General features: G+C 30.0%; 9 protein-coding genes across 14 annotated transcripts; 4 read left to right on the top strand and 5 right to left on the bottom strand.

Moving 5' to 3' along the window:
- Nucleotides 1-2965: 2965 nt before the first annotated feature.
- LOC107032413 (protein PHYTOCHROME KINASE SUBSTRATE 4) lies at nucleotides 2966-4727 on the bottom strand. The gene has a single exon (XM_015234013.2). It carries the CDS (start codon nucleotides 4589-4591, stop codon nucleotides 3116-3118), a length of 1476 nt encoding a protein of 491 aa, XP_015089499.1. The 5' UTR covers nucleotides 4592-4727; the 3' UTR covers nucleotides 2966-3115.
- Nucleotides 4728-15926: 11199 nt separating this feature from the next.
- Nucleotides 15927-18766, top strand: LOC107002630 (UBP1-associated protein 2B-like). Of its 2 annotated transcripts, none has more exons than XM_027912487.1 (2): nucleotides 15927-17238; nucleotides 18384-18766. In XM_027912487.1, the coding sequence occupies exon 1, from the start codon at nucleotides 16015-16017 to the stop codon at nucleotides 17236-17238; it is 1224 nt and encodes a 407-aa protein (XP_027768288.1). In that variant the 5' UTR covers nucleotides 15927-16014; the 3' UTR covers nucleotides 18384-18766. The 2 variants fall into 2 exon arrangements, with proteins under 2 accessions (XP_027768288.1, XP_015056205.1); XM_015200719.2 differs by having other exon boundaries at nucleotides 15928-17238; nucleotides 18459-18766.
- A 2196-nt stretch (nucleotides 18767-20962) lies between these two features.
- LOC107001816 (transcription factor MYB54) lies at nucleotides 20963-23660 on the bottom strand. The gene is made up of 3 exons (XM_015199777.1): nucleotides 23096-23660; nucleotides 22078-22554; nucleotides 20963-21429 (listed from the first exon to the last, which is right to left on the bottom strand). Exons 1-3 carry the CDS (start codon nucleotides 23385-23387, stop codon nucleotides 21242-21244), a joined length of 957 nt encoding a protein of 318 aa, XP_015055263.1. The 5' UTR covers nucleotides 23388-23660; the 3' UTR covers nucleotides 20963-21241.
- An 11300-nt stretch (nucleotides 23661-34960) lies between these two features.
- LOC107031988 (14 kDa zinc-binding protein) lies at nucleotides 34961-37916 on the top strand. The gene is made up of 5 exons (XM_015233529.2): nucleotides 34961-35120; nucleotides 35321-35378; nucleotides 36148-36237; nucleotides 37434-37554; nucleotides 37644-37916. Exons 1-5 carry the CDS (start codon nucleotides 34990-34992, stop codon nucleotides 37709-37711), a joined length of 468 nt encoding a protein of 155 aa, XP_015089015.1. The 5' UTR covers nucleotides 34961-34989; the 3' UTR covers nucleotides 37712-37916.
- Nucleotides 37917-39287: 1371 nt separating this feature from the next.
- LOC107032352 (metacaspase-9) lies at nucleotides 39288-41402 on the top strand. Its single transcript, XM_015233948.2, has 3 exons — nucleotides 39288-39420; nucleotides 39719-39990; nucleotides 40700-41402. The coding sequence occupies exons 1-3, from the start codon at nucleotides 39356-39358 to the stop codon at nucleotides 41323-41325; spliced, it is 963 nt and encodes a 320-aa protein (XP_015089434.1). The 5' UTR covers nucleotides 39288-39355; the 3' UTR covers nucleotides 41326-41402.
- Nucleotides 41403-42764: 1362 nt separating this feature from the next.
- On the bottom strand, nucleotides 42765-44016 carry LOC107001620 (splicing factor 3B subunit 1-like). 2 transcript variants are annotated; one of them, XM_027912039.1, is made up of 2 exons: nucleotides 43891-44016; nucleotides 42765-43288 (listed from the first exon to the last, which is right to left on the bottom strand). In XM_027912039.1, exons 1-2 carry the CDS (start codon nucleotides 43943-43945, stop codon nucleotides 42900-42902), a joined length of 444 nt encoding a protein of 147 aa, XP_027767840.1. In that variant the 5' UTR covers nucleotides 43946-44016; the 3' UTR covers nucleotides 42765-42899. The 2 variants fall into 2 exon arrangements, with proteins under 2 accessions (XP_027767840.1, XP_027767841.1); XM_027912040.1 differs by having other exon boundaries at nucleotides 42765-43191; nucleotides 43891-43997.
- On the bottom strand, nucleotides 43710-48170 carry LOC107032153 (KHG/KDPG aldolase-like). 3 transcript variants are annotated; one of them, XR_001458322.2, is made up of 10 exons: nucleotides 47927-48166; nucleotides 46854-46908; nucleotides 46681-46716; nucleotides 46546-46590; nucleotides 45814-45897; nucleotides 45549-45614; nucleotides 45264-45302; nucleotides 45005-45104; nucleotides 44373-44638; nucleotides 43710-44114 (listed from the first exon to the last, which is right to left on the bottom strand). XR_001458322.2 is itself a non-coding variant. In XM_015233728.2 (9 exons), the coding sequence occupies exons 1-9, from the start codon at nucleotides 48112-48114 to the stop codon at nucleotides 44475-44477; spliced, it is 777 nt and encodes a 258-aa protein (XP_015089214.1). In that variant the 5' UTR covers nucleotides 48115-48167; the 3' UTR covers nucleotides 44372-44474. The 3 variants fall into 3 exon arrangements, 2 of the variants coding, with proteins under 2 accessions (XP_015089214.1, XP_015089215.1); XM_015233728.2 differs by lacking the exon at nucleotides 43710-44114 and having other exon boundaries at nucleotides 44372-44638; nucleotides 47927-48167; XM_015233729.2 differs by lacking the exon at nucleotides 43710-44114 and having other exon boundaries at nucleotides 44512-44643; nucleotides 47927-48170.
- Nucleotides 48171-49394: 1224 nt separating this feature from the next.
- LOC107032266 (ELMO domain-containing protein A) lies at nucleotides 49395-53431 on the top strand. Of its 2 annotated transcripts, XM_015233849.2 has the most exons (9): nucleotides 49398-49718; nucleotides 50059-50161; nucleotides 50812-50921; nucleotides 51257-51325; nucleotides 51820-51935; nucleotides 52017-52071; nucleotides 52457-52577; nucleotides 52924-53066; nucleotides 53154-53431. In XM_015233849.2, the coding sequence occupies exons 1-9, from the start codon at nucleotides 49581-49583 to the stop codon at nucleotides 53253-53255; spliced, it is 957 nt and encodes a 318-aa protein (XP_015089335.1). In that variant the 5' UTR covers nucleotides 49398-49580; the 3' UTR covers nucleotides 53256-53431. The 2 variants fall into 2 exon arrangements, with proteins under 2 accessions (XP_015089334.1, XP_015089335.1); XM_015233848.2 differs by having other exon boundaries at nucleotides 49395-49718; nucleotides 52924-53431.
- Nucleotides 53432-54268: 837 nt separating this feature from the next.
- Nucleotides 54269-61692, bottom strand: LOC107002508 (protein DETOXIFICATION 24-like). The gene is made up of 9 exons (XM_015200561.2): nucleotides 61436-61692; nucleotides 57047-57299; nucleotides 55973-56514; nucleotides 55741-55827; nucleotides 55613-55669; nucleotides 55272-55510; nucleotides 54979-55097; nucleotides 54692-54778; nucleotides 54269-54571 (listed from the first exon to the last, which is right to left on the bottom strand). The coding sequence occupies exons 2-9, from the start codon at nucleotides 57293-57295 to the stop codon at nucleotides 54494-54496; spliced, it is 1458 nt and encodes a 485-aa protein (XP_015056047.1). The 5' UTR covers nucleotides 57296-57299; nucleotides 61436-61692; the 3' UTR covers nucleotides 54269-54493.
- Nucleotides 61693-63246: the final 1554 nt, after the last annotated feature.

The raw sequence follows: 63246 nt of genomic DNA, 5'->3' as shown, positions 1-63246 counted from the left end.
CTTTAGATATACATGTTTGAAGTTGAGTGCAACAAACACGAATTTTATGCAAATTATTTTTCGGAAAATTTCAGACATAAAGCTTGCTATTTATATTACTTATGCTTGAAGTTAATTTTAAAGTGGCTAAACGTTTTAAATAAATTATACATTGTGATTATTATGAAAGCGATAATCTCAAAATCAATTACCTCCATATTATATAGGGGATAAAACTAGTCCATCAAAACACAACTCACACCTTTTATTAAATCACACTATTTCAGATATACATGTTTGAAGTTGAGTGCTACAAACACAAACTTCACGCAAATTATTTTTCGAAAAATTTCAGATATAAATCTTTGCTATTTATATAGCTTATGCTTGAAGATAATTCTAAAGTGGTTAAACGTTTTAAATAAATTATACATTGTGATTATTATGAAAGCGATGATTTCAAAATCAGTTACCTCCATGTTATATGGAGGTGATAAAACTAGCCCATAAAAACACAAGTCACACCTTTTATTAAATCACTCTATTTCAAACGTGTCTAAATTCAACTCAACCATCTGAATTGACAACTCTAATTTTCTACGTAATTTACACAACAATAACATACTGAGTAATTTCATATTTACTTTTCTAATCAATTCACGTTAATTATATAATATCAATCATATACGCATTATATATTATCAACTATTTTTTATTAGCTATTTAAATTTATTTTTGCTTTCTCATATAAACTAAAGAAGAATATTCTTTGTTGACATTCCGTTTGCAAATTCTCTTTTCACAAAACAAATATAGCCCACAAAACATATTGCAATAGTTTTCAGTGCCAAAAAATGGAACATGTTACTCATCCTTACTTCGTAAAGACGTTATAAAATTATTTATAAACTAGTTAACATATCCGCGCTTCGCGCGGACCTCATTAGATTTATGAATAATTTTTTTGTTTAAATATTTTGAGTCAAATATTATTATCATTGAACCCAATAACTTATATTTTTCAACTTGTTGTTCACTATCTATGCTTTTAGTATTTTAAATATAGTTGATTTCGTATAATCTATTTGATATGTTATCTTTAGAAACATGTAAAGAAAGAAAAATAATTTCATGGAAATTTTCTTTTTGTTTATGCGGCTGTAGTAAATTCTAAATTATATTTGAGGAGAGAGTTAAATTATACAGTGTTCATAAAAAAAATATTAATGAAAAAAGTTACTCTAAATAAATTGATAACCAATAATTTAATAAATTAGAAAACATATCTGTTAATAAACACTTATAAACTTATAATATATATTAAAAAAATTAAAAATACTAATAAAATACAAAAACTCTATAGAAAATCTCTTTAAAATTGTTACTTGTAGCAACTAAGNAAGGCCATAGAGAGGTGCCACATCAGCTCCTCTATGGTCCTCATTTATATATATATATTGATTAGGTTAATAAATTTCGAATAATAATAACTAGGTGGAAACAACTTGAATTTTTGTTCTATATAATGAACTAAACAAAGAAGGTAAAAAGGTTAGATGATTATTAATTGATTAAATATTAATGAACATGAAAGATTAGGAGAAGAGAACTCATTTATGAATCTAATGAAATAACTAAAATTAATTAAGGAAAATTTAAGGACCCAAAAGAAGATGACATAACATAGTTACTAAGGTTTAAAAGACAGACTCAAAATTTATAAATTTTTACGTCAATCTCAAATTGATACTATAATAATAATAATAATTCTCAAATATTTATATTAGTTACTTAGCTTCCATTTGGCTATAGATTTTAAGTTGAAAAATGAAATATTAAATTTTTAAAATTTTGAAATTGGGTATGAATATATATTTTACTTTGAAAAATTTTAAAATTGGGTGAGTGAGAGTGAAATTTCACGAAAAACTTATCCAAGCCAAAACGGGAAGTTAGAATATTTTAAAGATAATTTTTTAAATATATTTAAATTTCAGAATCAAACAAATATTGTAGATAATTTTTTAAACTCTATAATCAAGTAATAACTTAATAAATTTTTTAATATATTATCTAAATAAAAATATTATTTTATTCACGTGAATCTCTAATCAAACCTCTAGATCCGCCCCTCGTTTGAACAGGAGAGCCTCTAGGTAGGTGCATGAACAACAACACAAAAAGTCAGACATTTTGGCCTACCTATAATTCAGAAGACCCCAACTAGACACTCTTCATGCATTTACTGGTAAAATCAAAGCTTTTTATCGCTAAACATGTTATAAAATTTATGTGACTATAATAAAATCAAACTATTTAATCTTAAATATATGATAATGTTTGTACCATTATAAACTTTGAAATATATGATATTAAACTCTTTAAGTATTTTATAACATTTGAGTATATTTTTGTAAAAGCTTATCATTAAATATAGAAAGAAAATTTTAATCAGTAAAAATACATGTAAATATATGGTATTTATTCTCTCTTAATAAAGACCTTAAATTCCATACTTGAATACGAGGAGCATTTCACTTTTTAACGGATCTTATGTTGCAATAATTCAGATAGTCAAAGTTTTAATACAAATATCAATTAATTAGAACCCAAAGGAAAGTGACAAGTTCAAATTAAATTTTAAAAATATATCCTTTATTTCAATTTATTTGTCTTAATTTAACTTAATACCTAATATATAATTTAAAGAATACTTTTTAATTAATAATATATATCCAATGTACAAAAAAATCATTTAATTTTGTGATGTTAGGACATATTACATGAAATGTTCAAATTACAAAGTTCTCAAAGAAAAAAAGACATTGTTTAAAACAAATCACTAAAAAGTTAAAACGAAAAAATATTATTCTTTTTGAATTAAACTAAAAAGAAAATATTGCTACATAAACTCCAATAAAGAATACTAAAAAATACATAAAAAAATATTATTATAAATTACAATAATAAATAATTTAAAAAATCATGATAAAAAAAATTTCCTGATTCTCCAAATAACAATAGTGTCACACTCCAAATAACAGTAGTATCATATAAAATAAAATATAAAATAAAATGAGAAAGAGAGAAAAACATACGAAAATCAAACATGAGTACGAAGGAAGGAAGTTATTTGTCATGCTGCAAATGCAAGAGACAATCGTGCTGAATGAGAGCTTGCAAGAGGTGGCTTATTAGCTCTACTTCCCACATGTCCTGCCGTTGATTTCAACGGCAGTTGCGGCGGTGGCCCATCGGGCGACCCATATTTAACTGGCTGCGGTCCAACATTTACCGCTTTTTCATGCCGACAACTCAACAACCCACCCCCTTTCCACTTCCCTCCATCACCACCACCACCACCACCAAAAAATCGAGTATTCGTATCGATTTCTGAAATAGTTGAATAATTAGTTACACTAGTTCGATCGAAACCTTCAGCTGTTGTAACACTCCAGTCAATACTCACTTCACTTGGTGCATAACACTCTGTAGCTGCAACACTAGGTGTACCAGGCTCTTCGAGTGAATTTCGTTGACGATATAATGGACAGGATGAATTCGCCATTGAAGTCGAAAAGCTCTCGATTTCGAATAGATCGGAGCTTGCATCGCTTGCTACGTCGTCATCTGTTGCTGTTATTCGAGACATTGGACTACCTGGGAAGGGGAAATTATTGCATCGATGGTGATCTGTTTCGATTGATTTTCGAGAAGATGGTTGAAATACCTCGAGTGAATCTCGAGGTGGATCTTCTAAAATTGGGGAAATCGATGATCTTGTTGATGGAGGTTTGATTCCTGATTTGGATTGACCTGAATTGTTCAGAATTGGGAATGAAAATCCTCCACCTGGCACCTCGTTAAACGGTCTAACCGGTGCCAGTACACGTTGTTGACAGCTAATAGCTGTACTACTCTCTGATTCTGATGATCTTCTCTGAATCGTTCCAATTTTATTAGTCTCTGACCTGACCACCACTCCTCTGTGTTGAATTTCAATTGAACTTTTCTTAGATACGTTAGTTGATTTCTCAACTACAACTTTACTACTGTGTTTGACGGGGAAATGCTGCTCGGAGCCAGTTTCTGTTCTTGGCTCCGAGCTAGCTTCCTCGACCTGCACAGATTTCTTCCCAGAACAAGGGCATTTTCGACAGAAGAACCATTTACGAGTATTAAACGAACCACTTCTTTTGTCATTCGTATTAATACTCTTCAATGAAACTGATACTGCACCTGGAGGATTTGCTAATAATCCTGTCTGGCTATTCCAACTAGCTTCTGACGAAGCAGTTGGAGTAGCACGAAAGGAATTAGCTCGGAAGTTTCTTCCGTAGGCATTGTCTACGGAAGAAACTGACGAATGTCGATGACCTGATGGTAATTCACATTGATCATTTACATTTTTTTGAGCAACGGGAGATGATTCATTGCCTTCACTGAAGTATTTTTTCGCATCGAACACGTTGATTTCGGAATCATCAGGACTATGATCTTCTGGTTTGAGATATGAAGAAAATGATGCATCGTTTAGTACATGATTTTGTACAAAAGTTCTGTATTGAAGAGGATGTTCTGTTAAAGTTTTAACTGTTGTTTGGGAATTCATATTTTTTTCTCCTTTTTGTGATTATTTTTTTTTGGTTGTACAACTAGACTATAGATAGTACTATTATTTATAACAATTTTTGAGAGAATATTGTTTCTGATAATTTTCTTGACTATCTGTCAGTTTTTTTGGAGTTATAATAAAAGAACGTGTAGACAATGGTCGTGGTGGAGTGATTTGATTAGTAATACGTACTTTTTTATTCTTAATCAGAAGACTTGGATTTAAGTCTTTCTGAATACAAAATCGTTTTTGTTAGGAAGCGGCGTATTTTCTCTGATTAAAAAAGAATGACCTCCTTTTCATTTTAGTCTGTTTCAAAAAAAAAATTGCACGTGGCATGTTTAAGGCCACAAGATTAAAGGGCAGTTTTGTACATTTCACCTAACTTTAATTTAGTACCACAAGATTAAAAATTTTCTTTATTTTCTTAAATTTCGTGTCAAATCAAACCAGATTATTCTTTTTAAAACGAAGAAAATACTTCCTAATGTAAAAATTTCGACAGAAATTTAAATTTAATCGAGCTCTAATTTTAATATCGGGCATCGAAACATCAAATGGAAAACCAAAATAATAATAATAAAGGGACCTTCCTTTTATATATATATATATATAAATTTTATTTTTTATTTTCAGTTTTGAGATTTCAATGATTGGAAATATAGAATGATGAAAAACTATGAGAAAATTATAGTAGTGATTGTACAATCTACCAACTCTTTTTCAAGTTATATCAGTAATATTTTTTATGATTGGTTAACAATATTTTTATGTTTGATCGATTAAATAAAATGACTTTATTTAAATAAAAAAAGAAAAACATGTTTTATAAGTCATAGTTTACTTACAAGCGTGAAAAAATTTAAAACACTTATTTTGAAAAAGAAGAATTAGTTTATATATTTTAAAAATTAGGTAAAAATGTTTAATCTATTGTCCATGTAAACTAATGGTAGATATCAATTTCAAGTCCCATGTTCATATTAATTTAGCCAACAACTGTGGTTGGATAATGAAATTATTTTATTTATTGCCACTTATTATTACACAGAGAATTATTTAGTGGAAATTTGGTCCTGTTGATATAGACCTGAAAAATATTGATGAGATGTAGCAATAATTTTGAAGAGGACCTTTATTGACATGCATTGCCCACTGGTAGTTATACATTTAATTAAGATTAAAATTAAAATGATGAAATATATATAAATAGACATCTTAATTTGACATTAATGGGTATTGAGCATATTATCTTTGAATATATAAATTTAGACAGTTAACTTGTTTTAATCGTGTCTCGTTAACACTTGATGTTGAGATAATATATAAATTTTGGAGATGTCTAGATGAACATGATTTTGTTATAAGTTGAGATGTTCAACTGACACAATAAAGTGAGTTGAATTGTTCAAATGTGTTTATTTTACGTCAAAATAGAGTTAAGATATCTATTTATGTATTATGTCACGTTAAATTGCGTAAATAGATGTAGTACTATATACAATGCTCTTGTAAATTAAGGATCAATTCACTCGACACCCGGACTGACACGAGGTCGAAAACAAAAAAAATATATTTTGAATTCTCTAATTGAAAATTTGACTTCATCATTACCTTAAATTTATTATAAGTAAATTTTATTTAAACACTCGAACAATAACATGATCTAATTGATCACACCTGAATAACATGATAAAGTATTCCTAATAAACACTTCTGGTTCAAACTTTTAAAAAGATTATGCGGACATTGAAAAGTTGTAGCGAATTTGCAAGACATATTCAATTCTAATTGAGACTCTACATGAAGTATTTGATTCATGTTAGATTTTTAGAGACTACTCTAATTCTAAACCCTAATTTATGTCTAAATAAAGTGTATTATATTCCCTTAAGAGGCATTTGCATATTCCACAAATTCATGAAATATTTATAAAGAGATCAAATTCAAACCAATTCAAGAAATCTGTGATCATCGAATCATGGACAAAAAATAGAATCGAGGGAGAAATAAAACTAACCCCTACACTACATATTGAGCAATAAATAATCATGTTTCTTTATATATTTTTTTGTGATTATAATTTATTTCTGTCACTTTACGATTTTTCAACGCATCTCTCGAACAAATAATAGTTACATTATACAACAAATGTACCCCACCCCCCAACAAATCCGGAGCAATGTCCTAACTTTAATATTATTAGTACATTTGGCCAATAAGATTTAGATAAGATATTAAAAGAGGACATTAATTATGATATTTTAATTAACCTAGTATTTTCATTAGTGAAGACATTAAAAACTCTAATCTTGCTTTTGATCTATCAATAATATAGATTGTACCATGCTAATCTTTATCATGATATATTCCAAAAATGGTGTGACACCTACATTTAAAAAGTCTTTGTAAATCTTAAGACTAATGTCCCACCACGCACGTTATGAAACAACTACAATCTAATTTGGGTCCGTTTAATCGACTTACGTGCATTTTTACTAATTTTATATAGTAACTGTTATATATGACTCATCAATGTCGACATTAGCATAAGTCATGATTAATTTTATTCATCAAGGTTTGAACAAATATGAAAAAAATTATTTAGTGTACGTTCTCGAAATTTATATTTGAAAGTAACTTTCAGTCCCATTTTGTCGATAACTAGACCGCCCATATTCTAGCGAGAATAACTACGATAAAATAGAGAAATAATTTTTGCTAAATCAAATATACGTCATATAAACTTATTAAAAGAGATAAACATCATCGAAAAAAATTAAAACTCGAAACGTCTGATTAAGAGTAGAGACACCAAAACTACCCCACCAACCTCAAATCTTTCTCCCACATGAGGTACCCCTTAAAATATAGTAATGGGGAAAACAATAAAGAATGAAAATTCCCATACAATAATTACTAACTAATAAAAAAGAGGGAAAAAAATGATAGTATTTAACTAATCAAATAATTCCCTTCAAAATTTTGGGTGGATTTGATTTTGATACTTTTTTTTTCATGAGAAAAATCAATCAAATCCAAATTATAAAAGATGATAATTTTATTATTTTGTTTAAACAACCTAAGTTTATTCCTCAATTTAATAAACTTTATAATTCAAGATACATGAATATAAATTAAAAATTCTGCTATTCTTTTCTGTGGAATATTTTAGAATTATTAACCTTTAATTTCTCTTTATCAATCATTTGAGTTTTCAAATCATATTAGATCAAGGAGAGAGAGAGAATGTATGTTTTTTTAAAAGCTTAATTATTTGGAACAAATTAAAAAGAAAGTATAATCATTAAAATTGAAATAAGGAATATATAAATTGAAATCTCAAATGCCTTTTTATATAACCAAAAGAGAAATAGGTAGTACATTATAATTTATATTGGAAAGTTTTTTTTTTTTTATAGTTTGTTACGAATATTTCATAAATAAATAATTCACTATGAACAACAAGGTGAAACACAATTATTTTAATTCAAATTTTATATATTTGTTTATACTAGCTAGTCTTTTATCTTTAACTTCTCTATATTTTTGCATCATATTATCTCGTAAGTTATTTTTGTCTCACTAAGTGTAAGTTCCAAGGGTGGCCTTAGTCAAAAGACAATAACTTAGCAGTTGAATCTTGAAAGTTAATCCTGAGGGATAGCTTGGCTAGTAAAGGCGTGAGGAAAAAGTCCTTCAGGTCGCCAGCTCGAACCCCAACAGGGCCACTGGAGGCATTACAAATTGGTCGCATCTCCAGGGCTCCGTGAAACTAACTGTGGTGCACCTGCCTTGAAACAGCATGGCCCGATGGATACAGCTAGTCGGATTCGCAAAGTGATACTCGAAAACCACGGCCAAAAAAAAAAAATCTTGAAAGTTGAACTATTACGTTAAAAATCTTAAATCAACAAAATAGATATTTCAGTAATAGGTTAGTCAAATTATCAAATTTAGTAATATTCTGAATTCATAAATTTTACATTTATCTTCCGTTTTATGATTACATTCAATCACACGTAAAATATCACATCCAATAATATAACATGATTTCCAAAATTAAACAAGGTCCCATATTAATAGTTCATATAATTTTGAACACTTTGTGTCTCATCAATTCATTGACATAAGAACAAAAGGCAAGCTATTTAAAAGATAAATAATATCATCTATTTATATGATTAGTTTTTTTTCATTGTTATCTTCTTGTTGTACTCTTAGCCACTACTTTATTTTAAACCAATTAATTTCTTTTTTTTGGTCACATTGATTAAATTATTGCATGTCTCAATGTCTCTTGGTTGTGTAACAGATCTACTTTTTTGTTTAAAATCCTAAGGCTTAATGTGTGGATGTGAACTGTGAGAGGGTCCCTTTGCTTTGAAAAATTTAGAAAAATTGTTGTGGGCATTTAATTCAAAGATGAAAAAAAAAACAAAAATAATTTGGACCCCAATAAGAAAAAAAAAAACAAAGGAAGAAGAATTGTTGTTTGATCCAAATTGGGGAATTGTGCTTTGTAGGGTAAGAATTATCTCAAGACTAACATGAAGTGTTATAGTCTTGTGTGCTTTGGTATATGTGAAGGAGGAATACTAATATAATTTGACTGGTTGGATGAGTTTTGTCTTGAAATGGAAATGATATGTGTATCGAAGATTATGGTGTGGTAGATAAAAAATTATCATACTTAATTAATATATTGTTTTTATAAATGAAGTGATTTTTAATTTGATATAGGCATCTTATGCAGTACGAGTTTTGTCTTGAAAGGGAAATGAGACATCCATTGAGAATTATAGGAGCGCTAATATAATTTGATGGGTTAGATGAGTTTTGTCTTGAAAAGGAAATGATATGTCCATCGAAGATAACGGATAAAAAGTGACAGTACTTGATTAATCGACTATTTTAAGTACTATATCTTGAAAATAAAAGAAAAAGTTGATATGAAGTGATTTTTAGTTTAATATAGGTACCTTATGCGGTACAAGTTTTGTCTTGAAAGGGAAATGAGACGTCCATCGAGAATTATAGGAAGACTAATATAATTGAATGGGTTTGATGAGTTTTGTCTGAAAAAGAAATGATATGTCCATTGAAGATTATGATGTGAATAACAGAATTTTATTAATACTTAGTTGATTGTTTTGAGTGTTATATTTTGAAAATGAAAGAAAAAATTGATATGAATATCTTTAATTTAATGGAACACCATGTTTGGATCTCACTTTGTAGTCTTTTGCTATTAGACATGAAGATGAAGGAATATATAAGTAAATTAGAGAATGTGAGCCTAGAATATATATATTTTATTGTTTTAATCAAATTTTATATTTTTAATTCAGATCCTGTATTTCTCTTTAAGAAATTAATTGAATAAATAAAATAATTATTAAAATTTATTTATAAACTATAATTTCTGACTTCGCATTATCGATAAATGATACTTGGGTAAATTTTATTTTTTCTTCTATTTTAGTAATTGACTTAAAATTAATTGTTAGGGAAAATTAGATGCATCAACTTTTTATGTTGTCATAGCAAAAGGAATAAAAAGTATATATATCCAATAAAACCTCATAAAAAAACAAAAATAAAGAATAAATTAATAAAATAATTACTTACTATATTTATTTTTATTTTTCCGTACTGACCAAATCAAAAGAATAATCCTGAACAAAAGATACAACCTGGTTCCAAAGATCTTTGCAAATTGTTACAATTTCCAAGAAAAAAGTGAATATATATTTCTTCTATATCACTATTTTTGTGCATATATATATATATATATATATATATATATATATATATATATATATATGGGGTTGATAGGAAATAAAATATTTTTCTTTAAGTAGTAAGTGAATTTCTTAATTAATTTTTAGTGTTCAATAATTAAATAAACGAATTATTTTTCGATTATTTTTTATTTTGTGGGTGAGAAAAGATAAAATTTTTGGATGACTTATATATCTGAAACTTATAACGACGAAAAGTATTTAAAATATCAGATTGAATTTGGTGGAAAAGCTATGTTAATTAGGGATTATACGCCTGTCACACTGGGCGGCCTTCTCTTCAGTCTTCCAATGCAATTGGTCTATTTTCGCAGAAAAAAGACCTACTGAAATCTCATTAAAATAATTCATACAATTAACCGAGATATGTGTAACGTGACTCAAACACCACATATACTTTATCATAGTATCATGGGATATAAAAAAAAAGTTGAGCATTATCATAGTAATATCATGGGATAGAAAAAATTCAATGTATCTAGTTTTCATTAATATGTTATATGCATTGCTCTATAGTTTATAATTTATATAAAATGAAAAAAATATTATTATTCACCAACCAAATATTCATGTTGTTAGATTTGCAGTCATTTAAGCATGCAAAAAAACAGTACCAATGGGTTTGGTAACAAAGAAGAACATTCTCTTAATTTGTTGATTGGAGAGATTATAAAATATTTAATATTTAGGGGGGGAAAAAGAAATATACTCTTTTTATTTCAATTTTTTTCCTAATTTTTACTTTGATATGAAATTTAAGAAATTAAAGAAAATTTTAATTTTTTTTGTTATTTTTGGTTTAAAAGTAATTTAAGATATGTATAATGTACTAAAATGTCGTTTGATCTTTGACTTTAATAAGATCATCTGAATGTATAAATTTATTTTAACTAGAGAAATAAAAATTCGTATAATAGATTTAAATTTATTTTAAATTGAAAGGTAATTATTGGTGGTGGTAAGTATATATCATTATTATAATAGTTGTATTTAGGAGATAATGGCAATTTTGAATCTCTTTAACTAGACATTTACAAGCTAGGTGGAATACATATGCAACTCTTTAAATTAAATTTATATAAACAACAAATATATTTATATAAATTTACTTTTTAAAATTATTTGTATAACTTGACGACAGAAACTTATATAAAAAAAATATATCCCTATCCAAGTATTAATGTATTAGCAAAATTTAATGTAACATAGATAAAAACAAGATAAAATAAAATATTGGCAATAACTAACAATTAGATATTTCTTTTTCTTTCTGATTCAGTGTCTGATATTTATAATTAAGCATAATTAATTTACATATTATAACGTAATGTTTATTTATGAAAACACCACTCTTAATAGAATCTGCTTCATTTGTAGAAGTTTATATTTGATATTTTTGATTAAAAATTTTCGAATCATTCCGTTATAATTCATATCGATGACTAGTTGATTTATTGCCATGAAGACGTGGCCAATTTGTGTACATAAAATTAAATAATGAATTAATATTCTTAATATACTAACCAACGAACAAAATGTGTTGTTTAATTTATGGAGACAAATGAGATAAGAGAGAAAGTCTGTCATGCTAGATTTTCAGGCATTTTTATAATATAAAAAATTTATCTTGAATTTAATTAATAAATATACTATGAGTTGCCAATAAGTACAAAAAAAGCATGGAGAATAATGAATAGGGCATCTATACATGGAGGTATCGTCGAGGATTGTGATAGAATGAATAGGACAGCTATACATAGAGGTATCGTCGAGGATTATGATAAAGTGGAAAGTATTTTTTCATTCTTAATTAAAGATTTTAGATTTGAGTCTTTCTAAATATAAAGTCGTCTTTATTAGAAAGTTCTTTACATCCCAATATGGAATTTCTCAATGTAAATCTGAATATAATAACACTCTAATATAGATATTGGAAATCGAATAAAAAAAACTATGCATGAAGATGACAAAATTAGTTCACTCATTTTATTTGTTTATATTTTGAATGGGTTAATGATCCACCTAACCTATTTAGATTGGTTAATAATTCACTTATTTTATCAACTCACTCCTACTTAGATACACTATAATTTTATAATATTACGAATCTTGTTAGATTTTGATACAATTAGATAACTATATCATATAATATATCAGGTCAAAATTATATGTAATTTATTCTGGATACATTGTATTTAATGGATTCACATGTATCTAGAATACATCGACAAATTTCATTCGCCTCCTTTTCATTTTGTTCTCCACTCTCATATTTATCCAGTATCCCGGATACATGCGAATCACATCAATTACATACACATACATATATTTAATGTGTATCTAGTAATATTCGCATGTATCTATGATACATGACTATCTTATTCACTTCTCTTTCTGTTTTAGTATATCTAGTATTAAAAAATTATATCTATTTGAGTATATTTTTCTCAATATATGATCAAGATTTCTTAATTAGTAAGATATACGAATATTTGAAAGCATAGATAGACTTAGGAGAAAATGATCAAAATCCCCTTCAATCTATATTTCGATTTTCAACTTCACACTTCAACTTTAAGGGAGTCCTATAATCCCCCCCCCCCCTCTCCCTAATTGTATAAAACTGATATTATTACCCTTTTAAATGCTTAGCTGGAAGAGAGTGTGTTTCATTCTCTTTGAGAGAGTGGACACGAAAAACAAATATTAAAATTTTTATTTTTAATATTTCTATTATAAATATATGTATTTTTATTTATTTTTTAAATTTATTATCTTTCTTCTCCATAGCAACAAAGACCAAATTCTTACACCGAATTTACCATTGTTGATTTCACACAAACTTATAAACTCTCATGTAAAAACTTAGAAAAAACAATCAATTCAATTAAAGATAAAATGACATGTTTTTCAATTATCCAAAAATGAAATCTGGATCAGATTTGAGAAAAATAAATGCATTGATTTTACATCACAATTGAACTTCCTAGTGAGATTTTTTTTTCCTTTTTATTATAGATCCTTTAATTATCAGTCTCAAATTTCAATTAATCAATAACAGGATTCAATCTCAATTGACCTCCATTAATGACGTTGCTAATGCTTTCGTTTGTTCTCCCTCTTTTGTTGCTCGACCATCAGTCATTACTGTCGCCGCCTCCGGCAAAACCCAAACCACCAACAAAATCCAGTTCTCTTCTTCTCCTCTCCTCTTATCTCTTTTCTGTTTCGAGACAACCACCATGAAAACCTACCTTTGTTCTTACAACAAGGTCGACTACAACAACGACAACAACAAAGCCTTGCGACCAGCGAGCTGCGGCGAAGCAAGCAAAACTCCGACGACGTAACAACGATATGCACAAATCCTTTTACATTATTTTTCAATGTTCTCCGACAAGCAAAACTCAAATATCGTTTGACAAGCTCCCTCAATCAATATTCATCTTTGTTCCTCACAATCCCATAGGAATTTGAAAGAATTGGAGGAAGAAGTTACTTTAGAGATTTGAGAAATTGGAAGAGTATAGAAAAAAGTGGAAAGGAATTATAAAGAATTTGATAAAAAATAATACATTAATTGAATTTTCACCTGTAAACGCGTGAAGTTCACAGGCCAATACATATCTGGCTGTGACTTTTTTAAGTGTGTAATTATTACAGTTTTAAACAATTCATGTGGGTGATAAAAATCCCGTAAATTAAAATGTACAGTTAAAAATTCGAATATAGATTAAGAGGATTTTTGATCATTTTCTCTAGACTTAATATATAAAGTATGAATATATAGCTAATAAGATAGTTTTTTCTTATTTTTATCTTTACTTTTTGTATAAAGATTCATCCCCACAATTGGGCTTGAAATGTAAGGCCTAGTCCAACACATTTGGACCAAGCTGTCCATCTCTCGGAGGGTCAGGTTGGGCCCAACCCACCTGACTTTATCCTATGTTTTCTTCCTTCATGGAATTAAATCATGAATTATAGTCAACATATGTCATGTATTTATTTATATATTAACTTCGTAAATATTGAGTATGAATAAATTTTTAATTTTAACCGAAAGCTATTTGTGAACATTTTTCTCTTCACGGAGCTCTAAAAGATCAATATAAGTGCACAATTATCCTCCAACAAATTCTAACGAGTCATTTGGTAGTCTGAACAAAATATAAATAGTCTTGAGATAAAAAAGTAAAATAATATTGTCTTGTTTTTGTATGATTATTAATTTTTGAATAAGTTATATCAAAATCAGTTGTTTATGTGAGAGGGTAGAACAATAAAATCTAGATTAGTTATCTCAAGATAAAATAATTTAATGATAAAAGTACCTATGAAGTCCTTTAAACTTTTTTTTCTATTAAATAAGGTCGAGTTATTTATATCAACAAACAACTTATTATAAATTATGTCAATATAAGTTATTTTTAATATAAGAAACTAAACCATCAATAAAAATAACATTGGATTAACTAATTTCAAATTTCAATTTTATTCCCTAACATAAGTTATATTTAAGCCAAACTATCCCTAAGAGGTCGTTAGTACATCGATAAGGGATGGTAACCCTAGATAAAATGTAAGATTATCTCATCTTTTGTAGTAAAATAAAGCAATTAGTTATTTTTATGGAATAACTAATTTCATATGATATTTCGATTTGTGAGATATATTAAATATATCCCACCCCCTAGCAAATATCCCTAGGATCGTTCGGTAGCTTGTAAAAATTAGCTTATTCTTGTATTAATTTGTGCAAGTTATAAAATGTTTGATAGCTAGTTAGAAAGTAATTTGTTCCAATCAAATTAGTACGACATTCAGTTTGTAAATTAGGAACTGGCATAACTAATATATAAGGGTGTTCCCGGTTTGAATAAAAATCGATCTAAATTGAAAAATCAAGTCAAATCGATTTTATTTGGGGTTGACTTGATTTTAGATTTTAAAAAATCGACAGTAATTGATTTGATTTTGATTTTGTTCGTGAAAATCAAATAGCTAACCAAATCAAATCAATAAATTATATACATATATTTTATCATTATACATACATAATATATTATTCGAATAAACAACTTTAAAGAACTTATATATATATTTTTATAAAATTTATCTTTAATCTATTTATGAAAGTAAAAGCATCCAAAACGAGAACATTTACCCTAGTAATTTCATGTATATAAGTGTGTATGACAATTTTGATGGAATTTGAATTATCATTATCTCTTTCTTTAGATTAATATGGTGAATTTTGAAGCTCTACTCAAAGTAAATTTAGTGATCTAAAGTTTTATAATATTAGTCGTTCATCTATATTTCGTTTTGAATGGATTGTTATCATCTTGCTTCTCTTATTTTTGTGTATTGTTAATAATCGAATAACCATATCAAATTGAATTCAAACTGCTAACAACCAAACCGATAAAGCGTATATTCAATATTTAGTTTAATTTGATTTTGAGAACCTAAAATCCGATTATGATAATTTAATTTTGATTTCGACCGATAAACGACCCGTGTTTACTAATGTTTACATAAACCCTAGAAGAAAGGGATCTAAGGTTTAGAATTTCTCTGTACTGAGCTGAGCTGAGCTTCCAGTTTGCTTCAATGGGGACTAAGAGAAAATCATCATCTTCAACCTCAAGGCCCCAACCTGAAGAACCAAAACCTGAAATTCAACCTCAATCTTCATCTGAAGAAGAAGAAGAATTGGAAGAAGTAGAGTATGAAGAAGATCCCGAAGAATCCGAATCCGATCTAGATTTCGGTTCCGACGGAGAAGATGAGGAGACTAAGCGATATACTATTAGAAAACTTCTTGAACCATTCAGTAAAGATCAAATAATCCAGCAATTCAGAACCGCAGCTTCAAAGGATCCATCAATTCTTTCTCGGCTCACATCTTTTGCCGATTCCGACCCGACCCACCGGAAAATCTTCGTTCATGGACTGGGGTATGATGCAACTTCAGAACAATTGCTCGACGCCTTTAAACCCTATGGAAAAATCGAGGAGTGTAAGCTGATTACTGATAAGGTTACAGGAAGAGCTAAAGGGTACGGGTTTGTGGTATTCGAAACACGGGTCGGGGCAGCAAGGGCTTTAAAGGAGCCCCAGAAGAAAATTGGGAATCGTACTACTTCTTGTCAGCTGGCTGCTTTGCGACCTGGGACTGGTCAAGATTCCGGTGGCCGGAAAATTTATGTTGGGAATGTCGGGCAGGATGTGGATGGTGAAAAGTTACGAGCTTTTTTCGCGAAATTTGGTGAAATTGAGGAAGGGCCATCAGGGATTGATAGTGTCAGTGGGAAGTTTAAGGGGTTTGCTATATTTGTGTATAAGTCTGTTGAAGGGGCTAATAAGGCGTTGGAGGAACCGCAGAAATTGTTTGATGGGTGTCAATTGTTTTGCAAGAAATTTGTGGAGAATTTGAACAATGCTGGTAGTAGTAATGCAAATCAAGGTGTGCAGCAGAATGAAATGAGTTATGGTTTTGGCGTGACTCCCGGGATATTGAGTGGCGCGAGTATGAATGCTCTGCCTCTTTTGATAGGGCAAAACATGGGGTTTGGAATCAACCCGTTGCTTGCACCAGGATTTAATCCGTTGTTTGGAGGGATTGGTGCCGGTTATGGTATGAATGGCATTAGTCCGATTGTCATAGCTAGTTTTGGTTCAGACCCAGCATTGCAGGGATTAGGGCCTTATCAGGGTCTACAAATGTGGCAGCCTTCTTTTGGAGGGTCAGCAGCAATGGCAACAAGAACTACACCTGCAGATGATTCATCCGGGGCAGGAGGGGTGACCTATCCCTCGTCTCTGGGCCGCTAGGTAATGTCTTTTGAGCTTACTTGAATATGATTCATAGTTATTCAAGCTCATATTGTCTTAAATGTAAATATCAGTATATGAATGTATATTTAGCAGCCTTCTTTTTATTCGACTTGATTACTAAGGTGTATTTCATGCTTATCAAATTCTAGTTTTGAAGACTATAGGTTTAGGTGATTGAAATACCTTATTTCATGCTTCAAAGTATTTGTCAAGTAGAGCTTAGATAGCGTATTTGATCAAACTGAATTTCATTTGTTTGTTCTATTAGTAATTCACTCATAGAATGTATCCTATGGTTACATCGACTTTTGTATGTCACATTTAGATTGACCCGTTGATTGCTTCTATCTTTCAATACATTTCTGTGAGGGATTATGTGTGCTGCATTCTATTGAATATTATTAATATATTCTCCTTTCTTGTTCTGTATGTTCCATTTTGACCAATTGACCTTGTAAATCTTAGCAAATAGTCTATGGTATTCTAGCTAGCGAGAAGAATGTTAGACGAATTACTATGTTTTTTGCAATTTGTACAAATTTTAGGGAATAGTATAGGTTTGCATCGTTTATTAATTTACTTGAAATTTCTATCACATGAAGTATTAACTCGAACTTGAAAAAACACTGACTACTCCAAGTAAGGGGAAATCTACACTTCTCTAAAAAAAAAAACGAATAGAAATCAGTAAGGAAACATGATGAACGAGCTTTGTATGTCAGTTTCGGTATTCATTAAACATCTGTACTTTTGGTAGTGGGCTGCTCCTGGATAGCTGAAAGCTGGAACAGTAGTTTTGCTACGGTCATACTAACACAAGTGCACTTGTCTTTTCTGCTCTGCATCGTCTTGATGCTTTTGGATGAAATTTCATTACTTGGGAAAAGAAACACAAGTGTTGGCGATGCAAGTTCTGTCTTCCACCTTTTTATAATGCCTAATAATTCTGATTACTGATTACTGAAATAAGTGGATTTCAAGGTGTTGTGATCCTATGATCCGGATTCTTAATACTTGCATCTCTTGGCATAGAACCTTCCAGTAATTGTCGGATCAGAATCTTAAATTTAGTATATCATTCACCTCAGTGTCTTGTGCTACTTTTAAGCGTAAAACAACATACTCATCAGTTATCATTTCAGGCTTTACCACATCTGTTTCTTATTCGCAATCCTCGTGTTCATCTGATCATCTATGAAACTCTTCTCCTGCAACAGATGACAGAGCGGCTCTGGGCTATGTGTGAGAATGGATGAAGTTAGCATTCTGATGTGCAGCGTCCAACACATTGAGAAGATGTCTGGAATTAGAGTATATCTGTAAAAAGCTCGAACCAGAAGTACATCCGCGTCTACATTTCCTTCTTGCAACAACTAGTGTCGCATATCCTACCTAAAATGCTCATATGTAAGCCGTTTTAGTATTTCGCATTTGGATTGAATATGATAAGATACATCTTAAAATTGTTACATACAGAATTATTACATCCTTTTGTCATTGCAAAGTAGGCTGAACTTTTCTGCTATATTTGTTGTTTCTCCGCCGTTGATATCTTCCTTTTATTGCCTGAGCTATGTGTTGCCTATAATACTTTTTTTTGTTAAGGCAGGGGGGAGGGGAAATAGGTAGGGGATTAAAAGTTGGGGAGTTGAATCCTGACCAACAAGATGAGAGTTCAGGTAGTCAGTCAATCAATTAGCCAATCAACTGAGCTACTAAGGTTCTCCGTTGCCTATATACTTTTCTTTCAATAAGACAATTTTCTTACCAATTTTGACAAGATTTCTGTCTCTGTGACAAGTTCTCCTTCCTAGCCATCTTTGTTTGTCGTAGAAATAACGTCTACTAGTCACTTTTATTCCGCGGCTGATGACTGTGGCGGTGCGTGGTGGTAGTTGATAATGGTGGAGTTAGTAGTGAAAATGAATGGAGTAGTGATAAATCACATATAATCTTTGTAGAAAACGATATTTGATTTGCAATTCAAAAATTCATATCCCAAAATTCATGTACAAGCTATAAGGATATCAAGAATATCAAATTCTAGTCAGCTACCAAACGATTTCAATGAATAAACAAACTTATAATCGAAACTTAATTAACTACGATTAAAACTTCGTTCGTTAAGTGCAAACAAATGAGAAAGTAAACAAAGGAATCTCTATTTCCCTGTGTGTGAAGACTATCAATCCACCATATGATAAAAGACAAAGACTGTCTGCAGTATTTCTGCAGATAATTAGGAATTGATTGGAGAAAATATTCTCTCAAATCTTTCAACTTTATCTTATCAATGTCTTATGGTTTCTTTCACGTGAACTTGAATCAAACGATAAAATTATTTTCGTGTGATATATACGTCAGAATTTGCAACGACCCTTTTATCAAATGCAGACTCATATGTATAGGTGAGTATGCACATGCATTCGTTAACTATTTTGACGAATGAATATATATGTAGAATTGTGCACCCTTACGAACAGACTTTTTATACGAACATAAAATAATTTATGTATCAAATTTTCATATTATGCAATTCTATTCAAACTTTTTATATAAACATAAGTGTATCGAACTGTCTTGTTATACTATTACTAGTAAACTGATTATTGGATAAGCTTGCTCACATTATCTATTTTAAGTTCAGAATAAAGAAGGATAATAGCTCTCAATAGATTTTCATATATGTGTTTAATTTCTTTTACTTTTATTTTATTCTACAAGTGATTAGGTTCACTTAATCCAATCAGAAATAGTAAAAAAAGGAGTTAATTATTTCATGCAAAATTAAAAAGCATGCCAGAAAGATGTCATCATGAAGCACACGTGTAAAAAGTATTTAGTAATTATTAAAAGAAAACATGCAAAAATATAATAAAATTATTTTTCAACAAATCACTATCACAGGCAGTCAACAAAAGTATACCAAACTCCAAACAAAAAAGTCATAAAAGATAGGCAAATTAACCCTCTTTTTCTTTATCTTTTGCCTTATAGGCCAAAAACTACAATTAATATTTCAATGTCATTCATTCAAATTAAATAGACTTCTTTTGAATTATTTTGAAAACCACACCATTTTAGTCACAACTATCACCACCGTTAACCATCATCTGTCATCCACAATCATCATCAACCGTAACTATTATTGTCGTTCATTACCATTACTTGTCATCCACAACCAGTATCCTCAAAACCAACTATAACCATTACTATCGCTATCGTCAAACATCAAAATCAATCATCAGTATTAGCCATTATTTACAATTATCATCATCAATCATTATTACTGAAATCACCAGGAATAATTATCACTATTAATCAGTATTATATATCATCAACTGTTTGTCATTATCATTCACCATCGCCATAAGTACCAATATTATTCCACTACTAATCATCAATCGCTACCAATAATAATCATGGTTTAATCACCGGTCCATAAAACACAACTCTCAACCACCATCATCGATCAACGCCATTTCAAATCGACCAGACAACCATTATCGTTAGTCATCACTAATATCAATTATCAGATAAATACCTGAAATATTTTATTTATAAAATACTAAGTCAATTTTATATTTACTTTTTAAAAACATTTTCTAACTTATTTTAGCATTCAAATCTTAATAAAACATCTTAATACTCAGATGTGTATATTCAAATTATGACGTTAGATAATCTTAATAAAAACAAACGAGACCTTACCAGAGTCATCTACCCTTCAAAAGACTTCATTTTTATTTCTTTTTTCCATTCATAGAGAAGACTGTACAAACCAAAAGAAGTACTATTTCAATAAAACTCTATTAATAGAACATAATTAGAGACAATATTAAGTAATCACCACCAAATTACAAACTAATTAAATCCTACTTCATCCGTTGACAAAATAAACTCTTAATTAGCTTCTATTAATTGTTACTACAATTCCACATTATATATTATGTAATAAAATAAAATAAAATACCCTCAAAATCCCACTTATATTTAATTTTCAAGTGGCTCCAACTCCAAGAAAATCAATGAAGTTCACAGTTTTTATATCATCTTCATCTTCTTCATAAATCTTGACAATATTGGTCATGTTGTTGGCTACTGACTCAGATGCTGAAATTTCTGAATTTGTATCTGACATATTTCCATACAACCCCATTTTCACCTCTTCTTCATCTCTTGACAACCCTATATTAAAACCAAAAAAAAAAAAAAATTAAAAAGATTTACATATATTGATTGTAATTTACTAGAAATGATAATACACTAGGTGTCACAAGCAAATGTTACTCCGACTATTCAAAAATATTATTGTATTTATGTCAAATCCTTTGAAAATAGATCTGAGTTAATTTCTCGTATAGTTATTTAACTAATAGATACTTTGTTATGTATTAGTGGTTCACTTTCTCCATATATGTTTTTAAGAAATTATAAAGAAGATGGGTACTTTTACTTACCTTTAAGAAGTGTTTTTTAAACTTGACAAATTTGTTTACTTTAAGAGTAAAACGAGTAAAAATCAATTAATGTTTTATTTTGTAAATTGACAAGTAATTAAATATAACTATTTTTAGTAAAAATAGACAACAAATATAAGACAAGAGAACTAGTTATTATTATAAAGAATTGCTTTATTATTTTAAAAGTTGAAATTAAAAAGAAAAATCAATTAGGTGACTATACAAGAAAATAACCTTCAAATCTACCTACTTTTAAAGGATATGTATGATATACTATAGTAATAATAGAAATATACATATTTTATATTATTAGTATATATAACTTAAACTCGTATTTAAATAAGTAAAACTAGAAGGGAGAAAAAGCTTATACCTTTGTTAGGATCAATGATTCCTTGATGCTCCACATGATGATGATTAAATCTTGTCATGAGAAAAGGATGAATTATTGCTTTAGAAGAAGATGGAGTAAGTGAAAGATTAGTGCAAGTTGAATCACTTTGAAGATCATCAACAATGTTGCTAGAAATTGTTGAATCACTTTGTATGATCACATCATTATCATCATCATTATTATTATTGTTATTAGGAGCAATAATTTGTTGCAAATTTGATGTTTTTCTTCTTCTATACACACTATTTTGTTCTCTATGTTTTCTTGCCATTATAACATGCCAATGATTCTTCACTGCATTATCTGTCCTCCCTGGGAATAGCCTTGCAATCATTGACCATTTGTTGCCATACATCTTGTGTGCTGATAATAATCTTTCCTCTTCTTCTTCTGAGAATGCTTTTCTGTTGATTCTTGGATCTAGTTGATTAAACCATCTCAATCTACAACTTTTTCCTAAAAAAAAGAAAAAGAAATCGAAATTTAGACGTTATGAGTTCTGGGTTTAAAAAAAGAAGTTATGGGATTCAGAATTTAGACGTAGTAGATTTTGAGTAGTTAAAAAATAATATTGACTAATTAATAACTGTTATCTCCCACCAGCAATAAGTACTAGATAATCTCTTTGATAAATGAAATTTTTTTTTTGGTCTCGAACGTGGATCTCAACCACTTCATTGATCACAAATAATGCGATATTTCTTCTAACTCCTTCGAGGTTTGATTGGCTTAGCCTTTTTTTTACCACAAAGAGATAGAACCAACCAAGACTGAACATGATTCGATTTTTTGTGATAATAATTGCAAATGAGCAAGTTGGAGATGATAACTAACTAAAGAGGTAGCGAAACTAACCACAATTTTAGAACTCAGTTAGATCCGCCACTATGTAAAAACATTTTAATTAAACTCATTAAACAAACTTTATACTATAATAAACACTTCATTTATATAACATATATCCAACAAAAATACCCAAAAACTTTGTTATTATTACCTGATCTTCCTTCAAGTTTTTCAGCAATGAGATTCCAATTTTGTGGACCATATTGACCAACAAGTTCTTTAAGCTTTGCATCTTCATGAGGTCTCCAATGACCTCTAGCACATAACTTTGTACCACCATTAATATTATGATTAGTATCCTTAATCCCAATTAAATCTACTAATCCCTCTTCTTCATCCTTAAACTTATTTTCCATTTGATGTAATCTCCAAGGATTTTCTTCAACACAAGGGACCAAAAAGTTCATTTTTTGAACATAACAAGAACCAACACTACTATTCATATGTTCAAATACACCTTTGTTTTGTAATACTTGGAAAAAATGATTTACTAAACCAAAATTAAAGATTCAAAATGGGTTTTTTTCTGCTTTGAAAAAGGAAAAATGGGTAGGAAATAGTTTTGAAAAAAGATTAAATCTTGGTAAGAAAATTAGACCAAAAAAAGAAGAAGAGTAATTTCATTGTTTTGATGTTTAGAGAAGAAATGAGAGCATAAGGGAACAAAAAGAAGAAGAGTTTGTAACGTTTAAAAAGGACCAAGTGACGAGAAGCATGAAACAGAATCGTCTTTTCATTGAATATATAAGAAAAATAAAAAGAATAAAATAAAAAATATTTATAAAAAATAAAAAAAATTAACTTACACGATTCTTTCATTTTTCTAGGAATCAAAATTCTCTTCTTCTTTTTTTATATTTATTTTTGCTATTACATATTCTATATATTTAGCAAATATTTACATGACTTTCAAATCAACATTTTTACTATTTTCATATTATCTTATTCTTGATATTATATTATTTGTGGTTATTAATGTTTTATTCCCAATTACTTTTAATATCGATTCTTCACTAATGTATATATTTACATGCATAATTTTTTATATGTATATATATTGGATGTATTATTAATGTGGTTTAAGTAGAGGTATAACATATATGTTCAGGAGTATCTTTACTTTTAGCTGTCATGTTATATTTTTTGAAAGTTAATTTGACTAATACTTAATGTTAAATTAGTTCATATTAATTCAATATATTAAAAATTAAAAATTTAGATATTCAAAAACTATATGAAAAGTATTATAAATTATGAGTTTTTTTTATATTAATCTGATGAAAATATATATAGTAAAATGTTAGTTAAAGTTCTTATCATTTGAATCTAAAAAATGAAACCATAACAACTAAATATGAATGGAGGGCGTATAATGAGTTAGGTTTATTTATATTTGAAATAAACAATATTATCAAGATACGAATAATCTATCAATAATTCATTCTTAACTAAAGATTTCAAATTCAAATAATTTTTAAAAAATGTGAATTCAACCCAATATTCTGAAGTAGAAAAACAACGGCGAAACCATTGTCTTTACCAAAAAGGGTAATGAGAGAGTTAATATAATAGTAATATATGAATAAAATTGATAAAGGTAACTTTTTTTCTTTTACAGTATAATTTGTTAGTAATAATAATAATTTATTATACTTTCGGTTGTAACTATAATAATTAAAGTAGACTATAAACTAATAAAAATAATTTTAAAGTAGTAAAAAATAAGTGTGGCCGTGTGTATGTGGGAAAACGAGAACCGCTCGTGTGGGTGGGTGGGAACTTCCATTAACACACACTGTTGCACTTGGACTTCGTGCTAATTTTTTTCTTGTAACTGCTGCTCTCGATTTTTCATGAAAATAGAATCTATTTGTTCTTTTCTCGATTATATGTATTTAAAATTTACTGACTCGATTAATTTATTTTCATAAATAATTTTATTTAAAAATAAAATAATCTCAAAAAATTATTATAATATGACATTTTTTTATGTACTCAATTGATTAGTGTACAAATATTTATGATTTATTCAAGATTATAAGTATTACAAATTAATATTTCTTACTAATCTCCTATTAAGTCAGGCTATATTATATAAATCGAAACCAATGAAATATTAAAAAGGGAGACCATCCAACTAACTGTGGAGTGATTCTAACTCAAATCTTAAACAGTACAATTTTTTAAAAAAATAAATAGACAATATATAACCTAACAAAATTTACCATCGATACAAACAAAAAAAAAAGTTAAATTAATTATTAAAGGCATCAATAGGTTAAAATAAAATAAAATGTTAATCAAGATCCCTTTTGTCGGTGTATTCCATGTCAATTTGACTCTAAAGTCCAAAATAGAGGCCCAATTTTAATTTATTATTTCGTTATTTTTTTACTTCCTAAATTAAATTAAACCCCTCAAAAAAATATCTTTTCGAATTCATTCAACAATAACACATTGAGTATAGTACTATGAAATTTTAAAAGAATAAAACGTCCATGGATTTCATCCTATCCTCCGGGATCATTTCGTGTAAACAAGTCATTCGAAGATTAATTATCTGTTCTTCCATTATATATATGTGTTACTGTTTAACTCATCGTTATGGTAGGGCACATAATCGAAACACTATTGTTAGAGTTCGTTTGATTGAAAATATGAGATAAAATATACGTCTAACCAAACGTAGAATAAAATAATCGTAATATATCGAAAATATTATAGTAAAGGACAGTTAGGAGGGTTAAAGGAGTGGGGGGTTGTACATGATAAATTACGTGGGATTGGACCAAACGTGGAATGGGAAAAAACCTATGGCGCAAACAACGGTTTCTTTTTCGGTCTTTTTCTATCATTCTGTTATAAATATTCTTTGTAACGCTTACTTTTGTCCTAAAAAAAAAACTTTATATTATCCATTATTATTATATTATTTAGTTATTCATTTGAGTTCTCATCTATTTTTTTTAGAATTAGGGTATAATATATGAATATTAAAATGTAGATTAAAATTTAATAATTATAGATATTTTAGTCTACTAAATATATAATTTTTTTAAAATGCGATATTACGATTAAAAAAAAAGTAGATAGTCAAGTACTTGTTGGTATTAGTAGTATGGTGTACTTTCATATTATTCGATGTATGTTATTATTTAGGTTTAGAGTTCGATTAAATTTGAACTTGTAGAGGCAGAGTTAGGTGAGGGTTCATGGGTGTAGACGAATTTATTAAATTTTTCGCAAATCTTATATTTTTATCAGAAAATTAAATTAATATATTTCACTACAAGAAAAATATGAATTAATGAAAATTTTTCTGGTGATTAGTATGAAAATTTACAAGATAGATTATTTTCCTGCGAATTTATGTACTAATTCTCAGAAAAATTCTCATGTAATTCACTATTTTCTTGTAGTGTTTATATTAACTTGTGAACCCGCAAACGAATTGATTAGAACCCCCAAACTCCTAGGACTCGTGTAGGAAAGTTCGATATTAAAGGGTAAAGTACTCTACAACAAAGACGATTTCGTATTCAAAGAGATTAGGAAAATTCAAACTCGATATTTATTAATTAAGAATAAAAAAGTAGTTATCGCTCCACCATGACGATACGTTTTTTTTTGTTTTTATGGGGAAGTGGGACGCATTTTTTGTTGTTAAAGAGGAAAAAAATGAAACGGTCGTCACTTTTTCGCATGACGATGTTTTCCGTTATGCACACGTGCGGTTCAATCCTGTCTTAGCACGTGTGGCCATATATCGACAAAATTTTGTGTCAGTTTTCACTTTATTGGGCTTTGACACATCACCTTTTTTGACATCTTTTGAAAATTAAAAATTAATATTTTTTTTATTCCAAAATTGAAATTTTTTGTTTATTGGTTTTTGTGATTATATCAAACAAATATTTTTCAAAGAAGAACAATTCACCCAATACACACTTTTTGTTTGTTAATAATGAAGACTTAATAATTTTGCTCTTTATCAATACTTTTTATGTTTCAAAATTACTGTCTTGATAAAAATTATGTTCATTAAAATAAATCAATAAATATAGTTTATCAAATTATTTCTATTTACTTTGAGATAATTTTCTCGACTCGACGACATTTATTTTAAGTCGAAAGTCTATTAAAATATATTTTATTTAAGGTTGTTGTAATAATTTTACTTGATTTATTTTTTATTGAATACAGGGAAAAAAGATAATATATTTCGAATTATCATAAATTATATGTAGATATCCACTTTCATACTTTATGAATATTGATGCCCATTTCGTTCAAAAAATAGAATATATATACCCTTTATACTAACTGACATACACATGTCATAATTTTATCTGTCGATCCGACGGATAAGATTACGTGTCTCTAATTAGTCTTTCGTTAGAGCGAAGGAGGGTATATATGCTTTTGTTTTTGAACGACAGACGCACCAATATTCTAAAAATATGACTGGTGATATCTACGTATCATTTACAATAGTTGAGGAGCATATTTATCCTTTATCAAATATTTTGGTCTTCTAATTAAAAACGTTTGAACAAGGATAAAAAATTAATTTTATTATTTACTTTAATTACACATCAAAATAATTTAATTTTAAATAAATTAAAATGGATTGTATAAAAGTGTCATGCACCGATTAATATTTACTCCATTTATTAAAAAAAAAATCAAATGAACAAAATCTATGTACAATCTTTATATTTCTTTAAGGTAATTATTAAAAGCACAATAATTATTTTCTCTTAGTTCACCTAACACTTTATAGCCAGTAAGCCACGTCTGCTTGATTCCCACTATAATAATTGTCATAATTTTTTTTACTGAAATTTCAATCATAACTACTATTACACAAATTATTTATTAATTTTCAAAAACATAAAACTTAAATTTAGGAAATTGAAAAATGATTGATTCCCACCATAATTATTATTCATGCATGAGGTGCCTAATCCATGTTTCTTTTCCTAAAAAAATGAAATAAAATTTAGAAGAAAAAAACAATAAATTTAATGAAATTCCACAAATATAATACGTATAAAAGGTAAAATATTAACATTAATTATTCTATATTTCTGATTACCTTATTAAGCTTGTGTTAAAAGAGTTATATGTTAGTGTAGATCAACTAAACGTACAATAACGTAAAAACTTTCGAGGAGTGTTAATGTATAATTTTAATTTTTTAAAGTTCTAGGAAGTGGGAGACGGTATTATTATTGTAGATCAATTTAACGTACAATAATGTAAAAACTTCCGAGTACTTTTATATGCTTCATATTACTCTTAATTAACGTAGAGGTTATAATTTCATATAGTAAAAATTAATTTTAAAATGTGATGAATATCTTGTGAAGATAATCTTTTTACCTACTTCACCTGTTTCTCAGCGTATTATATATATATATACTTATATATATATATTAATCGGTTAATAGATAGTCTGATATGTTATGATAGATCGAAAGATATAGTGAGAAAAATTCTCCTAAGAATTGATTTGTTACTAACTCTTCAATTACCTACTTCACCTGTTTCTCAGCGTATTATATATATATATACTTATATATATATATAAATCGGTTAATAGATACTCTGATATGTTATGATAGATCGAAAGATATAGTGAGAAAAATTCTCCTAAGAATTGATTTGTTACTAACTCTTCAATTTTACCCCATAAAAGATGTTTGTTGAGATGTCCCTCTTGAAACAAAATGACACCAAAAGCAGTCTTTGTTGAAAAGTGATCTAAGGGAACATCAAAAAACATATACACTGATTTATTACTTGCTCTTTTTAACACATGCATTTTCTTGTGTGGGAATATTGACATTTTAGANCTCTCTAATCCACAAAGATACAAACATGTCAATTTAAAAAATAGTACATCATATACTCATAAAAGGCAAGACTATAATTAGTAGTGTTAGAAACCCTTGGTTTAATGTTTTTGGTAGGGTATACCATCTATTAAAAAGTGGAAACCCTAAATCCAGCCACACACAAAAAAAAATGATTTCCTATTTGGTCCTTAGTATCTAATCTGAAGCTCGATTAATTTAGATTCGTTTCAAAAAGTCTACTTTACGAATAAATTGAAGTGTGTTTTATGTATGACGACTTCATTTTAATAGCTTAAACTTTGTTGATCTCACGTCGGTGGGAATGGTATGGTTTTGAAGATCTTCATCTTATGAACTAACTGTTAGATATGATTTTTTTTTTAATCTGATATCAGAGTCAAGATTATTTCAATTCTTTAAAACCAGATATGTCCTATCTTATATTGTACTCACTCTAAATGCGTATGCAATCCTAAGCGTATATGGGGATGTTGAGTCGTATATCGATTGAAATGAAAATTACGTACCTATTTATATTTTTAATAATTTTCACCTTACGATAATTAAATTAGACTAAAATTCATTTCCTTAGCAAAGTTCGAGACTTATAATTATGATTTATGAATAAAGGAATTTTTATCATACCACCACAAATTCGATTTTTTTTTTTAGTCATGGAGAATGGTGAGCTTGACTCATAGGAGTGAAGACGTGTGATCTATTATTGGGACTAGTGAGTTTACTAGATATTCCTACTTGACCATTTAAATCAACTCTTTGACGTTAATTATAATTAGTTAATAGAATTAAAGATAGTCAAGTTGTATTTAATTAGTGTTTTCATATTTAATGGAGGAGACATTTTCAAGTAGGTACAAATATTTCTTTCATTATATAAATAGAAAGAATATTAGAACTAAAATTGTGCCTAACTTTGATTAATCTTTTTGTTTTAATTGTGTGGCCTACCATACACCAAAAATGTTATGGATTTTCTAAGAATGCAAAGTATTTGCGTCAGTCAAACATTTTTGAAGAAATAACTATATATATATTTTTATTTTTGGTCGCAATTTTTTGAATTATTATATTTTTTTCAGTAATTATACGAAGTTTAAAATACTATAGTTTTTTTATTATATAAATAGAAAGAATATTAGAACTAAAAATGCCTAACTTGAATAATCTTTTGTTTTTATTGTGTGCCCTACCATACACCAAATATGTTATGGATTTTCTAAGAATGCAATGTATTTGGAGGCTCGATATGCGTTAGTTAATATTTTCGATGAAATAATTATATACTTAGCTAACTTTTATTTTTGGTCACAATTTTTTGGATTATTATATTTTTTTTCTAGAAATTATATGAAGTTTAAAATTATCAGAGTAAATATTATAGTTTTTTAGTAATGATTAAGATTGGGTTAATTTAAGATTAGATTAACAACATCTTCACCATGCACAAATGTGTCCAAAAATGAAAAGTTGGAACCTTGAAAAAGGCACAAAGCCAAGGTTAATTACTTAGGGAATCTTACTAAAAAATTATTAATTAAGAATAACAAAGTTGTAATTAGTGGTTTATTTGTATAATAAAGAAATTAAAAGACAAGGACAAAATACTATGTATATTATAACTTAAAAAATCTTATTGTAAATTTTTTCTAACTGTTTCACCCAACATTTTACTGTTGTTCTTGGTATTGTTGCTGTGGTTATAGGAATCATCCTCTGAAATATTAGAATATATTTAGTTGGACTAATAATTAATTAATTTAATTGGGGGGTCAAGCAAAATAGTATAAATTCGAACCTTATTGCATTAAATATTATTTATTCAAATATTTAATTATTGTCACAATCTAAATCTCGTCCTTTTCTTTTGTTGACAAAGAAACATTTTTGAGTGTGCACAAAATAAATTTTATTTTTGTAAATAGTTTGTAATAGTGTTAGATAAGTTTTGTGTAATGAATTTGATTGAAAATACAAGTAAAGAATTTTAATCAGAAATTTTGCGACTTCTTATTTGAAAGATCACTTGCCTAACTAATTTAGCCATAAAAGTATGTGGAGGATTTCGAACATAAGACTCTGCAACTTCCTATCTGAAATATTACATGCGCAATCAAGTCAACCAGAAAAACTATGTAGAGGATTTCAAACCTAAGACTCTACGACTTTCGATTTGAAAGAACACTAACCATTTTAGCTAGAAAAAGTATGTGGAGGATTTTGAACTTGAGACTCCGCGACTTTCTATTTGAAAGTTCACTTGTTCAACTAATTCAGGCAGGAAAAGTATGTCGACGATATCAAATCTGTGACTCAACAACTTCCTATTCGACTTTCTACTTGAAAGATCACCTGCTTAATCAATTTAACCAGAAAAGATATGCGAAGAATTTCAAACTTAAGACTTTGCGACTTTAGATCGTTCAACCAATTTCGCCATCGCGAGTCTAAATATCTCCCTTATTAAACAATAAAAAAAGATGTCAGTTTTTGATTCTTTTCTTGTTCTTATAGATACTAATCATATTTCCAAGAAATAGTATTACAAATATTGATATATACTAGAAAGAATCGTTAAACCCTAAAACCATCCAAAATTAGGTTCATGTTCTTGATAATAGCAAATGTTCCACTTCTTAAAATAACCCAAAATAATATTAATAATATGGACATTGTAGTTATCCACAAATTGGTTTACCTAATTATATCCTTCCGATGCTGTAACCTAACAAAACAAAAAATAAATAATTAAAATTTATTCACGTTCTGAACTATTCTTTCTGTCCCAAAATATTTATCGTTTTTTTTTCCCTTTCTTTTGGAATTTCAAACTTATGTAAGCTTTTTATTATGTTTAAAAAGTTTCAATTTTCACCGTATAGACATAAGAAGAATTACAACTATTTATTCCATTTAACTCTAAAAAAAGTGATACTTAATTTGTGACGAAATTATTCATGTGTTAAACAAACTATAAACCTATAATGCTTTTGTCTAATTAATTGTTTAAGCTAAAAAAACATAATGATAACCTCTTAAATCAATAGTGTCGGCTAATTATTCCACTAAAAAAACATTATACTAATGTTTATTTTTAATTTAATAATATAATAAGCATGATATAAACTAATTAAGCTCTTGTTAATCAAGGTGTTGTCACTATCATGGTAGTTATTTAAATTTTGGATTATTATTCTTGATTCAAACTCCTAGATTTTGGAATAAATATATCTGTCTTTATTCTGATTTTCTTACCAATATGGTTGTTATTTGATTAGACTATTTGATAGTGACTTAATAGAATAAAAATTTGGCATTAGTGTATTGCCAAAATGATTAATTAATTTGTGGGGTTCTAAAGAATAAATGATGACTATTTTTGTCGGTGGAAAAAATAATATATTTGACAAAAATAGTTTCATTAAAAAAGGGATGAGGTGTTCTTTGATAATTTACCTAATTTTTGTTTGGTTTATTATAATGTGATAGTACACTATTTCTCTTTTTGTATAAAATTTTATATTTAGGGTATATGATTCTTGTCTTGAGAGTAATTAAGTAATTGAAAATATTTGACAAACAAAATTTTATTATAATTTATAATAAATGTGCTTTTTCTTTTTGGGAATTATCTTTGGTGTTGTGTTATATTATCATATTGAGAAAATAATGCTTAATAGTCACTTGGAAATTGAATTTTAAAAATGACCTTTTCTATCTCTTTTGTGTGTAAAAAATGACATTTTCTTATAAAATGACATAAAATTATTATTATTATATATTCTCAATGATAGTATTTTAATACAACAATTTAAACAATATCAAAACAAATAACAATATTATAGAAAAGTTTGACCGTTAGTTATGAATTTTTTTTATATAAGTATAAAAATTATATCTATCTGTTATAACAAGTACCATGTCTTATTGTAATACAATATTGATAGTCTACATAAGAATTTACATTATACAACTTATGGTGAAATTTATATGTAAATTAATCGTCCTAGATTATAGATATGAAAGTAAGACTTGATTTTTACATTATCATATTATATTCACCTGCTATAATAGATAATATATTTTCTTTTTCAAGATTACAAATTTAAAATATTATTTCTAAATATTTTTTTAAATGACGTGACAGTTTTTTCGTATACAATATATATATATATATCTTAAAACCTTAATCAAACTTAAAATGTGGTGGACTCATGAAATGCAAGATCTAATGTATTATTTGGCCCATTAGCCCATAAAAAAAAGACAAGAATATTTTTCAAATGGGCTTAGTCAATTAAGGATAATACCTACCCCAATATTGGTAAAGTAAGTGAATCCATGAGATAATTATTGTAAGGGCAACTTTCACATCTAGCAAATAAAAAAATTTATATTTGTATGTTATAGCAAAGTTTGCATAATTGCGTTCCATAGCAAATATATAACTGTATAATTCGCTATACATATACAACTGTATATTTCGCTGGCCTAAATTGTATAATTCGTTGGCCTATTCCGCTGCAATTGTACAATTCGCAATTGTATAATTCGCTGACCTATTTCGTTGTAATATGTGTATAAAATTTGCTTTGCATACAATTAAATAGAAGTAAAATGTTTGTATATTGTATAATTATAAGTGTATAGGAAGAAGATATATGTTTTTCTCTCGCTTTATACAAAAACAGAAACAATTTATACACTTCTGTTGTATAAAGCGAAGGAAAATTGCATTTCACTGCAATTGTATAATTCGCTGGCCTTTTTCGCTGCAATATTTGTATAAAAATTTGCATTTGTATACAATTGAATCGAAATAAAATGTTTGTAAATTGTATAATTAAGTGTATAGCACGAAGATATATGTTTTTGCATGTGTATATATAATTTTCTCACGCTTTATACAAAACAGAAGCATAATTTATACACTTCTGTTCTATAAAGCGAGAGAGGCAGGGAGAGTGGCAAGCGAGAATGAGAGAGTGGCGACTGACAAACTTTGGCAAACGTTTGCTATGGGGCACAATTAAATCAAACAATAGCTACTCCATTTATTTTATGTTATTAGTTTGCTATTATATGCAATTATCCCTTATTGTAAAGGATATATGATCGATAATACTAGTTTAGGAGATTTATGAATTAATGTTGATGAATTTTTTTTTTATTTTCACAACCTAGATATCGTATTTTGTATGTAAACTTTAATAGTCATATTATGATAAAAAAATTAATTTCCTCCCCATATTAATGTATTTATATGTTATACATATGATTTCAAGAGGTGGACTCAACACACAATATAATCGAAGTTGAATACAAAATTTATAGCTTATCAATTGTGAACTTGTCATCGAATTCACAACTCATCTTAATTGTTAAATTTCTAATACAAGTATACAATCAGTAAAAAATTACTGAGTTTATTCGAATCCTTCGCAATCTAGCTCTCCATGATACAATAGAAATACAAAGTTATGTTTTTCAAATTACTACTACTTTTGATCAATGAACTATTAGAATCCAAGTCTTAGAAATGTATATATATAATATATATTTACAAACATCAAACAAACTCATCAATATCCGAATATCTTTTTTTAATAAAATATAAATTTAAAATTTCTTATTAAGAATAAATAATTATTTATCGAAACAAGTGAAATTTTGGGCCAAATGGTTAGTTGTTAGTAAGAAAGGTTGATTTTTTTTTATTTTTTTTAATAAAAGAAATAAGTTAAAGTGAAGCTATTCACACTAAAATCACATAATTAAATTAAATTTCCATAACAATATGTGTGTCCCCCCCTCCCCTAGTACTAGTATATGTTGAAAAGTCCAAAGTATCAATTTGTAGAGGAAAACATTTTCATATGTTAAATTAATTAAAAAATATTTTTTACGCAAAAAGAAGTTATTTAAAAATAATTCATCGAGGATAGTTGAAAACAAGTTTCTTTAAGTGTTATTCGACATTGATGAGATTTTTTTCCACACATCATCTTTATCCGCACATACTATTTTCCACGATAATATTTTCTTATATTGTAATGTACAAACGAAAACTTGATATATGTAATCATAATTATGAGAAACTTATTGTACTAATTTGTTGACTAATTTAAGTTGTTATACCCACAAAGCAAATAAAGAAATTAACAATATGAGTGAAGAAAACCCCAATAGGAGCAGACTCCAAATACTCACTTCACACTTCACTCATCACAAGAAGTCAGCCATGGCTTCTGAGAAAGAAGCTGCTCTTCTTGCTGTTCCTTCAGATTCTCCTACCATGTATGCATTTCTTCTCATATTTTTCATTTTTATGTTTCATTTCTCTGTTTTTTATAATGGGGTTTTCTTAAAAATTGATTCTTGATTTTCAGTCAGATTCTCTTACCATGTATGCATTTTTCTGTCTATCTTTCAGTTTTATGTGTAATTAGCTCTGTTTTTGTAATGGGGTTGCTTAAAAATTGAATCTTGATGTTCAGATTTGACAAGATCATTAACAAGGAAATCCCAGCAGATATTGTATTTGAGGATGACAAGGTTTGTGTGCTTGTTATGTGTTTAATTTTTTGTCTTGTATTTGTTTGGGCTGTAAAGTTTGAACCTTTATGTGCAGTTATTGTGTATTAGGGTGAGATTTGTTTGGTACTTTGTAATTTTCCATCTGTTTTAAGTGTTTTGGTTTTAACTGATGTTTGATTTGCTTTGACTATCGTGTTTTTTTGGCGTTGCTATTGTTCCTCTTTTTGGTTGTTTTTAGTGTGACTTCTTTGGTACTGTACTTGGTTTGTATATTTTTTGTTTTATGTGTTACTTGAGCTGAGGGTTCTATTGTAATTGGCCTCTTTACCTTCACAAGGTAGGGGTAAGGCTGCGGACGCACCATCCTCCCTGAACCTCACTTGTGGGATTTTACACTGGGTATGCTGTTGTGCGTTTTGGTACATGTAATTGTGGGAAAATGTAGGTATCCTGCACAGTAGAAGTAGGAGCGGAGACCTCTTTGGTTTTTGTTAGGTCTAGAAATCAGTGATCTCACACAATAAGAGGCACTGCATAGAAGGATAGTGTTTCGGTGGTATTTTTGAGTTTAAAGATGTGTAATTTGTTGATGTTGTTTTAGTAAAAGTTCAAATTACTCGAGGAAGCATGCTTTGCTTTTTTAGGGCGCTGTCAGTACTTTATCACTGCTTATGGTATGTGTATTTTGATATCGTGCATCAAAATGCTCATGTTTAAAGCTTTCGTGTCAGCTGATCCTTTTGATGTATAATGTATTTCATATTTGGTTGTGTCATTTTCTTGCCAGGTTTTAGCTTTCAGAGACATAAATCCCCAAGCTCCTGTGCACATTCTGCTTATTCCCAAGGTCAGGGATGGCTTAACCGGACTTTCCAAGGTATTTTGTTTTCTTTCTGAAAGAGTATGAACAAGCTTTTTGTACGAGCTCATAGTTGTTAAAACGTTACACAAAAGAAGCACATCAGTTCCTGTATTGTGCTTCAGAATATATGAGGTGCAGTGCCTTAAGTGAAGTATAATATGGTGACACTTAGCAGCTAGCTTTGGTAATTTATTGGCTTAGAGGTGTACTTTGGTTAACGTGATTGCACTTTAATAAAATGATATTTGCCATCTCTGATCAAACAAAGTGTTAAAAATGGATTTAAAAATAGAAACTAGCTTTAGCTCATTGCTGCTTGTAGACTCGCAGCACTCCATGGAGCTACACTAGGAGTAGGGAGTTCTCCATGTTTGTTTGTTTCTGTGTTTTTTCTGCATCATTTGTTTCTTTTGGTGTCTGTTCATTCTTTAGTTCTTGTTTCTTGCTCTCTTTATTTTCTTGCTTTGTACTGTAACATGTGTAGGCTCTGTACGATTTATGCATTTCTTTTCATTTGTTCTTTGTGGGGCTATACTAGGTATGTTTTTGTTGCGTTCTTTTCATTGATTTTCCTACTACTTAGGGGTTTTGGTCCTAAATCATTAAATGAATTAGGTAGTTCTCTCTTATTAATAGGCATGATTTTTTACGTATGTCCCTCATAGTTTTTGATAACCTGTATACAAGAAGCGCAATGAAGCATTGCCTTTGCTATAAGAATATACGAGTCATGAGTATAAAAGAAACGAGAAAATTGGTGATGCGTTGAAGCGATTGCACCGAACTTGTTGGTTTGAAGTATAAAAGTTCACTTTTTTTTCACGTACTGCTCTTTAATATGATCCTTGGTTTGCCTGATCAAATGAAGTGAATAGTAATGAAGACGAGAAAAAGGAGATACAAGACTATAGAAATTAGCTTTAGCACCGAGCTGGTTAAGACACTCAGCATTCCCTGAAGCTACTATTTAGTGGCTGAGGGGTTGATCTTCTTCCATTCTTTCGTCTTTCTTTTTGCAATTTATTTATTGAGAATAGAGAATAACAATTTATAAAAGCTCGTCACAGATATAGTCTTTTTACATTTGGTTTCTTGAATGAACACTTGTCTAGAGTACGTAGAACAATGTCCTTCGTCCTTCATAACTGGGAATTTCTTGAAATATTTGAGTACTATTATGGAAACCTATCGTTTTGAATTTCTATTTTCAGGCTGAAGAAAAGAACTGTGATGTTCTTGGTCGACTTCTCTACACAGCAAAGCTTGTAGCCAAACAGGAAGGTCTTCTAGAGAATGGATTCAGACTCGTGATCAACGATGGGCCTGATGGATGTATGTAACTTTGCTTCCTTGCTCCCGTTGTTTCCAGTTATCGTAGTTCCATTTTTAACATATATTAACTCAAAGATTGTTGTTTTCAGGCCAATCTGTTTACCATCTTCACCTTCACCTTCTCGGGGGACGACAGATGAACTGGCCACCTGGCTAAAAGGACGTCGAGACGAATTCCAGATTTCATCCTATCATATATGTCATGTGTGCTAAAAAAAACCCTTATAATCTATGTGTAGCATTTGAAGAATCAAGCTAGAAACTTGTGCTATGCTCCTATGGAGACAAATAAGACTACTCTTGACAATTATGCTATTTAGCATTTTATCACTAACACAGATTCTCTGCACTCTTGCATAATATCTAACTATTTACGTCGTTTCGATGGTATTTTTTAAGTCGATGGACCAGACTACTTATGAATGTAACCACAATTAACGGTACTATGACCGGTACACAAAATCAGAAGTGAATTACGAGTCGGACCAATATGAGAACACATTGCTTAACTTGCTAATTGGAGCCTTTGAATAATGTCACATGCTCTCCATATGTATATTAATCACATTTGGCGATGAATATCCATGTTGGAGCTCGACTAATACTGAATTTGCGCGGGAAAGTAGGGAAAGTCCTACTACATTAGGGGAAAACACTCCCTAACAAAGGCGACGCTGTAGGAATTTGAAACCCAAGATTCTCAAGGATGAAAGAATACTTCGACTTCACCACAATACTTGTTAATATACATGTTGGAATCCAATTAAATTCAGATTTGTGTTGGAAAGTCCTACATTGGGGTAAAACACTTCCTAACCAAGGCGAATCCGAGACATTTGTTTAAGGATGAATAAGTACTTAGACTCGTCGATCTAAATTCAAGCCGGAAAGTCCCATATTAGGGGAAACACTTCCTAACAAAGGCGACTCCTTAGAGATTCGAACCCAAGATTGTTAAGGATGAAAGAAAACAGCATTTACGACTCCATCACAATACTTGTTAATATCCATATTGGAACTCAATTAAATTCATATTTGCATCGGAAAATCCATATAATGATGCTTACACATCAAATCAAACCACTAATAAAAGGTTTTAATTAATACTATATATGAAATTGTTGGTTACTAAAGTGATTTCTAAGAAATTTCTCTTATTGATGTAGATGTTACGTGAAAGAAAACATGCAATTTCATGTCCCCATCAAAAATTAAAAAAAGAACTAAACTTTATCCTAATTGGCACACTTTTATTAGTCGGATCACATTGTACGTAATTTTACTTTACATACAAAAGGTAACTTATTTTTCATAGCTTGAACATGTGATCTTCTGATTAGGCGAAAAAAACAACTTTTGCCATGACTCTCTTTCGACAGATTTAGATTACTCAAAAGCTGCGTTAACATCTATCACTGTGCATGAGGTACATTTCACGGTTTGAATTTGTGACCTTCAGGCAATCTAAAGAAACATCTTTTATCATTGAGTGCGCCAATCAAAATAAAACTTTTTTTTATATTTAAAAGAGGAAACCAAAAAAATAAATGAAAAATCAATCGTGTGAACTAAATAATATTTGATTAATTCCCCTAATTTCTTAAAGTAAAAACTCAACAATGGTACCTTATAAGCAAATTAATGATGACTTCAAGAAATGAAACTTACAAGCAATAACAAATAAAACTTTCTCTATAAATTTAAACTTCAATTAAGCCACAAATTAAAAACACTTCAACATTGATAAATTTATACAAACAAAGAGAAATCTTACATTCATTTGTTATTTTTTTTGAAAAAAATGGAAAAAGTTGGTAAAAAATTATCAGTTCTAGTTGGTTGCAACTATGAAAACACACCTTACAGGTCAGAAGGACACGTCAGTTGAACGCCCTTTATTAAAGAGTATATATAGAAAATTATATTAGATATGTCAAAAGCATAGATATAGCCCATAGGGGTGCAAGAGGGTCCAACTGAGCCTCGTTCATTGAAAAATTATTCGTATATGTAAAAATTTTAAAAAAAAAAATCTCGGCATAAAAATTCTCTTATTTGAATTTCTGGCTCTGCCACTGATATATGTAGATCAAGATTGAGTTTTTCTACTATATACTAAACTTTGAATAGTTTAACGAACTTTCTGACTTTGCTGCTGGTACAGGTTACATGGATGTCACAACGATGTTTTAGCCATGAGAGATGTGCTAGTGAATCGATTCGGGTTCGATTCACAGCACATTGAATTGCTCATGGATAAATCAGGGAGTCCTATTATGCCTACTGGAGTTAATATTAAGAAAGCACTTAATAAAATGGTTGATGAAGCTGAACAAGGTGATATTTTGTATTTTCATTTTAGTGGTCATGGTACATTGACTGGAAAAAAGAATCAAGAAGAAGCAATAATTCCATGTGATTTCAATTATATTACTAGTAAGTTTGTTTTGATTTTATTTAATTTAATCTTAGGTATAAAGTTTATGAAATATAGTTTTTTTTTTTTGCATTCTAGAGAAGGCATTTGTTAAGGGGTTGATTTCTCGATATGACCACTTTAAAATAACTTTACTTTTTTTTTTTATGTATGTTAGCGCGTTAGAAAATGTTCTTTCTAGTGAGATATATAAGGAGCTAATACTGAAATAATAAGTAAGTATTTGTTGTCTAATCAATCAACTCGGATATTACTATTTACTAGACCTCCCGTGTTCGCTCGACATAAAAAAAATTAAGCATGCCAAATTAAATTAATAAAAAAAAGTCATGGTGATTATGTCATGTTAGCCCTAAAAACATGAGTGATATACAATATTGAACTTACGATTTATTACAAACGATAATATTTTCTACAAGTATAAGAATTACGAATCATCACAGAAAAGTCATAAAACTAGATAAAATCTTTTTCACATGAAAAATATTGCGTAAACTGAATAATTATTTAAGAAATCAACTTGTATATACGGGCGAAAACTAATTTAGCTACAACCTCTTAGGAGAGTCCAATTTATCTACTCATTGAAACCTTCATTTTCTAATAACTCAATTATTCTTTGTAAAAATATGTTTATATTTTACTTGTTATTATACAATTTTAAGTTCTTAGTAACCTTTAAATTAATTAAAATATTTATTTTGGCAGATGTGGATATTCGAAAAATAGTGAATCGAGTACCACAAGGAGCAACATTCACAATCCTTTCAGATTCTTGCCATAGTGGAGGCCTAATTGACAAAGAAAAAGAGCAAATTGGACCATCTCACCACAAACCCGAAAAAAATAACTACGTCTCAGTCCCAAACAAGTCAGAATCGACATCAAAATCTTATTACTCCAAGCCTAAATTCATCCCACATGAAACAATCTTGGAACATCTAACATCATTAACAAACATTAACACCTCAAATATTGGAACACACATGTTACAACTATTTGGGAATGATGCTAGTGTTATGTTCTCTTTGCCTCAATTGGAGTTAGATTTATTGAAGCCACTTAAACAAGATGAGGGTATTTTGTTAAGTGGATGTCAAGCTAATGAAGAATGTCAAGATGTTGGAGGAATTGAAAATGAAAATAAAGCTTATGGGGCATTTAGTCATGCAATTTTAATTGTGTTGGAAAAAAATTGTGACCCTATTAGTTACAAAGAGTTGGTGATGAAGTCTAGGTATGTTTTGGAAAATGATGAACATATTAAGACTCAACACCCTTGTCTCTATTGTAGTGATGAGAATGCTCAAGCACTTTTTTTGAGCCAAGGTTGAGGTCAAATGTCACTATAATGTAATTGATATATAATAATGATTTTATGATGGAATAAAAAGAATTTATGTTTTATGTATCGATAGTATAATATATGTGCGCAATATTATAATGTTATTTTTGAGATAGTTACATGTGAATACAAAAGTCGCTCAACATGGGCTAAGTCCGTTGGGTCGGCCTGGCTTAACCCGTATTTTGATAGGACTAAGTTACGATTTTTGGAGTCCATTTAAGAAAAGAACTTTCTAGCCTGGCCTGAATAAGACCTCATTTGTTTGCACTTAATGGAGGTCTGAATCTTAATCATTCAGATTTAGTCTATTAAGTGCGTCTGGTTTTTAGGTCAGAATCTGAATCATTCAGATTTAGCCCATTAAGTTCATTTGTTTTAGTTTTTAAAAAGTCTCTTAATGGGTCTGAAGAGGTCTGAATGAATCAGATCTGTAGGAACTCTTAACAACATTCAGATTCATTTAATAAGTTATCATATAATAAATCATCGTTTATCTGCTTTAAGCGTGCCTTTTTATATCATAACTACGAACTTTCTTTCTCTCTTTTCTCAATCAAACACCATTTTCCCCCTCTTGAACTGATAAGTTTTCATAAATCTTTCAAGTTTTTTTTTATGTTAATAATTTTCTTGTATTGAATGTGTCAAGAACATTGTTGGTGTATTGGCGTTTATCAAGGTTTTTGAATGAAAAAAAGTTGTACTTTCAAATCATGATTATTATCACTGTTGGTATATTGGCAAGTGAGATTGGGAGAGAGGAGAGAGGTGAGCGAGACTGGGGGAGGGAGGAGAGAGGCGAGTGAGAAGTGAGAGAGGGCAAAAAGTGGAAGAGAGGTGAATCTGATATGTAAATCTGTTAGATAAATTATATATTATACATATGTATTTGTATATTTTAGCGAATTATACATATACAAACGTGACTAATTATACAAACTCAAAGTTAGCCCATATGATTAATGTATAATGTTAGTCGCGAGTGGTACTTATAGCAAACTATAACTATGATGAGTAATTAAGTAGTATAAGTTTGTTTAACCGCGATATTTACTAAGATGAAACTTGTTTTGGGACTAAGTATATGGCAAACCATTGCAAACGTTTACAAGGGATGCATTAGTATGGTTAAGACACGATTATCTTTTTCCGCATCCTTTCTATTGATTTGTGTAGGGTATTTTTAAAACGGAGAAAGGCCCAAAACGTCTCTCAACTATTTGAATTGGTACAAAACTACTGATTCAAATGCTTTTGGTCTTCCAAAATTATATATTCGTGATCAATTGCTTTGATTTGATCTGTTAAACCGCATCACTAAATATCTTATTAGTCTTTCATAAGGGCTCTAAAACAAAATCAAAATAATCAGCAATAAATCATACGATAATGAAAATTTTATAAGTTGGTCAATTGACCTACATATTCAAAAACTAATATATAATATATATAAAAAATACAACAACTATATTGTATATAGTATTGTGTTATTTATGATAAATAAAGAACGTTTTTCAAACTATTTCTCTTAGAAAATCAGGCAAAATCCTAACGAAACTCTCAATACCATAGTGTAGCAGCTATAGCAAGAGCATCCATGGCAACATTTGTAACGTCCCTTATTTTCTCAATGTCATCTTTAAGACGAGGTTCAACGATTTCCATCAAATAACTCAAATATGGAAGAAGATTCGCGGAACCAATAAGAACAGTAATGTGGTAAACAATCATAACACCTGTATGACGAGCCTCCCATGATTCCATCTTAAAACAAATTTCTTCGAGGAATGGAAGCAGAGCAGGGATACCTAATGCAGATGCAACGATGCTAAGAGATCGAGCAGCTGCATTCCTGATATATTCGTTAGGACTGTCAATATTGAGACGCGTTACATGAATCATAGCATCAATACCAGCAGCTTTGCTAAGATCAGATATGATTTCTCTACCTATAATACGAACATTGTAGTCCTCATCAGTTAACAGAGGTTCAGTCAAAACAAGAATTTCGTTCACAATTTTCTTTTTCTCCGACTCTGCAAACAAATTCAGAGTAGCAATCTTCTTCCTCACCGAAGATAATTGTTGCTCCATTTTAATCATATGAGTATTTCGGAAATTGATTTTGATCAGATTAAAAGAACAAAAGTTACCTTCAATATATAGGCAAAAGGCAAATCTGTCCTAAATAGAATAGTATTCAAATTAGCTTTTATGGTAATAAATTAACAAATATTATTATCCTAAACACAATAGGATTTAAATTAACATATTCTAAATAGGATTTAAAATAAATTAAGCTAAATTTGAATTCGACTATGTTTAGGTTTTAGATTTTTGTTTTTGTTTGAGAAGATGAATTACACGAAGAAGATGGAACAATTCCTGAATTGTATAGAGAAGACTATTATTAGTATTCTGAATTTGTTTACAGAGCCAAACAAAAACAGATTTGTGAAAAAAATTCTCATTTTGACTGAATATCGCAAGATTATAGGATAGTGTAACAAAAACAACAATGAAGTTCTGAAAAAACAACTGATTTAGCAACCTGCAATTGCTTGTAATCTGGCATGTCTGCACCCTTTGCCACATATACACAACATCTTGCAACTGACTGTAAATCGGAGACATACGAACTAACCAACACAGCTTTTGTTTTCGGTTAAACCATCTGATATCCAAAGTCCACTGCTACGACTAATCTAGATTCACTCTGAGGCTCACTAAGGGTGTGTAACTCTCCCTTACTGGAACCAGCACAGTTAATTTTTCCTGCACAATAACAAGTCAAGGTTATACTAAGAATGAAATTTAGACATGCGAAATGCAGCATTCAAATGAAAGGTATAGGGTGTCTGGTTCGATATTTGAGCAATACGAAAGTGTATTTTTGATCATTTGATGTGGACATATTCGATTGTGAACCTTGGCGTCTTTCCTTTACATTTGAGGGACATCCACATGGTCTTAATCTATCTAGAAACGTACAAGCAAGATAATAAACATAACTTAAAGCACATGATTGCTTACCAAACTTAAAGCAGGATGACGGATGGCTTAATCTGATTTCTCGTTTCTCATGAACCCCTGTAGTTCCATGAGGTTTTAACAAATCGAAAGATGCATCAGCACCTAACATTCTAACCTTTCAACAGCTTGTTTACCCTGCAAAGCTGAATGGCTTGCAAGTTGATATATTTTATCGAAATTCTGTTGACTCATTGCCTCTTTGTCAAATATGGCATCGGATAGAACAACTGCTGATGCTCCCTGACCAATGTATTGCCCAATCAAATCTGTACTAAAGCACAGTTATCCATCATTTACTATCTGCTATGGAAAAGTAAGATTTGCAAGAGATATGACGGATTAGAAAGACAACAGATTCTCCATGAGTAAATATCAGATACTGGTGGAAGAAGAGTCAAAGGCACCGGCCATATTACATTGTTCATTTCAACTATCAACATATGTTCCATAAGAATTTGTTGAAGATCAAATTTTAGCAGAAACATTCCGATTTCATTACTACCAACAAATGAAGTAGATATTTCAATTTATCTTCTAAATGAAAGAGAACTTCTTGGAATGTCCCTGAGATGATAAGTTTTGAAAATCGAATGATGACTAATCAAAAAGGCCTAACCGAGAAGATAACCAACCTATTGTTATGCCTTGTGATGCAACCATAGGGATATGAGAAAAAGGCCTTTTCAGAGCTGAAATGTACCCAACACCACCCAGTGCAGAGACGGGATAAACCTGTGTAAAGCCAAAAAAAGGAAGTTGTAAAAAGGATCACCGCAAACTCAATTGTTTATCAAGCTTCTCTCCATAAAAAACAAACACATTCAAGAAATCCCGCAAGCTATAGTGGTAAACCATAGAGCAAGGGACAGATTAAATATAGTCATGACTTACCTTGACAATCTTGGCACCAGCACTGAAAGCAGATAATATCTGCACGATCATAAAACAATTGCATTACTCTCTTTTGCTGTTATAATCTGAATATGGTCATGACATGAAGAAATCTTGTCGATATTCAAGAAATAAGCCTGTCCCCAGTTGTGGGACATTGATGGGCAGTAAAACACAGAACTTAGCAGAGGCTCTGCCCTTCCCCATGTCCTTGGAGGCAAAATCCTGATATCATTTTCTGTTCTAAGCTCACAAGACGAAATGAAAAGCAAGATAGTCCAGTACCTCCGTGGGGGTCATTACACCAGGTATATATAGAACATCACTCTCTGAGACACCAACTAGAATATCCTGAGAAAAAGGAAAAACATGCCCGAATTATGTAAAGCAGTCACCATGATCACAAATACAATTACCATTTAGGCCGACTACATATATATCTATTAAAGACATTCACAGGTAACAGGAACTGATATTTGTATAAGGTACACACTTAAATAGACATTTGGATTTGGCATAAGATCTATATGGTTGAAACACCAGCACATACCATAACTGTTGCAGGACTCATAATAAACTTAGCTCCAGCCTTTACAGAATCTTTGGCATCTTTAGCCTGTAATACTGTTCCAACCTGCAAGCATAGAGAAAATGTGTTTACCATTACAGTTGGTAGCCTGTCCTTATTATGTTTTATACATAGTCCACAATACACAATGTTGACACTATGATATTATTATACTTCGCATGCCCTTACTGTTGGCACACCTGCTTATCCACCAACAAATATAATGCCTCGAGAAATAATGTCTTGCAAATGACAAACAAATAGTAACTACTACAGAAACTAAAGTTTGCACTTAAGCCAAGGTAAAATTTAAGAACTTTGGAATACAATAAAACACCGGAACTGAAAAACTACCAAGAAGTAGACAAATTGAGGATGTTAAGACTGAATATACGCCAAACTTTGATGGGCGAAAAAGGGAGGATTGGTACAGGGAAAACCAAGATAGTGTAAGAGTTCTTTCCCTCCTTCCGGAAGTCTGCTTCCTCCCCACCCCCAAACAAAAAAGAATAGAATTACATTTAAAAATGAGGGAAACGAACGCCTTCTACTTCCTTTCAGCTACAGTAGACACCCAACAAGGGAAGTTCCCCCACAAGAGAGGGAACGCAACAAGTTCCTATTCTTCTTTCCCTTCCCTTCCCTTCCCTTCCCTTCCTTTTCTTTGAATAAAAAAATAGTCTGAGTTAATAAAAGAAGCTAGTGAATACTTACTCCAAAAGTTTTTGCTGGATAATCATGTACTAGGTCTCTTAACACCTGCATAAAGGAAAAGAAGCACATAAGTTAGCCAAATGTTTACTGCTCTCCAGCATGAGAAAGAGCAAGCAACTGCATGTATCACAGTACCTCAAAAACATCTGGAGTGGACACCACAATTTCCAGCTGCAATGTTAGAAGATGAAGACTATCAAAACACCTCTTTATACTCTGAATAAAATATTCATTCAAAAGGTAGATAGAAAGGTGGACAATGAACTTGGGATGACAGAGTAAAGTATATCAGATAGATTCAAACTTACAGCTGAAATTCCACCATCCAATGCAGCACGTGCAGCTCGATTCGCCAGGTCTGCACTAAACAACATGGAAAGGTGCAACTTCACATTTGCATGTCTTTTAAGATATTTTGAGATGACGAAAAAAATGGAGTGGAAAATGTGATGCTAAAAAGTACAACTTGTTGCCGAGATAAACTTTACTTATAAACTTTACTTATATCCAAACAACAATCTTCAATTGAGAACTAAATCTCTATAATAGCAGGGTGAAAAGCTCTCCTTCCCTAAATAATCTATCATTAGTTGGCTTCATAGCTTACCTTTTTCAGAACAACTCTATAAGTTCAAAGAGAAAAACACTCTGTTACAAATGTAATCACTCTACAATCAAAAGACTTCCAGATAGTAAGCTAGCATTTGACCATAAATTCTGAGAGTAGATTTTGAAAATTTATCTTCAAATACTCCCTCTTATCACTTTTACTTATCCAGTAATCCAAAAATAGATTTTAACGTTTACTTCTCACTTTAAACATATCTGAGTCATTTCCCACGAACTAAGCCTATACATTAATATAAGTATTATGCTAAAATACTCATACTAATTATTGTTTCTTAACATGCAAAGTCCAAAATGGACAAGTAAAAGTGAACACATAGCTCTCTATTTGGCCATTAAAAATTTGATCAAATTTTGAGAAACCAATCTTCAAATATTTCCACGTTCCCAAAAACGGCCTCATACCAGTTTTAGGATTTGTAGGTACTCCCACTCACAAAAGATCAAATCTTTTCTCGATAAAACATATGTGCAAACACAACTTCAAAAACTCGAATTTTCGAGATTCAGCTTCAAACACCTATAGCCAAATGGGAGCATATAGCTGAAGTAACAGAAATACTGCAGTTATAAGGATAAATATATCAAGCTTATGGCAACTAACTAACATTACCCAAGAATTAGTTGGGTTAACACAAATTTATTACTAAAAATCAAACTTTACACATATTTCAGAGTAAACCCAGTTCAGATTTCACATTACTTAGCTTTAATCATCAAAAATACTAAACAGAAATGGTACAAAAAGAGTTACTTTTGAGCTCGAAGGCAAGCGATAACTCCAGAATTTCGAATTTCCTGCAGTGCTTTGTTGGCTATACCATTAGACGAATGGGCAAAAATTGGCTTCTCAAACGAACTACTGCTGCTGCTGCATCTGCAACAACAAGAAGAAGGCTTTTGAAGATAGGTAAAAGGTAAACTAAAGCTTGCAATAGCCATATTTTCTCAATACCCTGCTATGGCCCCCCCAAAAAAAGAAAAATCCTACCTCATGGAATTGTATATACAAAACAACAAATTAGTATTGGCACGAATTTTTTTTAAGAATTCGTGTCAATATCTAGATAGATTTTATCGTAATTGAGTTAATGTAATAAGTGATATTATCTCTAACATGAACGTAATCTATTACACTAGTGGAATTGTTCCTATTTCATTTTTATTCTTTTAAGTCTTAATAAATTACTTACGAAATCTCAAATCTCTCTCGAAGGTTCTAAATAGATTGTGTGTTAATGAAACATTATTTATGTTGGAATGTCAGCGATCATTTATTCATATCAAAATATCTTCTTATTCTAGTCTTAATAAATATGATAATGAACTTTAAATTTTTAGATGTTTATGTGATTGTAGTTTTATTTTTAGTAATATTTGATAGGAGTTTTGAATTTAGCAAGAAAGTAAAAATTTTAAATTTATAAGGCCAAATACATAAGCAGATTCCTAAATTTGTTGGGTTTTTTCCCTCAGGTACCTCAACTACGTTATTTTTCTATTGAATCATTGAATCCCCATAATTTATTTCGTTTAAACGAACACCGTTGTCTGATGTGGAACCAGATTTACGAGGGGCGTTGATAGAGGATACATATGTTGTTCCACAACTCATTAGTCCAATTAATAGTGAAAATGTTCAAGAATAAATTATGGGTGGTTCAATGATTCAATAGAAAAATAACGTAATTGAGGTACCAAGGGAAAAAACGCAACAAGTTTAGAGATCTGTTTATGTAATTGGCCAATTTATAAATCTAAATATTTGTTCAGCACAAATCATTAATGTAACATTATTTTTGGATGATAAAAAAAATATAATTTCTCGAGCTAGATGCTTATCATGTAAAAAAATTAAATTATACTTTTTATTGAACTGTTTAATAAAAATGAAGAAAAAACGATATATCTACTTTGAAATTTCGATCTATAACTATATCAAGAAAGTTATTATAAAATAAAAACTATTGCTTGATTCTTCCATAAGGAAAAGAAAGTTATGATAAAATAAAAATTCAAAGTTAAATTATTTTTAATTATAATTATAAATTAATTTAATTTTTTTAAAAAAACTAATTATTATTTATTAAAATTAAAGTTGACCCAATGTTCAAGCTTGTTAAAGCTTTCTCATTGGCGTATATTAATCACCTATTTCCTCCCTTAATTCTCAAGAAAGAAACAAATAATAAATATAAATATATGTAAAAAATAAATAGCAATTAATATAAATATATACTGTAAAAAAAACACAAATTGTCCAAAAGAAGAGGTTTTTCTTGTCGTTTTCTTGAATTTTGGGGGTTTTGAATTTCCCATACATCAAGAATTTGGGATTTTCTCCATTTTTTGGGGTTTCAGTTGAAGAATTCGAAGTGGGGTTTTGAGTTCTTGAAGATATTTTACTCATGACATCAACTTTGAGGAGAAGGCTTCATCATGGGGATGTTGGTGGCAAAAAGAATGAGCATTTTGATTCTTTAGGCTCTGATGATGGTTTGAATGAGCCTTTACTTGGGTACCAGAAATATGATGACAGTGATCAGGTGAATTTCTTTTATTTTTTTGTTGATAATGTGTTGAATCATATTGCTAAAAGTTTCCCTTTTTGGGGTTATGTGCTGTGAATGAGAAAAATTGGATTGGAATTTGTTTTGCTTTTTTAGGCTTCTCGTTGATGATCTTTTGAGTTATGTTGCTAAAAGGTTGTGTTTTTTTGGGATTATGTGCTTTGATAGAGAAGATTTGGATTGGATTGGATTGTGAAATGGGTTGGGATTTATTTTGCTTTTGGTTGATGATATTTTGAGTTATTTTGTTAAAAGTTTGTGCTTTGATAGAGAAGATTTGGATGAGATTGTGAAATGGGGATTCTTTAAATTGTAGGTATGTACGCTTGAAGAAGTGTTGGATGAAGGGCGAAGGAGGGAACGTCTGCACTGGACGCTGCTATTTTCTCATCTGATTTCTCAATGGGCACAATGGTTAGGTGTGATTTCGTTTGTCTGTACTTTTGATGTTATGCTCTTTGTGCATGTTGTGCAATGCAATTGTGGTGTGGTTTTCGTTCGCTTGTAATTTGATGTTATGTTGTTTTTGCATGTTATGCAATGCAATTACTTACACACACCTAAAAATACTTAAAAGATAGGGCATCACAAGATTGTGTATTTTTCTTCCCTTGTAGATTAACGACCGGAGCTGAATGAGTAGTACAGAAAGCGTCATGTGAGAGGTTAGAGTAGGAGAAGAAACACTAAGAAGTGGAATGGTGCAGCAAGTAGTCAGAGTAGGTAGAGGACTAGACCTTTTTGTGACTTTTGGTACCTTGTTAGTTGTTACAAATCCTAGGTTAAGAAATGATTCTGGGGCCTTAGGAAATAGAAAAGGAGAACAGGCTAATTTAGGGGGATATGCAGGTTCCTTTAGGTGGAAGAAAGCAATGATGGTAGGCTTGGTGAAAAGCTTTTCTTCAAGTTTTAGCATCTTCGCTCTTTCTCCACATACTAAACCTCAAAAAGAGAATGTCTATGAGGATTCTCAAATCTGTCATAGGCACTTCCCAAACTTTCTCAAATCTGTTATATACAATTTTAATGACTTCAAATTTTTCTGATCCATTATCCTTTGATCTTGCAGCAAATATTGTCTTTGTGTCTGGGTCACTTCTTGGCCGGATTTTTCCTTTTGCCTCAACTCAATCTGGATCAGCTGGAACTCTTTTACCTCCTTTACTTAGCCCTTTACAGGTAATACATGAGAGATTGAGGAGCGAAAGTTCTAAACTTTGATCACCTTTGATTTGCAGATATGTGATGTTAACTATCTCTGCTAAAATGTTGCCTAGAGCTTTTCAAATCAATTCTTTTTGTTGGAGTCTGCAGGGGTTTGACACATGAAAAATTTGTGGTTTACCTTGTGATATTTTATTTGTGTTTATATTGTCATGTCCATCACTTATATCCCCATCCAAAAAGAATCAAATCCATTAAACTCATCTGGCTACCTCCCTTGCAGCCTTATTTGTTTCTCCATCTATTGGTACATAATTCTCGACATTGAATTCTTTGACATTTGATTGCAGGAAGCAAGGCTCAAACATCTCAAGCAAAGGCTAGCAATCCCTTTTGATGGTTCTTCCTCGGATCATCAAGTATGTAAATTTTACCCCGTGATTTTGTTAAATGTTTATTTTTTTGGTTTCTTTAGCACTGGAACAGTTTGCAGCAATTACAGGAATGATAGATAGACTTGTGTAGTTAATGCTGTATGGTTCTAATAAATGGACGGTTCAAGTTTATTAGTCTGAAAGCTCCTGGTTTCAAAGTTATTTAAGGTTTCCATACTAGCCTTTTAGAGCTTCACTCTTTAGATGGTTGATTTGTTATGAGAAGAACAAGAAGATATCATGACTTACTATGGTTTTTTGAGATCAAGCAAGAGTATATTACCTTAGTTTGGACTCGTGATGAGAAAATAGAAAGTAGAGCTTCAAGCTGCATTCTTTAATTGATCACATAGAATTTTTCTTTTTGAGAAGGAGATAGTTATGTCTCTTAAACTTGTCTTGCAAGATTTAGTCTCTTGTATGTATGCCTCGTTGTTTTATATGTTCGTGAAGAACTAAAAATCCAAATTTGGTGTCAGGATGCTCTTAGGCAACTATGGAGGTTATCTTATCCCGATAGGCCGCTCCCATCTCTTAAATCTGAGCTTTGGAAAGAAATGGGTTGGCAAGGATCTGACCCTTCAACAGACTTCAGGTATATGAGGAAGTGTATATTTGATTCACATTTCTGTTTTGCTGTCGTTCTTATACTAAAATTATGTGCGTAAATGTCCAGGGGTGGAGGATTCATATCATTGGAGAACCTTATCTTCTTTGCCAAGACATACCCGGTTTGTACATCATATTATTTACCTTCCTCCCACCCTTACATGCTTTGAAGCCCATCTGGTACAAATAAACTAGATGATTGTTATTGTATTGGGAATTTACCCCTCTATTGTACGCGACTTAGTTTTATCCTCTGCTATAATTTGTGCCATTCATACCCTTGCCATTAGAATCGTCTTGAACTCCTCAACTGTAACAGTTCTCCAGCATTGACTGGGTGGATGCTAGCTGAGCAATATATTTGATATTTGGGCGATTGTTTTTGTGTTTCGTGAAGCTTGATATATATAGCTTTTTAGAAAACCATAATTGAGTTCTCTTGTCTGGTAGAACAGGGAAGCAAGTTTTTCATTAATAGTTTTTCCCTTATCGCCTGCTCTATTACAGGAATCTTTCCGGAACTTGTTGCACAAAAGAAACGGAAACAGATCTGAGTGGGAGTATCCATTTGCTGTAGCTGGCATCAATATATCGTTTATGTTGGTCCAAATGTTTGATCTTCAATCAGGTATGGAAAATTCAGTTAGAAGTTAACGTCTTTCATGTTTTTGGCTGAGAATAGATGGTGTATTTAAACATTCAACAGCTTCCAATACATACTTTCAAATAAATCAAATGTTGTGATTAAATCGTCCAGAACTGGTTATTCTGAAAATCTGAAGTGTAATATATTCTCTAGTATCATCGTTCTTTCTAATGACATAGGAACAATAAGTTGGTCTCAACGTCTCGTGTATCATCTCTGTTCCATCTTTTACTTTCCTCTTCTTATGTAACAAGTTCTTGCATGTTCCCTTTTGATGAATAAGTAATGATTCTATTGTTAAGTCGTCGTCCTCTTTTTTGAGTGACAGGGACACCTAGCACCCTTCCAGGTATCCGTTTTCTAGAACTACTCAGCGAAGATGACATGGCGTTTGACAACATCTTTTGTATTGCCTTTGAAATGCTCGATGCACAATGGCTAGCAAAACGAGCATCATATATGGAATTCAATGTTGGTAACACTAAACTATACCAGTGGATTCTTTTCATATATTTACCTCTACCAACACATATTCTCCTTTCACTTCCCTTTTCGCAGGAGGTTTTGAAGGCCACGAGAGTGCAGCTAGAACGCGAGCTCGCTCTTGAAGATACTTCCAGTGTAAAAGATTTACCTGCCTACAATCTGTTGAGGAGATAATTTAGCCTTTGTAAGCTCCAACATGTTAGTTTTTTTCTTCCTTCTAATATTTTACACCTTTGTAACCCTCACTGTATCTGTATATGATGTAAACCATCATGTTAAGGCCTGTTTCGCCATAGATTTTTCAAATAATATTTGGGGAAAAATTTAGCAAATAGTGTTTGTTCATATAATTTGTCATCATTCGATAAATATTTTTGGCAAATATCTCAAATTCTCAAATACTAATTTTTTTTTAGTATGTGGGTCAAATCTTATTATTTGGGATCTTTTGAAAATTGAAATTTTACGCCAAACTTTGATCTTTTACAAAAACACCCTCTATCGTAGTGTTTGCGTTATATTACATAATTTTTTACGTGAACACCAAAGTAGTGATGAAATATTCAGTGAATATGAAAGTAATGATATGGTTGTTAATGAAAATGATGAACAATCGGCTTAGGTTAACAAAGTCACGTGTTTTGCCTATTCCACGAATTACGAGGTATGGAATGGTGCTTGTTGTATTCACTTCAAACTATCACATTGCTCTAGTGTCATGGACACTACTTTTTATTTATTGCAACGAAGATTTAATTGACTTGTAATACAAACTTACGATTAGTATTGATAGTTTTTAAAACTTATGGGTATAAATCATATTTTTCTAAAAAATGAAATATATTTTCCAAATACTATGACCAGACACATGGTGGAATTTCACCCAAATTTTCACTCAAATAATATTTGTCAAAACATAAAATAGACACTAGATTTGATTTAAAATATTTTTTGCTCTCAACCAATGTGGACCTACAAATAAACTACATTCCTCGGAGGTTGGATCTTTGAAGTGTGAACAATATAGCGTGTTATACACTAATATGGATGAGTCGTATTATCACAATAGAAAATAAAAATATCGAGTCTAACTCAATTTTAAAAAAATAAATTAAAATAGCTTAGAAGTTCAACTAATAACAACACATCTAGTGTACTACCACAAATATAATCTTAAAAAAATAAAATGCATGCAAATAATTATTTTTGATAAATTATCGACCTGAACTCAACCAAAGGGAGTATAATTTATAAACTCCACTACAACAATTTGAAGGATTACAAAATCATCTACTAGAGGTGAAATTTAGAGCATTACCACAAAAATTAAATTCAAAGCTCAAATTGTAAGCTAATTTAGCCAAATAAATGACCAAGAAAAAAGTGGGAAAAAATTTGGAGGCAACAAATTCTTAAGCTTGATCATTTTGATTAGACTCTTCAGAAGATTTCAAGTACCATCTATTAAGTCTTTGTTTGGCTTTTGATACCTGCAAAATAAATTTTAAACATTTATAAATATACATATTATTATGATGTTTATAAGTTAATTATACACCAATTTTTTTTTAGCATATAGTACTTAAAATTTTGATTAATTATAATATTACCTCTTCATCCCAATCTGTTTTCCATGTCATGTAGCATAATGCAGCTGATTGAGTAACAACTCCACATATCATTCCAATCCATATACCCTGATAACAAAACGAAGATATTAGAGGTGGCAAATGGACGGATCAAGAACATAAACGTGTGTGTCAGATCCTTCAAAAGTAAACCATTTTTTAAGGATCCGAGACGGGATGTGGCTAGATTTTTGGAGAGTCCGAACAACGTCGCTTTTAAGTGCAATAGGGAAGTCTATGACAATATTTGATCTAAGTGAAACTTTTACCTTCACTTGAAGATGAGCCACATATCCAAGCAAAGCTCCAATTGGTACTCCAATCAAATAGAAGCAACACAAATTTATAATTGCAACTGTGCTTTGTAAACCAGCTCCTACAGCCACACCTGATCACAAAATTCTCCAAGTGTCAAGAAAAACTACGAAACGCGAAAAAAGATCATAATATAAACTTAATGTGTTCAGGGCAGCTTGCGAGCACCTCGATTATGGTACATTATCTATAACATATTGAACATGTTCAGTAAAATTTTCAACTTCTCAACTTTGTGTTGACTTACCTGAGAGTACAGGGTAAATGCTATTGAGCAAAATCGAGAAGGCGAGTAAAGTAGAAAGGTCAGCCACGCTGTCAGCAACCGCCTTCTCATCACTGAATAAGTATCCGAGATTTCTGCCAAAGATCAAGCACACAACCCAGAAGAACAGTCCGATAATAAGTGAAGTGCTCACTAAGACTTTGATGGAGAATTTTGCAGCCTTAGCATCTCCTTTCCCGAGTTCATTTGCAATCCGGACACTGTAGAGGAAACAACGAAGGAAAAAGAAGTCTGAATTAGGCAATGGATACAACACTAGATGGAATGAGATATCGATGATTCATAGAGAAAGAGTCGCGTACCAAGCAGCTCCAAGGAAGCCGAGACTTATCATAAACTCCCATCCATTGATATTGAGGCTGCAAAGTTACTTATACTGATCAGTACGGAAAACAAAATGACGTAAAGAAAAAAGCAAACAAGCACTCACCAAATAGAGAATGCAGATATCGCAACCTCTGCATTCTTCATATATCCTGCCAGCAAGACTAGAACAGCATTGTACCATAGCTCTAAGCTGTGAAAACCAAAAGCAAGAATCGATTAACCCCTCGGATATGAAGCTAATTCAGATTATAAAATGTGTTTCGTGGGGTTCAAATTCAACGAGACTAATGATAAAATCATGATTGAGAAGAAAATGTTAAGGAAAAGGATTTTACCAAACCATGACACCAGAGGATATTGAGAGCTTCATGACGGGTAGTACATCTTTCAGTGCTGCTAAAGAGAATCCATTCCATGTGTTAGGACACCAACCTCCTAAGATGTATACAAACTCCCCGACCACTACAAACCATGAGGATATGCTCAACGCTATCATGGCACCAGGAACTCCATAATTTAGCTGGATAACCAGCAGCCAAGACAACGGAATGTGGATCACAAATTGTATTATAGATAGCCACGCTATAATAATGTTCTTCTGTTGTGCTTGAAGGTACATCTGGATCGTCAAGCTAAATACAAAGTTGTAGATGAAGGGAATGAACCAGTAGGAAACGTATCCAGCAGCATCCGCGATTGATCCATTCTCACCGAGTAGATTAAAGATTGGAGTGGCTAAGACGAAAAACGGAAGCAATGCGGTCAATGTAATCAAACCAACAATCCATGATCTTTGCAAGTAGATTCCCATCATATGATACTGTCCTGCTCCATATGCTTGTCCACAAAGAGTTTCAGTGGCGCTTGACATTCCAATCTACCAAAATAAACACAAAAGTTAAGCAAATGGAAAAACTAACTAAATAAACTAGCACGTGAAAAGTCTCGAATTGTGTGATCTTATCGTCTAAAAACTTAAGCCATCAGATAGAGCACAACTTATTATATAATGCCTCAACACCCCCCTGTCATGTATAGACCTAAAATTTTTCTTGGGCCAAATACATGAAAAATGTTCGTTTGCTATTAGGGTGGCCGCGAGAATATTCAAAACTAGGACTTTTCCTGGCTCTAATATCATCTTGAAATATGTGACTAACTCTTAGACAAAGCATACATAATTATATTATGTTTCAACACATAGGATAATCCTTACATTGTTTACATAATCATCACATATGCTTCTCTTACTCTTCCTCTACATTATATTGTTATGTTTGCGTTCATACAATGTAGTGCATTACTTCTTCAACCAACAACGTGAACAAGCACGTGAGATATGACGAACATGGTACATGTTAACAAAGATAACGAATACATGTTTACAAAGATAACAGGAGCAAACTTACCAGTATACCATTGACGAATCGCACAGTGAGAGTTTGTACAAGTGCATAAGCAGCGAGATCTAATCCACTAATGTGTCCGATGAATGATTGTGTGACCACTATACTTCCAAATGAAGCTACTCTTGACAATACTCCAGGCAATGCAACTCTCCATATCTTCTTAGACTCATCGTAGATCCTCTCTTTTAAGTTCTCATCAACTTTTTCTATTTGTGAATCAAGTAGCCTCTCTTGCACACTGTTATCCATGACTCTGCACAAAATTAAAAAGAAAAAAAAAACTCAGATTAACCCTGAAAAGAGCATACGCATCGCGGGATTCTCTCCATCTCAAAAGTGGATTCCCATGCAAGGATACTTGAGTACGACTGCGGCTATGTTACATAATTTTGTTAAAATAAGTAACTAGCATGAGTTCTTTTCTTACACAAATGTAATGTTTATTATTCATTCTATGAGCATATGTCAAAAAGCATTTTAGAATTGCATCAAATTTAAGCTATAGTTGATTGATACTAGTATCACTACAACAAAAACACCTTTTAGCAGCAATAAATATATACAATAACAAAGAGGGCTAAAACCTTTACCGATATTAGTTAATTGTCATTTGATCCAATGTCGCTAAAGATTTTAAAGACATTTAAAAGGAGTGTTAATTGTTACTAAAATATATTTTTACTGGCAATCAAGCTATCGTCATTAATTAATTGTCGATGAATACATATAAGTTAAGCAACTCAGACTCTTAAAATGTCCGACATGTCCATGTCAGATCCTCAAAAGTAGTGAATTTATAAAGGATCCATCATGAGTCTTGACATCATTTTTGAGAGAGTCCGAGCAATATAGCAAATAAGAGAGTTTTACAACAAACTACATTAATTGAAAAGGATAAATAGACCAAACAAGAAAGAAAGAAAACTTAATAATTAACCAATAGCAGTCCATAACAACAATATTTCTATTAATAACTTGTTATAAATTAATATTTCAATTAAAGGGGTTCACCTTTCAAATTAAAGGAGTTCTCCTTTCTGAAGTACACTTTTATAAATTGGCAGAATCCAATTATCAGTAAAAATGTAAAATATATATAAAAGAAAAATAACGAAATGTAAATTAAAATAAAATTGTCAGATATCATATAAGTTGCAGAACAGCTGTAAGAAAGTGATTAATTTAATTCTTTACTTTTTTTTTTTATGAACTTGATGAAATATCTAGACTAGAGAGTGACTATGTAATCCCTGTCCCATTTTGCTTATTTTTCGAATGTCAAACAATTTAAATTTAATCGAAAGTAATTTTCAATTTTTTAAAAATAAAATTCATATATTTATAAGTTATATATAAAAAACACTGTAAATGACAATAATTAATAACTCAAATGGTTTAAAACATTTATGAAAAACTTATAATAAAAAAATTTATTTGAATCTCAAAATCTTAAAAATATCACATAAAATGAGACGTAGAGCAATGTTCTATCATCATTAATTTAACAAGATAGTTTTAAGTAGGAAAAAAAAATAACTTGGTGCATAGGATGCCACGTGAGTTGACACAGATATCACGTGATGCCAACAACTTTTTTAAATCAAGATTGAGAAAGCTATAAAGACTGACAATAAAATATCCCTTGGATTCTATTATCATTATAATTTATACGTTACTATTGTGTGTATATATATGTATAAATTTTGTATACCAATAATCATTAATGATAAAGCAACATTTTCTATTAATGCTATGGACCACTCTCCATTGCTATTATAATATTTTATTACTATATTTTTCGAAAACATTCATTTTATCTTTACGTAAAATTAAATAGTATAATTTTATTTGCTTTTAACTTGACTCATAAAATTGTGACATATCACAATTATTTTACTAGATATCTATATATCGAATAATATCGATTTGAATCCACCAATATCCTAAGCAGATGGAAATAAATCAACTAGTTTTATTTTTTATTTTCGCTAAAATCTAAATACGAGATGTATCTAGTGGTACATACATATGCACTATTTCTAAACGCATAATACATAAATATGACTTGACTCTTAATTTGACGTCAACGAGCGATTATGACACATAACTTTTTAATAAACTTGTATAAAATTAAATAAAGAGACACATTCATTTTATATGACATTCTACATGGTAATATTATGCCTTACTTGACGTCTTATGTTTATAATGTCATATAAAACATGCGTATCTATTTATTTAATTATATATAAATTTAAATCTCTACTTATACACATACATACAACATCAAAAGCGATTATATGTTTATGACATTTTAAAATACAGATCCTATAACCATCGACGTTGAAACGTCAGAACAACGTAACTAGTCACTAGGACCACTTGTTTACACTTTACATTCCAAACAAAGTTTTTTTTTTTTTTTTACAAAAGTAATTTTTTGTTTCAAAGAAAATGATATTGTATGAGACTTTCTTGAATATTTGGTTGCCTATATAAAAGTTGAAATAGACAACTCTTACGTATAAATCTCATATCAAAATTCATAAATAAATTTTAAAACTTATTAAATTTTTTCATTTAAATATTTTAATTATATCATTTTTCAATTGAATCACTAAGTTATCCACGCTAACATAAAAATACTTATACATATACCCTTGGTCAAATAAAACGAAATAATTATATAATTATTGTCTTTAGCCGAATTTAATAATTATTTATTTTTAAAAAAATCAGTAACATAAAGAGATAAGTGTCAAAAACACGCCTAAACTATACATTTTTTTTGAGTTTCATACCTAAACTATCGAAAGTTTGAATTTCATACCTAAACTATCACTTTTTAGTTTGAGAAACACACCTATCTCTTTTATACCACTCTCATCATGGTATGTGTAATACACTCTCTTTCTCTCTTTTATTTTAAAAAATTTCCACATCACACTCCACATTGACAAAACATTCAACCTTGACAAAATATAAATAAATTATTAGTATTAGTTAAATTAAAAATTAAAAAACTATTATAAAAAAATAATATTTTCTTTATAAAATAAAATATAAAATATTTTTCTTACCCCACACCATTTTTTAAAGTTTTTTATTTTCTTTGAATTTCTTTTATAAAATATTTCAATTTTTACTTCATCTCCTCCCCCTCCTCAAATACTAATTTAGATATTATTTTATTTTCTTAAAAATATAATTCTACCCATCCCACTTAACCCTGTGCTTTCAATTTTTTTACCCAGTGTTTAGATATACATATCGAAAATAGTTTTACTTGCAGCCACAAGACTTTTTATATTTTTTAGTTGTTTATGTTATATTCGGTACACTAGTAGATTTTTTTTTCTAAAAATATATGTACGTGCATATCTAACACAAAATAAGAAAAACGTAAAAATAATAAAAATTAGGAGCGAAAAATTAAATAGGATGGGATAGATTTTTTTAAATAAAATAATATCAATTTCTATCGGGAGGGGGGGAGGGGGGAGGATGGAATATGAAATATGAAATTTTTAAAAATATTTTATAAATGTTTTTTTTAAAAAAAAAAGGGTTGCGAGGGAGGGGGAGTACGTGGAGGAGGTAGTGGAGTGAGATAAGAAAAATAATTTAATTTTTTATTTGGATAGTAATCTTTAATTTTTAATTAATATTAATTTTTTATTATTTAATTTTTATCTAGATAAAATATTTTATCTATGTGGAGTGCCACGTGTCAAAGTTTTTTCATATAAAAGAGAGAGTGCATTACGCACACCACTGAGGTGTGTTTCTCAAACTAAAAAATGATAGTTTAGGTATGAAACTTATACTTTCAATAGTTTAGATATGAAACTCAAAAAAAGTGAATAGTTTAGGTGTGTTTTTGACACTTATCTCTAACATAAAAGTAGATCCTTTTTTTACGGGAGGGAAAATAAAGACGATATTGGTACTAATAAATCAAACTCTCTTCAATAAATTAAAAAGTTTTAAATAATTAACTAAATTAAGTTGCAAAGAAGAGAAAATTAGAAAGAAAATTATACATATTGAGTTATTCTATCAACTAAGCTACTAAAATTTTTTTTAAAAAATGAATTTCTCAAATGGCTAAGAGAATTTAATAGCACAAATTTCAAATCTCAAAGAACAATAATAGTCCAAATTTCACAATGAAATTCAAATACTTTTTCCATCTCTCCGTCTCATTTTTTATTATTATAATGGCTTATAGCTCCATTTTATAAAAATTTCATAAATAAATTTTCGATCAAACTTAAACTGTTTAACTCTGAGCACTTAGAAAATTAACTTTTGAATACCGTATAAAAATAAAAAAAGTATCAAATAAATTAAGAATTATTGACCGAAGAAAAAGGAAAAGCAACTTACATTTATACTAATCCGTAGATCCAGTGATTTTGCTTAAAGTGAATCCAGTTTTAATGGAGTTCCTGCAACTTTCTGTAATTTCGACGGAAATCCTGTCGCCGCCGTGCTGAAGGCGGAAGTACGGCGTAGCTACGGTGAGAAGTACGGCGGAGCCACTAGATGCTCCGAGCGCGATTTGGCTGCTCCGATTTGTAGAAAAAGTGCAGCTTACATACAGAGACGGAAGTGCATTTATAGCAGTGTTTTTATTGAGGAAGACAACACTTATTTAGTTACTATTATTTTTATATATTTATTTTACTTTCATTAGTAAATTAATGTTCGGCGTGAAGAAATATTTAAATTTATTATTTATATAAATTTTATATTTTAAAAATATTCAAAAATTAATACGTCTATTTTATTGTGATTCTTTTAATTAAAAAATTTAATTATTAATTATTGTGATTATAATATATCTTTATTTACTTAATTTATAAATATATAAATTTTATTTTTAAATTTCATACGTAAATTTCTAGTAAAATTAAAATTATTGATTCTCGAAAAATAAAAAATATTACGTAAATTGAGATCCAATATAACATTTAAAATATATTTTTAAAATATTACTATATTTAAGTAGTAATTAAGATAAATAAATCAATACAGAAAAAGTATTTATATTGTGTTAAAAAAATATTTATAAATAAGGATTGTGGTTGAGTGGTATTATTTATTTTTTTATCAAATATTTCGAGTTTTTTTATTAAGAAAAACACTTTAGGAGACACATTTATTAAAAAATACGTTTTCCTCGATGTGGGGCATCTTTATTAAGGAATGTAATACTCATAATGTAAGAGTTTTTTTTTCTTTTCTAAATTTGAATATAGTAAAATTTTAATATAGATGATATTCGTTGATAATGAATATTAGCTATAAATTTATATTTATTTTTTTTAATTTATTCATTATTTAACTAAAAGAGTTGAAATAGAGAATTTATAGTTGAAAAGTATTCAAGTGGAAATAATGCCTATTTTCAGACCTCAAAAATTAATTATTTTCTAATAAAGATTAAAGTCTGTATCCAAACAAAATTACGTTTCAATATTATTATTTTTTTAATAGTCTTCTCTTCTTCTTTTTTTAAGAAAAACAAAATCAAATCGTAATAAGCTTACTTGTCAAAATTTATTATAATACCTAATAATAAATTTTTCTAAAACGATACATTGTGTATATTTATTGATCTCTCTTTCATTTCTATGGAGGTATAATAAGTAGGTATATCGTTGCACCTACTCTATCGTCAATAGCATTAGTATTATTTTCATTATATTTTGTGTTTCAATTATCGTAATTATTTATTATTGTTGATATTTTTTTCTAATATACTACTTTCCACAATGTTTGATTTCACTATTGTTACTGTTTTCATTTTTAAACTGTTTTTAATATTATTGAAAATAATTTTTCTATTACTATAAAATATAAATAACATTGTACGTGTATGTTTTATTCTCTTTACACCTCATTTATAAAATTGTACGAGATATATTATTATCGTAAAATTTATACCAAAAAGTATATTGATTAGTGTATGAATAAGGACAGTTGGGAATATTACTTTCTAAACCGTATTCAAGCATGATATATACTCTCTATGTCCCTATTTACTTGTCTATATTTCCTCTTTCAGATGTTTCTATTTATATTTCCATTTTAACAAATCAAGAAAGGACAAAAAAAATTTCCTATTATACTCTCATTTAAACTTTTTGAAAATTTTTAAGTTTTTAATTCATCCTTTTTGAAACCAATATTAA

Source organism: Solanum pennellii, chromosome 10, assembly GCF_001406875.1.
Source record: "Solanum pennellii chromosome 10, SPENNV200".
NCBI lineage: Eukaryota > Viridiplantae > Streptophyta > Magnoliopsida > Solanales > Solanaceae > Solanum > Solanum pennellii.
The sequence above is the reverse complement of the archived record's forward strand: the minus strand, read 5'-3'. Positions and strand labels throughout refer to the sequence as shown.

Bases quoted from the DNA above. Each gene is read 5' to 3' on its own strand.
- LOC107002508 (XM_015200561.2), bottom strand. From the start codon at position 57,295: ATGGATAACAGTGTGCAAGAGAGGCTACTTGATTCACAAATAGAAAAA. The intron at 55,670-55,740 runs GTGAGTGCTTGT...GTAACTTTGCAG, and splicing joins ATATCTGCATTCTCTATTTG to CCTCAATATCAATGGATGGG. The intron at 54,572-54,691 runs GTAATATTATAA...TTTATTTTGCAG, and splicing joins AAACAGATTGGGATGAAGAG to GTATCAAAAGCCAAACAAAG.
- LOC107032153 (XM_015233728.2), bottom strand. From the start codon at position 48,114: ATGGCTATTGCAAGCTTTAGTTTACCTTTTACCTATCTTCAAAAGCCT. The intron at 46,591-46,680 runs GTACTGTGATAC...TCCTTTATGCAG, and splicing joins CCACTCCAGATGTTTTTGAG to GTGTTAAGAGACCTAGTACA. The intron at 44,639-45,004 runs GTTGGTTATCTT...GCTTTAGTACAG, and splicing joins ATCACAAGGCATAACAATAG to ATTTGATTGGGCAATACATT.
- LOC107032352 (XM_015233948.2), top strand. From the start codon at position 39,356: ATGGAAAAAGTTGGTAAAAAATTATCAGTTCTAGTTGGTTGCAACTAT. The intron at 39,421-39,718 runs GTCAGAAGGACA...CTGCTGGTACAG, and splicing joins TATGAAAACACACCTTACAG to GTTACATGGATGTCACAACG. The intron at 39,991-40,699 runs GTAAGTTTGTTT...TTATTTTGGCAG, and splicing joins TGATTTCAATTATATTACTA to ATGTGGATATTCGAAAAATA.
- LOC107002630 (XM_027912487.1), top strand. From the start codon at position 16,015: ATGGGGACTAAGAGAAAATCATCATCTTCAACCTCAAGGCCCCAACCT.
- LOC107032413 (XM_015234013.2), bottom strand. From the start codon at position 4,591: ATGAATTCCCAAACAACAGTTAAAACTTTAACAGAACATCCTCTTCAA.
- LOC107031988 (XM_015233529.2), top strand. From the start codon at position 34,990: ATGAGTGAAGAAAACCCCAATAGGAGCAGACTCCAAATACTCACTTCA. The intron at 35,121-35,320 runs GTATGCATTTCT...CTTGATGTTCAG, and splicing joins CCTTCAGATTCTCCTACCAT to ATTTGACAAGATCATTAACA. The intron at 35,379-36,147 runs GTTTGTGTGCTT...TTTTCTTGCCAG, and splicing joins TTGTATTTGAGGATGACAAG to GTTTTAGCTTTCAGAGACAT.
- LOC107032266 (XM_015233848.2), top strand. From the start codon at position 49,581: ATGACATCAACTTTGAGGAGAAGGCTTCATCATGGGGATGTTGGTGGC. The intron at 50,922-51,256 runs GTAATACATGAG...ATTTGATTGCAG, and splicing joins CTTTACTTAGCCCTTTACAG to GAAGCAAGGCTCAAACATCT. The intron at 51,326-51,819 runs GTATGTAAATTT...ATTTGGTGTCAG, and splicing joins GTTCTTCCTCGGATCATCAA to GATGCTCTTAGGCAACTATG.
- LOC107001620 (XM_027912039.1), bottom strand. From the start codon at position 43,945: ATGTTGTGTATATGTGGCAAAGGGTGCAGACATGCCAGATTACAAGCA. The intron at 43,289-43,890 runs GTTGCTAAATCA...TTCGTATTATAG, and splicing joins CAGATTACAAGCAATTGCAG to GTAGAGAAATCATATCTGAT.
- LOC107001816 (XM_015199777.1), bottom strand. From the start codon at position 23,387: ATGAATAGTAGTGTTGGTTCTTGTTATGTTCAAAAAATGAACTTTTTG. The intron at 22,555-23,095 runs GTAATAATAACA...TCTTTTTTTTAG, and splicing joins AAAACTTGAAGGAAGATCAG to GAAAAAGTTGTAGATTGAGA. The intron at 21,430-22,077 runs GTATAAGCTTTT...GTTTTAATATAG, and splicing joins AATCATTGATCCTAACAAAG to GGTTGTCAAGAGATGAAGAA.